At 47.5% G+C, this 72,089-nt stretch overlaps 2 protein-coding genes and 3 pseudogenes across 2 annotated transcripts; 2 read left to right on the top strand and 3 right to left on the bottom strand.

Annotated features, from left to right (window-relative positions):
* The first annotated feature begins 5,538 nt into the window (after nucleotides 1-5,538).
* On the top strand, nucleotides 5,539-6,993 carry LOC147958139 (uncharacterized). The gene is made up of 5 exons (XM_087538166.1): nucleotides 5,539-5,661; nucleotides 5,798-5,971; nucleotides 6,092-6,415; nucleotides 6,500-6,709; nucleotides 6,799-6,993. The coding sequence occupies exons 1-5, from the start codon at nucleotides 5,539-5,541 to the stop codon at nucleotides 6,991-6,993; spliced, it is 1,026 nt and encodes a 341-aa protein (XP_087394292.1).
* Nucleotides 6,994-20,447: 13,454 nt separating this feature from the next.
* On the bottom strand, nucleotides 20,448-23,179 carry LOC147958138 (uncharacterized; annotated as a pseudogene).
* Nucleotides 23,180-31,284: 8,105 nt separating this feature from the next.
* LOC147958137 (uncharacterized) lies at nucleotides 31,285-32,212 on the top strand. The gene is made up of 3 exons (XM_087533545.1): nucleotides 31,285-31,407; nucleotides 31,544-31,717; nucleotides 31,838-32,212. The coding sequence occupies exons 1-3, from the start codon at nucleotides 31,285-31,287 to the stop codon at nucleotides 32,210-32,212; spliced, it is 672 nt and encodes a 223-aa protein (XP_087389671.1).
* Nucleotides 32,213-46,199: 13,987 nt separating this feature from the next.
* On the bottom strand, nucleotides 46,200-48,863 carry LOC125518419 (uncharacterized; annotated as a pseudogene).
* A 22,994-nt stretch (nucleotides 48,864-71,857) lies between these two features.
* LOC147958136 (uncharacterized) overlaps nucleotides 71,858-72,089 on the bottom strand; it is a 2,664-nt pseudogene continuing 2,432 nt past the window's right edge.

The raw sequence follows: 72,089 nt of genomic DNA, 5'->3' as shown, positions 1-72,089 counted from the left end.
GATGACCTAAATTTTTTCCACTCGGTGTAATTAACAGGATTTGTGGTGTTCCATCTTCGTGGAGTTATTGTCGACGTTGGAGGTGTTGGTCCACGATCGTCCCTCTGCTTTGATCGACTACATCGGAGGGTGAGCAACAATTCATGACCTCGTCCACTTTTTTCCATGTCACTAGATTAAATTTTCACATCAAGTCGCGTAACCTAGGTCTCCCGTCCGAAAGGGTTGCATCGATAAATATGCATTCAATTGCATATTTATCACCGCAGCTCTTTCGGATTGTCCAGCGTTTTCCATGGACAGCCCGAGGATGTGTAGATTGGGTATGTTCTCCATGTTCTACCCCATTCCGAGACAGGATTTCGGCGGCGCCTCCCCGTTGTTCTCCGGAGCACATTCTCTCAGCTATTTGCCGAGACGTGTATCTGGAGAACAGCGTGGAGGTGTTGCCGAAATTTTGTCTCGGAACAGGGTAGAATGGAGAACGTACTCAATGTACACATCCTCGGGTGGGATTAGGACCCATCTTTACCTATTAGAGATGTAGGTGGATTAAACGCGGTAGAAACTGAAAATTTGATGTGATTAATTTAAGTGAATCCTTAATTATGTTGTGTGGGTTGCAAAAAAGCAGAGGATGGCAGATAATCAGTGGATGTACAGTGGTTTTATCTGTCGGAATCGAGTAACATCAGAGTGGATCGCGAAAACCGATATGTATTTGAAGGAGATATTACGTCGTCCAATGAGAATTATCCCACCATGCCCCTGTGCGAGATGTGCCAGACGTCACCGTAGAAATCAGACGGACATGAGTGAGCACCTTCGCACGCACGGATATATGCCAAACTTTGACATGCCGCCGATAAACATAGCCGAGCAGGACCGTGGTAGAGAGGAGGTGATGCGACAACGTATCGATGGATATGAGGACGACGGAGTCAGGGACATGCTAGATGATGTCATTTTTGCAGAAACGGCAAATGCGACACCTTTAGAGAATGAACCGGAGGAGCCGGAGGCAACCGCAAAGGCCTTCTTGGAGGTCTTGGCCTCGTCGAAGAAACCTCTTTATGCGGGTGCAAAAATATCTCAGCTTGATGCCATCTCGCAACTGATTGCAGTCAAGGTTGAGTACGGCTGTAGCCAGAAATGCTTCGAAGCATTCCTGGGAGTATGGGCTAACAGCCTCCCTGAGGGTCATGAACTTCCGAAAGCATGTACGATACAAAGAAAATCATGAAGGCACTCTCTATGGATTATGAGAAAATAGATGTTTGCCCGAAGAATTGCATTTTGTTTAGGCATGAGTATGCGGATGACAAGTACTGTAGGAAGTGTGGTTTGTCTCGGTACATTGAGGTGGTCGATGAGGATGGTGAGAAAAAGCAGCTAACCATCCCCGTTAAGGTTCTTCCGTATCTTGATTTTATAAAAAGACTGCAGCGCCTTTTCATCACGAAGGAGTCTGCCAAAATGATGAAGTGGCACAAGGAAGGTATAAGGTACAATCCAAAAAAATCGTACATCCATCGGGAGGGGAAGCATGGAAGTCATTCGATGAAGAAAACCCCGAGGAAGCAGCCGAGGCTAGGAATGTCAGAATAGCCATATCAGGTGATGGGTTGAATCCATATGGTATGTCGTCCAATCCATACAGCTGCTGGCCTATGTTTGTAATTCCGCTCAATCTTCCCCCCGGTGCCCTAATGCAACGGAAGACCATGTTCTTGTCACTCATCATTCCGGGGCCTGACTACCCAAGGAAGCAATTGGGTGTGTTTATGCAGCCGCTTGTGGATGCTTTGCACCATTCTTGGTACTTTCCGAGGTTGACATACGACCGAGATCTGCAGAGAAATATCTTGATGAAAGTTTGGTTGCACTATTGCATGCATGACTTTCCCGGCTATGCTCTATTCTGCGGATGGTGTACAAGTGCTAAGATGCCATGCCCAGTGTGCATGAAGGCTCTGCGAATGATTTGGCTGAGTAAGGGTGGCAAGTATGTAGCCTTTGACCTGCATCGACAGTTCCTCCCTCCAGACCATCCAGACAGGGAAGACAAGAAGAAGTTCACGAAAGGCCGGGTTGTTCATGAAGTAACCGAGATTCCAACATTTTCGGGGGCAGATGTTCTTGCTCAGCTAAAAGCTCTCAAGCCTAAAGTCAAAGGCAAAGCCAAAGCCAAAGCCAAAGGCTTCGAGGGATATGGTGAGACGCACAACTGGACGCACATTACCCCCTTCTCGCAGCTTCCCTATTTCAAGGACCTCAAACTTCCTTACAATATTGATGTGATGCACACCGAAAAGAATGTGGCAGAGTCCCTTTTCCACACGATCCTGAACATTCCTGATAAGAAGAAGGATAACGTAAAAGCTATAGCCGATCAACAGAGAATTTGTGATAGACCACGCCTGAACATGAAGCCTCCCACAGGTGGTCGAAAAAACTGGTTCAAGCCAGATGCTGACTTTGTCCTTAAACCGCCAGAAAAAAAGAAGTACTTATTTGGCTGAAACAAATTTTGAAGTTCACCGATGGTTATGCATCGAATATAAGTAAGGGAGTCAATCTTTCAATGGGCAAAGTGACCGGCCTGAAGAGTCATGAGTACCATGTATGGATTGAGCGGATAATGCCGGTGATGGTTCGAGGCTATGTCCCCGAGCATGCCTGGCGAGTGCTTGCCGAGCTTAGCCATTTCTTCCACACGCTCTGTGCTAAAGAAGTAAGTAAAGAGGTGATTGAAAAATTGCATAAGAAGGCACCGGAGTTGATAGTCAAGCTAGAGAAGATCTTTTTGCCAGGCTTCTTTACTCCGATGACACATCTCATTCTGCACCTCGCGAACAAGGTATTGTTGGGGGGCCTTGTGCAAAATCGCTGGCAGTACGGCCCTGAGAGGTAGAACAAGCATCTCTGACGGAAATGTGGAAACAAAGCTAAGATTGAAGCTTCCATAGCTGAGGGAGTTATCCTAGAGGAGGTGTCAGACCTCAGGACATCATACTATCCAGACCACGTTCCCCATCTGCATAACAACGTGCCTCGATACAATATAGAAGAGCCCAAGTATCAACCCAGGCTCGATCTATTCAACGCGCAAGGTGGGAGGGCTGGGGCATCGAAATCTTATAACATGCCACGACAAGAGTGGGAGGACCTCATGTTCTATATCTTGCACAACATCAAGGAAGTTGAGGAAGTGTGGATGAGGTAATACCACTACACCATTCCTTTATGTCTTCCACATCATCATGTTTCATGTTCACTTAGTCCCGGTCTAACACCGCTTATCTTTTTTTAGTGATTTCGTTCAAGAGGAATGGACGGGAGTGAATCCTCCTACTGAGGCGGAGGCACTTACTCTTCTCCATCATGGAAACCCTAGACGTAAAAATTTTGTTGCTTGGTTCATGGAGAAAGTAATTTTCCACACTCCCCTATTATATACCTACTTCAACATTTATTAGTTAATCGAACTAATGCATGCAACAATTTCCATATACTTGTAGGGAAAAGATCCGAACATATCTATGGATGATGAATTGAGATGGGTTTCCATGGGTTTTGACCCCGCCGTCATGACATGTAAAAAGTATGATGTGAATGGGTATCGCTTCCATACAGAGGAGCACCAAAACAGCCGCCCCGATCCCAAAACTATAAGTACTGGAGTGTACACCCCCGGTCAAAATTCAGTAGACTACTACGGAAGGGTACAAAATATATACGAGGTTAAAATCTGCCAGGGGCGTGAGACCCTAAGTCTGCCTGTGTTCAAATGCCGATGGTTCGATCCGCGTGAGGGGGTAAAACATACGCCTTCCATTGGTTTGGTCGAAGTTAAACCATCAACCGTCTATGCTGGAGCCAATCTCTTCATTGCGGCTACCCAAGCTACACAAGTATATTATCTGCCTTACCCATGCCAGAAAGTTTATCTAAAGGGTTGGGAAGTTGTGTTCAAGGTGTCGCCACATGGTAAGCTACCAGACCCGAAGGAAGACGATTACTACAACATTAACCCCATGACATACGAGGGAGTGTTCTATCCAGAGCAACCTGATGATGATGATGATGATGATGATGATGTGGTTAGAAACGATGACGCTAGACCATTGGGTGATGATGATGTGGACCCAAACGTCGACGATGCACAGAATGATGGTGAGACCATTGTCAATGAAAATGACATACTTATGCTAGAAAAGTTAAACGAATACGCTGACGACGAGGAAGAGCCTCCACCTCCGTCGGACAACGAAGATGATATGATTGATAGTGATGATGAGACGGACCGAGAAAGATGTTACAACAGTGATGATTCATATGGGTTCTAGTAGATGTACGTTTCAAGTTTTTTTTTCTATAGTTTAGGAATATGCCTTTTTATGCATTTTTATTAATGTGTTTATTATCATGCCTTTTCCTTCATTTCATTAATTTACTAATTGCTTTTTCTCTTTTCAATGCAGGTTCGTGGAACATGGGCATGGGGAAGGCCGACGGCATGGGTTTCCTACGCAAGGTCGTCGGCCTGCCTAGTCGGAGTGGTCGAGTACGTAATGCTCCCCCTCGGCTACTTGACGATGACTCCTCACAGGGAGGTCGAGGGAGAGGTGCCCCTACAGGAGGAGGGGGCGGGGGGAGAGCCTCTAGAGGACGAGGTGCTGGGGGGAGAGCCACTACAGGGGGTCGCGGCCGGAAAGAGCGCACCCTCACCGACTTAGGGGTGTTGTCTTCGAGGCCCTCCTCTAGTGAGCTACCCTCCTCTAGTGAGGTACACTCTAGGGAGGAGGAGGAGGAGGAGGTGGTGGTGGTGGAGGATGAGGAGGAGGAGGTGGAGGAGGAGGCGGGCGAGGAGGAGGAGGAGGAGGAGGAGGAGGAGGTTGGGGAGGAGGTTGGGGAGGGGGAGGCAGGCGAGGAGGAGGGTGGTGGCGGGGATGATGGTGGTGACGGGAAGGGGGTTGACAAGAAGGGGTGGCTGCGTGGTAACGCAAAGCTACCAAAGCAGGTTCCGGCTACTGAGGAGCAGAAGTGGCTCATTGAGCCCACGGGAAAAGAGTAAGTGGTTCATTATTTTGCTTGTCACATGCTTATTCCGGTTGTTATTTATTTTGCTTGTCACATGCTAATAGTTCATTCTTTTGCAGCAACTGGATATATTCTAAAGGGGTCCGTATTCCCAACGGCCTCATCACCGTCTTGCTGAAGTTATACTGGCCGAGGTTGTACTGTCCGGATCCAGTCAGGCAGCCGGCTCGTCGGGTTTTGGCCACGAGCTGGGACCACTGGGAAGCGGCCCGCCACGCGGACCATGAGACCCATGCCAAGGCCGTGATCACTACTTTCTGGGTGAGTTCTCTTCAGAAGAACAAGTCCATTCTAGTTTCATGAAAATGATTTAACTCATGGCTTCTTCCATTCTTGTTTCATGCATGATTGTAGAAATTCTATCGAGTTCTTCCGGAGCACAGGGCTAGAGCGGACCAGATCGTGCTGCGCCAATGCAAGAAGAAGGCCCGCCAGATGCAGTACAAGGTGCGCTATGTGGCCATCTCCACATACTACCACGACTATCTTGGTGTGAAGATGACCAAGGAAGAAGTGCGGAGGATGGCCATTACCTTGGAGAGGCCCGAGTTCTTGGCGGTAAGTAGAAAAGATTTTTCATTATGCTTTCATATATTATGCTTTCATTACCTTGTGGTGCTTTATGCTTTATGCTTTATGCTTCCATAACACCAATTTGGACACACCTACATGCCATTATGCTTTTATTATGTAGGTGTGTCCAAATTGGTGTTATGGAAAAGACGAGTCCTGGGCAGCATTGGTGGATCATTGGTGTGATGAGGCTGGAGCCTGGGCGGCTATGAGAACCAAAAATAAGGCTAACCGAGGGACGGAGGGAGTACATGCTCAGGGAAACCGAAACCACTATCTCCACAAGGCAGTTAATGTATGACTAACCCCATTAAACATTCTTCTTCTTCTATTTACCATCACTTTCTTATGTATGACTAACCTGTGTTTGGTGGTGCAGGAGGAGAAACTGAAGCGGTTGCTCTCAGACATGCAGGCATGGGAGATCGCCCATACGCGGAAGGACTCCAAGCCTGGCGAGCCCCAGTACTACGGCAAGAAGACCGCGGGGAGGAAGCAGGCCTACTCCGAAGCGTATCTGAAGTTGCATCCTGACACACCTGACCCCATTGCGGCGCCTCTAGACGACAGGGCGGTGGTGAGCATGGGGCCCAAGGAGCACGGTCGGGAGGCGGTTCTCGATGCTGTGATCACTCCTAGTATCTCCTACACACAGCTTCGTCGGATCGACCCGAGCCTGAGCCAGTGCACGAGCCAGCCAGTGACCAGCACACAGTCCCTCTTTCAGGAGCAACAATCTGTAAGTATTTTCCCTCTTATCTTCATAGCTCACTTTATTTTCCGCATTTAGTAGTTTTATGAGTTCCATCATGTCATACCGTAGGCCTACCTGGAGTACACACGCCAGGAGACCATGGCGTGGCATCAGAGGCTTTATGAACACCAAGTGCAGAGGGATAGCCAGATGCAGCAGGCTTTTCAGGATATGGCGGCCGGCAGGTGTCCTCAGTTCCCTCCAGCACAATGCCCTCCAGCACAACCAGTGCTGATGAGCTTTGAGGAGTTTGTGGCACAGAACGCTGGCCCCTCGCCGGTTAGTTCATCCCCAATCTATTCACCCAAAGCATGTCATGCCTTTCAACACAGTCATATATCCCGTTAATATGTCTTTTCAACATCCAGGGAACAGGTGGATCTACCGTTGGCGGTGGTCTTCGCAGCACTCCCGAGTCACGGAGCCCGACCACTCCGATCCACGGAGGCGGAGGCGGAGGTGGAGGCAGTCTTGTCGGTAGCGCTGCCGCTAGCAGTGATGACCTGGGCTTCGGCGGTCTTGGCGGTGACGACCTCCGTGGTGCTCGACGTCCTGGCGCTTAAGCCTTTGGGTCACATTGTGGCGGTCTTGGTGGTGATGATACTCATATGCTTGTGATGTTTCTTATTGTTGTTTGTGAGATTCTTATATGCTTGGTGGTGATGATACTTATAGGTTTATGCTTTGCGATGCTTCTTATGATGTGTGATGATGAATTTGTTGTGTCATGCTGCTGGGCCAGCTGTTATGTGATGCATATATTTGTTGTGTGATGCTATATATATTCAAATGAATTGAGCTGAAACAAAACAGAAAAAAGAAAAAACAGACAGAAACTATGCTGACGGCTAGGCCATCGGCATAGAGCTGCCGTGAGCTCCCAGTGGCTGCCACGTGGTAGGTCCATGCCGACGGCTAAGCCGTCGGCATAGTTTCAAACTAAGCCGACGGCTAGGCCATCGGCATAGGCCTGCTCCAGGAGCTCCTAGTGGCTGCCACGTGGCAGGTCTATGCCGACGGTCTAGCCGTCGGCATAGTTTCAAACTAAGCCGACAGCTAGGCCGTCGGCATAGACCCGCCCCAGGGGTGACGCCTGCTCGCCACGTGGCACATCTATGCTGAAGGCCTAGTCGTCGGCTCAGTTTGAATAGACGTGCCACGTGGTGAGCAACCGTTGGTCAGCACTTGACGGCGGCCGCCGTTAGGCGATAACGTTGCCGACGGCCAGGGCCGTCGGCATAGATGTACGGACACCGTCGGGATAGGGCCTATGCCGACGGCCTTTCTATGCCGACGGCCTTTCTATGCCGACGGCCTTTCTATGCCGACGGCCTTCCTGGCTACGCCGACGGATATGTTGCCGATGGCCCTATGCCGACGGGGGCCGTCGGCATAGGCCTGTCCCGACGGCCATTCAGGGCTATGCCGACGGCCTTGGCCGTCGGCATAGGGTGCGATTCCGGTAGTGATACTCATTCTGCATAGGTCCACGCGCTTAGCACCATTTCCTCCTGGGGTCACCAAAGTTTATTTGCTAATTAATAACATTGCATGCAATGAACTAGCCATTGCAAGTCATTAAAAGCATGCACACCTCTCATCTCTTATTGGTTGATATGTCAAGAAACAAGAAACAAGGTAGAAGTTAATGCACCGCGCCTAAGTGTTTTGGGACTATTTGGTTTTTGTAAGATGACTTACACACCTAGACGGAGGGAGTAGTATAGCCCTGTAAACCGGAAAGGAGTATTTGCCTTTCTAGAGATTTCAACAAGTGACTAGACTACACCGTGTGCAGTACTCCCTCCCTTCCGGTTTATAGGGCTCAAATCTCAAATCTCATGAACCAAGGCATTTTGCGATTGGAGGAATGTATCTCGTACTTTACAAAACTACCCTAATTAAACTCATGCATTAATTACGTAGTTCTCTCGTTTTCCTCTTTGCCTTGGTCGCGGTGCACATGCGGGACATTTCAAAGCATCCGGGCCCGCGTGCCATCCCCCAAATCACAGCGATGTGCTACAGTCGAGACTCACCTGTCACCCCGGTGTGGCCATCATGACCCATCATATCACAAAACCCACACCTTTACCAGCAGTGGTAAGGTGGCCTCCAAGTTGGACTGGACGAAGCAACCATCATTTCATTGTAACGCTCGTTCAAGCCCTTTCTTCCCTTTATTGAAGAAACCCTCACTCCAGGCTACTCACTTCTGCCATTTTTCTTCTGTACCGACGAAGGAAAGGTGGGCGAATCAGTTATGCTGCTATATTTTCATTCCAAGAATCTTCTTTTTCCAAAGCACCAACCGATTCTCACATCCTATTCTTTTCCCGTTTTCATTGCGATTGTGGTTCCTTTCGATTGCTTTTCGTTTGTCAGTTCATTGATGGATCCTGGAGCACTAGGCAAAGAGTTGCCGGCGGACAACCCACTAGAGACAGCGATCTCCAGGAAGTGAGCACCGACCAACGAGTTGATCATGTTGGCGGGCCAACCCATGGAGACGAAGAACTCCAAGAAACAAGCACTGGACAAAGAGTTGAGGACGTTGGCGGACGAACTCCTCAAAGAAAGTTGGAAGAACAGCAAGGGCCCCACCGTGCCTACCCGAGGAACTCTGATTGCCACCTATGTGAGGCTCAAGACCGAGTTTGAGGAGATAGTCGCCACTGAGAAGTAGTATTCCCCTCACAAGGTGATGGCCCCCATCGAGGACGAGGAGATGGCCCCTGGAGGGATGAGATCCCCCGGTGAGCTGCACAATGTAAAAAATAATGGCTTATTACCATAGTTGTGGTTTTTGATTATTTGCAATGTGCTTGCTAATATGTTAGGGTTGTGCAGGTGCCGGTGGATGTCCTTGATGATTCGGATGTCGTGGCCCGTCCTGTTGGCATCGCCCCGGAGATCGATTCCGATGTCGCTGTCCATCCTATGGACATCACCCCAGAGATTGATTCTGATGTCACGGTCAGTCATGTGGACATCGCCCCACAAATCGATTCCCATGAAGCTGTCTGTGCTGTGTTCATTGCCCGAGAGATCGATGACAAGAAATAGTTGGTCGCGCTAATCCTTCAGGGTAGTTTGCATTGCCCTGTGTTTAATTACCATAACGATGCGTGTTATCAAACCATCTTAGGGCTAGTGCACTGTCTTGTGTGGACGGATCTTGCTACTTTTGTTTGATAGTGAATCATGCGATGAATCATGCGAACCCTCTCCGAGTTATGGAAACAGATGTATCCTCACCAGCTTTTGATGTCGAGTTATGGAAACAGATGTATCCTCACTTTGTATTGTTCAAGTTGGTAATAAATGACCAGGATTGAAGGGGAATCCAAATTTGCTTCGTCTTTTGTCCTTGAGCTCTTGACAAACCAATGCACTATATGGTTGTCCGGCCACTCCACCCCAGAGCTCTCACCAAGCATCGTTCATGCCACGCGCCGCACACTAACCGGTAAGGCAGTGATGGCATCCCTCCGCGCCGAGTTCCTCGCCACCCACGACCGCACACAAAATGGTAGGGAAGCGATGGCATCCCGCTGTGCCGAGTTTATCACCGCTCGCGACCTCACAACTATGTGGGAGGAATTTGAAGATGCCAAGGCCGAATGGGAGGTAGAGCAAGAGGCGGCCAAAGCCGCACAGAGGGAGCGGAAAAGTCAGAAAGCACTCAAGAAAAGAGAGGCCCGCCGCCGCAAGAAAGAAAAGGACAGACGCGCTGCTGCAGAGAGGTCGGCGGAGATCCAAGCATGGTGGGGTGTCGCCGACAAAGCCAGGAAGGAGAACCACGGTGTTTGGCTAGCATGTGAGAAGTAGTAGTACTAGTAGTTAGTGTGTGTGTCTGTGTTTGAGTACGAGCATGTACCAATACTACTAGTTACTACTGTAGTTTTTAGAGCAAATTACCAGTACATTATCCTAGACTAAATGGAAAAATTCCTATCCTAAGCATCAAATGGCATCTCTTTCTCTATAGGAATTGAGATGCATGTCATCTCACTTCCTATGATTTTCATATTCCTATCCTATGAACGAAAGGAGGCCTCTGTTGGAGTAACTACTGTAGCTAGCAGTACTGCTGGTACAGTAGTTTTCTTCAAGAAGCGGAATTCAACGAATTCATGATGGTTCCTTTGTCCGAGCAACTTCAAAGTGGGAAGTGGGCCTGTGATTTGACGGCTCATTAGTCATTGTTACTGCGGTGCGACGACCTGGGTGACTCTCCCTTGGAGTTCTCCGTGCATGGCAAGCGGACCAGGATGGTCGACGTCCCACATGTTGGCGAACAGAAGTATTCTTTCCGATATCGAGGAGAAAGGAAACCGCGTGGTATAGTATCACTGCTGATTGGTTCGCAAAAAAATAGTATCACTGCCGATTTATAATTATTTTTTATTTCTGATGAATGCTAGCGCTTACGACGAAGGGTGCCAAACACGGCACGTGCTGGATGTCCCACACGTCAGCGAAAGGAGTGGGACATGAACATCACCGTGCATTGCACGTACAACATTTAGTGGTAGTACATAGTAAGAGACAAATGTCGCCCAAGAGTTCCCTTCTCGGCCTACTTTTGTGTTTGGTAGAGTGTATGGAGGGTGCATGAGTCCACACTAGTTTAGCACAAATACACTAGAAGCATGCATGAAGAGAGCATGCATGAAGAGGGGTGTTGAGTTGAGCATGCATGAAGAGGGAACAACTATGCTGAGACGAGAACGCTACCAAACACACCCTATATACCATGCATGTTCATACCATTTGTGCCTTTCTACTTCACTTACTGCGCTACATTACTCAGGTTCGTACGTCCACTCCTGGGTACATGTCCGTCTCGTAGTTCCAGTCCCACGTGTTCTTTATATAGATGGAACGATCCTTGCATAACACGTGCACCTTGATGCTAGATGTCTCGCATGTTGGCAAAAGGATGAACAAAGCTCACATAAAAAATAGAGTGGAAGAACATAGATTCCGGACGACCGAGAAGGAGCAAGGAACCTCGTGATGGAGTGTCTGCACTCATAATATTTAATATTATTCAGCGATATAAAATTACCAATCATCTCCATAGTGGACTGGAAGAGTACGAAACACGGCAGCCCAGTGTAGTTACATCATACTAGTACATGGCTAACCCACGCTATCACCATATTTCTTGGCTTCCGTGCGACACCTATCTCTAGTAATCCAGCAGCCTGTATCGCTTCTCCCTCCTCGTCTCTATCAAAGTGCGGCGGGCTGGCGTTTCTGCCGTCTATTGAGGTCGGTTAACTATCACATGTTAGCGACATGCCAAGAGCATTCTAAAAAAATTCCTTTCACGTTCCGTTTTCAAAAAGAAAAAAATTCTTTCATGTACGAATTTGCATGTATGCTTTAAGCAACTTGCATGTACTATATTGCTCCTGTTTGATACTCTAACTTAGCTAGAGGTTAGACTAACTCATGACTAACCCTGAACTAACTGTAGCCAAAGAGGTGTTTGGGTGACAGGGTTAGATTGACAATAAATGCAATTCATGGAGAGAGAAAAGTGATTTTTCAGTGGTCCCAATGAGAACTATCTCCAGTTAGCACCTCTTGGGTGGGATAGTTTTTTTGGTGGGTTCGGTGCAACTTGCTCCAATTTAAAGCCTCATGCTTGGATACTTTAGGGCCATTTGAGCCCCAACTAGCTCAAACTAACTCTAACCCATGGATCCAAACAAGGCCTATGGCCAGTCTCGACGCGGAGCAGTCACATGCACCGGGAAGCGGCGCTCTCTCAGCCGTCGCGCCACTTCAAAGCCGGCGCCAGTGAGAGGTCGCCTCCGCTCTGGCCGGGCATTAATGCGGCACTGACGTTCCAGGGCGACGCTGACCGTTTCACGCGAGAAGCGCGCGCTGGCAAGGGAGTATAGGTTTTGAACCGTTTCAGGTGTAGTACTGGTAGTTTGCAAAACTACTCAATTATTGCACTCATTTTCCTAAGAAATTGTGGTAAAAAAACGTTACTCCACAGCCCGCTTCCCTTCTCCTTCCTCTTCCACTGCCCGTGCACGTCCGCAGGAAGCGACTGGTCAACCCTTATATAGGAGTGCTAGCACAAAAAGATGCATGCATGACCACTAAAATTTCCATATTAAAGCGCCGCTCTGGCGGGTGTATGGCGTATGTTGTTACCATCGGCCGGCCCATGGCTACCGGGCGACGGCGACCAAAGAAGAGGCGGCGGGAGGGGAATGAATGCAGCTACTGTTTGGGTTCGCCTTCCGGCTTAAATAAATGTGCAGCATCACGTGTACCCGCGGGTGCACAAATTGTAACATACGTGTCTGCTTAAGTGGGCGTCACGTAACTGGTGTGTGTGTGTGAGAGAGATTCTGAGAGACAGAGTACGTGTGTGCGACTCTACTCTTCGGACATGTACTCAACCTTTTGCATCGGGATATAAGTATAATGGTATTTACTTTAGCTAGTGATTTACGTGGCCCTGTTAACGTGGTTGTGTCAAAAAAATGTCACTTCCTACTCATGATTTCCGTTATATAATTACAAGCAAGATTCTCGTGCATTGAAGGGAACATCAATATGCATTTTTTTTACAAAACACATGTTGTTATTGACCCATGCAGGAGTAATCCCATGTGTAAAAACTAATGATATCTCGAGAATTTTATCGGAAAACAGGTATCTCGAGAATGTCATCGAAAAAATGAAAGATGAGAGATAAGGCGATGAGGAGTGGAGCATGGTGGTGACTGGTGGTCGGAATGGGCGGAGGCATGGGGATGGACGGCGCCGGCAGGCGGCAGCGGCCACCATGCATGCTAGATTTTTCCGGAGACTTATTCCTTTTTTAATTACTGAGCAATGAGGTTGCGGGAGATAATGATGTGGAGAGAGGTGCGGGTATCTTTTGTAAAATTATCATAGTTTGCTTTCTATCCTCAGATATAGATCATACAGTCTGTATTACAAGATGGCAGGCACACCATCACCGCCAACTCGTTTTTTTATAAGGGTACAGATGATAAGTTTGCTGACTACTAAAGGTTGTCCATGTTATGCAAGTAAATAAAGGTGATTGTTTATCATATGAGTAAGGTTGGATGAAGGGTGGTAGGAACAAATGCTCCGCCTAGAGCATGTGTGTGTGAGATGGAGTCTTAGTGTGTGTGGGGTGTGTGTGTGAGAGAGAGAGAGAGGAGAGAGAGAGATGGAGTCTTAGTTTGTGTGTGTGTGTGAGAGAGAGAGGTGGAGTCTTAGTGTGTGTGGGGGGTGCGTGCGTGCGTGTGTGTGTTTGTGTGTGTGAGAGAGAGAGAGGTGGAGTCTTAGTGTGTGTGGGGGGTGCGTGCGTGTGTGTGTGTGTGTGCGTGCGTGCGTGCGTGTGTGTGTGTGTCGCGGGGTCCTCTGTGGCAGATGTAATTTAAGTGTGCATGGCTTCATCATAGAGAGGTGATGTGTATGGCAGAGGCCACCAACGATGGGGTGCGAGAGAGAAAATGCTCGTAGAGAGGGAAGAGAAGGTGTGTGCGCGTGAGAGGAGTCGACATCGAGAGAACGTGTTTGTTCGAGAGAAACCAAGGAAGACTATGATATATCAATGGTGCATGTAGGTGGGAATTAAACAAAGGGATGGTCTTATTGGTTTCGGGGATATAGGGGAAGAGTGAGAGGCGGGGGGTAGCTAGAAGGAGATTGTTAAGTGTGAGTGTGTGTTTTACCCATCCAGGCGGAAGTTATGTGCACAAAAGAGGAGAACGATTCGATGTGGCGTTAGGATTGAGGGTAATTAACTATGTATGGAGACATAGAGACCTTGAACGTGCATGTGTGAGAGGTATACATGTATACATGGGATGTGTGTGTGTGCACGCGCACGCATGATCGAGATAAAAGAAAGAAGACATAAGTCATAAGATCAACGACATGGGAGAGATGGATCGGTATGACAATATGCATGCATGTGAGAATGCAGGGAAGAAGGCCCGACAATTGAGCATGTGTTTTTGTCTCTAAGAGATAGTGGCATGGGCTGGAGCATGCATCTATGGCGAGCAGAGGGAGTGAGGCGCAACGATTGTGCAAAAGAGACCAACCTATAAATGCATATGTATGGAGAGACATATATAGTGTGGGTGATAGGAAGCAAGACTCCGTGCGAGAAAGAAATGTTGACGGAGAAACTACAGATAGATACAGAGATGGAGATGCTAGCTAGAGGGACATCCGCTAGTTTGAGTGTTGGAGATGACTGTCGGGTGCTTCAAAGGGTGAAGTTATATATGTGTGTGAGAGGGCACTTGACTGCATGTAGAGAGAAACATATGTATTGTGCGTGATAGGAATCAAGAGTGAGGGCGAGAAAGAAGGTTGATGGAGAAACAGATAAATAGAAAGATAAAGATGCTAGCTAGTGTGTGTTAGAGATAGGAGTCGAGTGGATCAGAAGGCTAGGTTATGTGTGTGGGTGTGAGAGAGATAGAGAGAGGGTGCACATACAAATAGATATCAGAGAGAAATGAGATCCAGAGAGACGGAGTTTTGTGTCAGCGAGAGAGAAAGATATTTCACAACGAGAGTGATAGCTAGAGAGACATACGAGGGAACGCAAGATATCTCTAGGGAGAGAGGGTGTGTGTGAGCAACATACAAGAAAACAATGGAGAAATATGAGACCCTAGGATACAGAGTTTGTGTTTGTGTGTGAGAAAGAGATATTGAAGAGGAAGAGTCATAGGTTCTCATATCTAAGGAGCGAAAGACATCTCTGTATGAGGGGTGTGCGAGTGGCACACATGGGAATAGTAGAGAGAAATAAGACCCTGGGAGACAAGGTTTTGTGTTTGTGTGAGAGAAAGAGATTCCACATGGAGAATCATAGTTAGAGACACATAGAAGGGAGCGAGATATACTTAGAGAGAGATAGAGTGATGAAGGTCGAGGGAGAGAGTACCGTCAGTGTGTTATGAAGATAAAAGATCATTGTCGACATACAGGTAGCACGAGAGATACCTGAGAGACGATGAACGCGTATAGGTCCAGAGAGATAGTCCTATATAAGCATGAGTGATAGATATATGAGACGAATATCTGGATTAAAGGGGATTCAAATATTTAAACTGGAGATCACGACATCGATAATATCATAACGCAAATTGGTGTATCAAACATGCATATTCATTTGAATTTGGGCACACGTGTAATGTTATATAGTTTATCAATATTGGTGATCCATAGATTCTTCAATTACAAACAATGCATGGTTTATATGCAATTAACGTCTAAACGGGATTACACTATATGTTGCGTGTGTGAAACACATTATACATGTTTGAGAGGTAAAAAAAACCCCGCATGAAACACACATTAATTGGAGACAATTAGCGAGGAATGCATACATTGGATTTCAACATAAAGTGGTTTCAAATATTTGAAAATCCAAATTGATGGATACAACCTTATGAATCTGAGATCATGCCATTTGTAAACCATATTTATGTATAAATGGTGTTGTGCTTTTGAAAGTATATATAAAAAATGATGTATATAGAATGTAATTCCAATTGACAATGGATCCCGCCTGAAAAAAATAGAATAAAAACTGGATTCGAATTGAGTTGGCACGGTAAACGTGCACTCTACAAATTTGAACGAAGTGGGGAAAGTCGCAGTAACCGCCCGAAACCAAAATCTGTGAGATGGAAATCACTACTGCCTATCCCTGCCATGCAAAGCCTATCTGCTGGATTTCTATAGGTTTCGATAGGGGTAGGTTTGTAATTTCACCCAAACGTGACGTAACCGCCTCTCACCCGGATTCATACACGGTGGGCACCAAAACACAGTGTGTCCTCAGCCGAAATCGACTCCCTCCCCGATTCATATTCATACACGGTGGGCGCCAAAAACAAACTCTCGTCGGCAAATATTCGGTGTATGTGAAATTACCATCCTATCCCCAACCGACTAATGTTGCTGTGATGTAGTAGAAATTTGAAACGGGGGCTAAATTTGAAAATTTCCTTGCATTTGAGACAAGCGCACCACGAATACATGGTTCCCCCCTTCCTCTCTACCTCCCTTTTCTCCATTCGTACTTCGTGGGCGCCAAAACACCCTCTCCACCCCACCCTCCTCCGTCCGCCGCCGTCTGCCGCCCCATCCACCGTCGTCCTCCTCCACCATGCCGGAGCTGATACCCCGACGCCGCCGTCCATTACAAGAGATCGGCCTCTCTCATCCACGGCTTCGGACCGGGATCCTTGCATCCCGTCCTCTCGCTTCATCCCCGTCATCGTCCACCTTGCCGACGCCGCTCCTACGACTGTCTTGTCTACCGCGCCCCACCGCCACCATCTACCCTCCTAGATCTGGTTCCACGCCGCCGATAGCCATCGCTACCGCAGCATCGTCAAATTCTCAGCAGATGCGTACACGGCGCCGCACCAGAGGCGGTACTCTTTCGTATCTGCTCAACTTATTTATCGCGGTAAGAAAATAGATCGCCACTGCTTTACTCTGATTTCTTGTCTTGGTTGCGAAGTTGCCTTTGTCCGGCTTGCACCTTCAGATCCGCCATGGCACGCTCAACACTATACTCCCAATGCTTATGGTTTTCCCCTTTTATATTCCACACTAGTTAAATCACAGTAGACTAAATTTCAAAATTGGCTCAGACGATTTTTCAGAGCTCGCCGGAGTTCGCTGGTGCGATCAAAAGGGCTTGGTTGGTTGTGGGGCCTCACCGAACGAAGAGAACTCAACGCGGGTGGGGGTTGGGGCGGGGATGGGGGTGGGGTGGCGGAGGTACACAGGCGGTGGGGGCCAGTGGTCCGGCCGGCAGCCCGTGCGGTGTTCTGTATGGGAAGAATCAGAGACGAGGAAGAAGAAGGGTTAGGAGACGTAGGATCTTCATCCAACCGCGTGAAATGGTCGAGAGACAGCTGGGAGTTGCATTCTTAATGCGCTCTGGTTCATCATGTGTGGGCACTGCGCAACCAACATTTTATTATCCAAAATCTGCTTGCTCTTCTTTACCATGTTCCTCTTCCGTTCTTCTTTAATATGTACTCTCTTCATTCCTAAATACAAGTCTTTGTATAGATTCCACCATGGACTACATATGGAGCAAAATGAGTGAATCTACACTCTAAAATGTATCTGGATACATGTGTATGTGATCCATAGTGGAAATCTCTACCAAGACTTATATTTTGGAACGGAGGGAGTATGATAGTAGTACAGTATGTTCCTTGTACTGAAGATGAGCAGGGACATTTGTAGTGTAGAGGTCTATACGGTCGGTTGTGATGGACACTTTGAGCCTCTTTGATTCATAGGATCTTGTGAACATAGGAATAGGATTTGTAGTGGCCTACCCACTTGAATCCTATAAGAATAGCAAGGAAATGCGGGGAGCTGTGTCGCCTTTGAGAGTTACACTGATATTAACAGTACCGCACCTTCACTTGAAGAGAGCTGGTATCCGAAGCCTTTCTAGTCGTACCGGCAATACTAGCACATATATTCTAGCAAGTTACACTTTGCTGATTTTACTCTGATGCTTAAGGTTTTCCCGTTATATCTACACTATGATCTGTGTAGCTGCTTTGTGTCGCACTAGCAGCAGTCCACTCTTGAAGCTAAACACTACAATGACTTACAAAATTGGCACCAAGGCATTGAGTGCCATTCTGGATGCAATGAAACTCATACGCTCCCCACCTGTTGATTCTTGTTTAGAATATGATCCTAATGACTATTCTAACCTCGAGGAGTCAAAGGCGGATGGCATGTCCTGTTCACCCATCAAGGTGCATGATCTAATTTGGCAATGTTTTATTGATTGTGGGTATATTGCATATGTTGTCTTGCATTTCTTCTACTTTGTTGCACCGCCATCTTCTTAGTTTACTCATCATATATGTCGAGATGCCATGCCCATCCATTATCAATACATATTCTATCTGTCATCATACCATGTTTTTCCACTCAAATGTTGTTCTTGTGCATTAGACATCAAAAAGGAAGAGGGTGATTGCCGAACCTGAAGGAGCACCAGCAAAGTCCTTGAAAAACGTGGTGGTGCTGGAGAAATCAGACAACACCCCACTTATATTGGTTGTACAACCAGTGACACAAAACGTAGGACCGACTCCAGCAGACTGTACCCATACTTCACTGGCCACACCACTAGCCCCACCACACAAGACCTGCACTCCAGCAAAAGGTATACCGATTTCATTTGCCATAGCACCAGCTGTACCACAGAAAAATTCCACTCCAGCAAAAAGTACAGCAAGTCCACCGCCGAAGACCTATCCCAACTGCAGAGACGGCCAATTCCTGCAGATTGGAACCCATTCCATTTATTCCCAGTTTAAAAGACAATGCTTTCAATGTTGTTAGGGACTACGTGCATATATTCCCATCATGGGAAGATTATTGTGAAGACAAACACCATTTTCACATCTTCCTGTCCAACTTACGTGTAAGTGCTATTATTCATGGTTATTATTTTCCTGTTTTCTACTGATTGAACACATCAATGATTTACATTACATTGTTATAACTAGGCGAGGGTCAATCTGGATAATCATGACAAGCAAAGCTTGCTTGTGCTTTTCAAGGAAGCATTGCAGCAGTATCGGTGTTACCTGAGGAAATCACACTTTGATGGCAAGTCTATAAACGAATTTCTGGTGAAGTCGCCTGGGCTAAATTTAGAAGACATTGAATGGAAAAACATTTTTATGCACTAGTCTCGTTCCCATGATGAGGTACTGTCTATGAAATCACATGACAATTTGAACTTCTACTTTTCCGCATGTGCCTTACGGATCTTTTTTGCAGGAAATCTGCTCGAAGAAGAATTCCAGTTTGACAAGAACGACAGGATATCGCAAATATGCTGCCCGCTGCTTTGCTCTTGTTAGTACCTGTTGTCCTGTATCACTGTACTTGCATACATACCTGGTTCATTATGTGACAGCAGTATGCATGATAGCTTGCTTATCAATTGTTCGCTCCAAATTATCTCATCTGTATGAATGGTTACATTAGTGTAGAATATATCCAATGCCAATGTTTTTTTAGCTCTGCATTGTTCTTGTAAGTACATGTTGTCTTTTATCAGTGTACTTATAATGACAGGTAGTTGTTCATGTACCATCACTCTGCAGCTTATTTTCCTTTGCCCTCCATTTTCTACACATCAGATCTATATTTACTCTTACCATAAGGTTGGTACTGAAGAAGTTTAGCTGTGCATTACTCTTGGTTCACTACAAGAAATATTTCAACTTGTGACCAGCACTATTGGTCACTAAATGGTCACTGTTTTCAATTTGTGACCTTTTTGTGACCAAAAACATAAGGTCAAAAGCTGGCGGTCATAAACTGACTATAGCGACCTTTCTTCTGGAATGGTCGTAGACGTTTATGACCAAAATACGTCTACTGTGGCGTTTTGGTCACTAGCAACCTCCCCAGGCCACATAGGCATCCAGCGTGGCAATCTGATGTGGCACAAGATTCAGCCCGGTCCAATTCGATTTTCTACATGGGCCTAGCCCAACAATTCGGCCTTTTTAATGTATTTTTTTCCTGCCAGTTACATAGGCCAAGCCCATTTCAGCCTTTTATTTATTTCTGGGCCGGGGCCTTTTAACTTTGTTTGGGCCATTATATTTTGGGGCTGGTCCCATTTGTCATCTTCTCACACATTAGGCCCACTTGATAGAAAATTCAAAATTGCTCAGATTATTCTCATAAGTGGGTCCCACAAGTCAGGTTTCCATTGCACACATTTTCAAATCACATACATAATCAATATTTCAAACGGAACAGTACAAATGTAGTTCATCAAATAACACTAACTAAGTCTATTACAATCTGTACATAGTCTATTACAACCCAAATATGCCTACTATTACAATATAACAATATTTACAGTCTATTACAGTCAAACAAAAGAGACGACTCTTTGCTGAGTAGGGCTATCCGGCTTTGAACTTCAAATTTCATAGACCTCCTGTTCGTCAATTGCAAGCACCATGCACCTTGGTTGGACATGAAGTGCTTGTCCATGGTTGCACCATGCACCTTTGATGAAAGAGTTGCGGCTGATCGCTAAAACCTGTGAATATCAAAAAGATCTATTCAGTACAAAAAGTAAATCACGACAATATGTCAGTAGTAATAAATACAGAATCTGAACAAAAAAACTACTCCCAGTTAGAATTATTTTTGTTTTGGTAAGGTATAAGAGCAGCAGGTAAAGATAACATGAACAGATTGTTTGATCAGATAAGCTATATGATTGTATCAACACATGTGTAATGCATGGTACAGGTCAAATCCATGATATGAGACATAGATAAACCAGTAGTCTAAGATTAAAAATTCTACAGTCTAAATCAGTAACAGTTTAATAGTCTGTAGTCTAAGTTTCCAAGCTTGTCTACTAAAGAAATTGTATCAACTTAACAATTAGTCATGCATAAGTGTTTGACATCAAAAACATACAGAAGTGCATTCTCGAGATTGACAATTAGGATGCATGCTCTGAACATACAGAAGTTCTACAGAGCAGCAGCAATGGCATCATAGCCAGACCAAAACAAAGTCATGTATGTATGTAACAAAATCAGCCAAACTTAATATGCATCATCAGCTTATTAAAAGCAGTGGATAATAGTATAGTTCATCAAATGATATGGGCAGCTAGCCAAGTTTCCTAATGGGAAGAGCTCACAAGAGCAGATAAAGAAATGTATATTTTAAACTAGACTAGATTGTAGGGGAGAAAGGAGACGGGATGTGTGGCGTTACCAAGGTAACACTCCTAATTTTTCTCATGAAAGGATCATGATAGACACAGGCAGCTACCAACAGGAAGAGGAAAATGGAAAATGCAGGCTACATGACCGAGGTTCTACCAACAAGAACCAACCAAATTAACCCAGCAAGTTAGTCAGATGAGGCAAGCAGCCCAGATGCATAAGGGTGGATTGTTCAGTTCACTTTAGTTCAAGCTACGTAGAAGAGAATGTCAGGACAACTGGCTAGGTTCACTTCTTGTGCACCCTACAGTCTGGGGAGTTTGGCTACATGCGTCTGTGTTGTTGAAATTGATGGCTAGGCTGACCTGGCTCGTGTCCTTCAGGCTCGACGACTTGCGCTTCTGCTGCAGCACCAAGAATGACATTGTTAATGTAGTCAAGGTAGCCAGACAGTAGGGTAATTCAGGTTTCGACTAACAGTTGTACTTCCTGTGCTGTGTGTGTACCAGATTAAATTAAATCAGTAAACACTTGAGCTTTTATGGTTGGGTTGGTTGGTGCTTTTACCTTGGTGGAATTGCTGGCGGAGTGCTTCCTTTCGGACTGATGTTTCTGCTCCTTCTCCAGTAAGCACAGTAGCGTCTTGTTGGCTTCATCAACAGCTCTTTTCTCCTCGAATAACTTAACCTTGAATTAAACATGCAAAAGAAACTTCAAACTGTCAAGACTACATTAGTGTTGCATGAAGCAATGTTCACTGAGAGGGCGATAAGTTGCAGGTACAGAACATAGGTGTTGCAAGTACAAGAGTGAGATAACATGTTACCTCCTCTGATTTTTTTTAGGTTGGTCTTGAGTATCTTCTTGTCCCTCTGCGGCACTTGCACTTGTTCAGTAAGGTGCGCGTGAGTAAGATGAATGTTGGAGGACCAGGTTGGTTAAACAGCACTGCACTAGTAATTATACAAAGCAGCCGCCGCAGTGGCATGCAGGAGTATCATGCAAGCAAGCAAAGTGTTCAATGATGGTGATGGAGCTCTACAGTTGATCCAACACCAAATCACCTGATTGAAGGTGATGGAGCTCTACTACAGTTGACAGACCAAAAACAAACAATGTAACAAGACCAACTAGTCAAACTGAATATGCATCAAGTGATTAAAATCCGTGGAAGATATAATTAGTCATCAACTGACACAACTAACTAATTTTCCTTTCCCAATGGCAGAGCACACAAGAGCAGACAGTAAATCATATCCAGAATGTAGCAATCAGTGGATAACAGGAGCCGTCAAGCATGAAATCGACTGATAATATGAGTGAGGAAAGGGATACGGGGTGTGGTGATGTTACTGACGTCGGGGGCATCCCTGAGGCGCTTGCGTAGGTCGTCGCTCTCCCAGGCGAGCTCGTCGCATGACTCCATGGCGCGCTTGAGGTCGCGCTCGTAGAGGCCGCACTCCTTCTCGAGCCTGGCTGGGCGGCGAGCTGGTCGCGCGCGGCCGCCCCGACCTCCTTCTCCTCCACGCAGCGCCAGATCCCCTCTGCATTCATCACCGACTCGTTCTGCACGCACGGCACGGGGCCGTTCCGATCCATCAGGCATTCTGGCGAACAGGTATAGTGCGCGAGTAACCGCCATAGCAGAATGGACGGGGGAGGGGGAAGGGGGGCGGACTGACCCTGAGGAGGTCGATGCATTGGGCGGCGGCATGGAGGTCCTCCTCGAGCGCGAAGACGTGGTCCTGGAGGCAGCCGCGCAGGTCCTACGAGACGGCGAGGTTGAGGCGGAGCGAGCGGTCGGGCACGGGGAGGCAGGGGGCATACTTTGTCTGGCGAAGCACCCCACCCACACCGCCGGCGAGCCACTAGTCCAGCTGGTGGTGGTGCTACATGATGGCTGTGCCCTGGACCGGATCCAGTGCTGCACCTCTAGCCCGCAGATCCAGAGCTCGGTCGCCATGGCTGCACCGCGGGCTAGGGTTTCGGGTGCTTGGGAAAGAAGCAAAAGGTGGGGGGCGCCGGCGGTGGTGGGGTAGAGGAGAGGGTGGGGGTCTCCGGCGGTCTCGGACGAGGTGAGGGGCGCACGCGAGCGGCAGAGGGGCGGGTGGCGCAGGGGAGGGGAGAAAGGAAGGAGAATAGAGCGAGGGGAGAAAGAAAGGAGGCGGCGGGGGGTGGATGGAAAATGTGAAGAGGACTCACGAGATCTAGGGTTTCGGCTTAGGTGAGCTTCGGGTGAGGACAGCCGTTGCATCCGGGAGCATCCGACGGTGATCCATCCACGATCCGCGTGAAACGCCCACGGACCAATCAAAATGCAATACACGCGTACCATGTCATGACCATCTAAATTGGTCACAGTTAACTAAAAAATTGCTCGTAGTTGACTAAAAATTCATTTTCTATTTTTCAAGTGCCCAAAATGAGTTCTGCGATAACGATGCGGCAGAGGGGGGGCCACACCTCGGAGATGCGTGTCGCCTCTTCGGACATGCCACCACACCATCCCGCATGTATGAGGTCCCGGTGCGACGCTCCGGTGGCATTGGTACCCCCCTAGGGCCCCCGTCCCGCCTAACCCTGTAGCGTTTGACCACAGGATCTACCCCTTTGACTTTGCACGGAAGGGCTTTTAGCAGTGGACGTATCCACCCAGTTGTGTTAGGTCAGCCCATAGGAACACTTTGGAGCAACATCTGGGCCAGACACACAGCAAGATCCCCTCCGTGTAGACCCGACGTGTCCGTTTCCCCCCCTCTAGATGCCGGCGGCCGCGCCGTCCGTGAGGGGGGGCACACCCCGGAGACGTGTGCCGCCTCTTCGAACATGCCAGCACACCATCCCGCATGTATGAGGTCCCGGGTGCGATGCTCCGGTGGCATTGGTACCCCCCTAGGGCCCCCGTCCCGCCTAACCCTGTAGTGTTTGACCACGGGATCTACCCCTTTGACTTTGCACGGACGGGCTTTGAGCAGTGGACGTATCCACCCGGTTGTGTTAGGTTAGCCCATAGGAACAATTTGGAGCAACATCCGGGCCAGACCCACGGCAAGATCCCCTCCGTGTAGACCCGACGCGTCCGTTTCCCCCCTCCAGGTGTCGGCGGCGGCGCCGTCCGTGAGGGTTAGATGGGACGGGGTACTGGAGGGGGGGTAGCAATGCCGCCAGGTGTTGCGGTGGGCCCTCCTACGCTTGTGGAAGTGTGATGTTACTCGCAGGCACCCGACACGCGGCTCCGGGGTGTGCACCCCTCACGGTCGTCGCTGCCGCCGTGTCACGGAGGGGAGAAACAGCCACGTTGGGCCGAAAACTATCTATTCCGACGGGCAGAATGCAGTCAATTTTTTTGTGAGAACCAATAAACATGTTTAATATATATGTGTTAGGAAAAATGCACCTTAAAATAATGAAAAAAATATATACCTATGCCGACGGCTTGGCCGTCGGCATAGGCGTACACATGGCATACAGAGATATGCCAACGGCTAAGCCGTCGGCATATACTCACCTTATCCATCCCCTGGGGCGCCCCGTCCAGTCGTTCTCCTCCTCTCTCCCCGACCCCTCGCGCCTCCCAACTGCATCGCCGCTGCCGCGCGCCTAGGCCTCCATCCGCCCACGCCGCCGCCTCCTCACATCCCACGCCGCCGCCGCCGCCGAACCCCGCGCCGCCTTGCCTCCACCCCGGTTCAGCCCCGCCCCGCGCCGCACCGCCGAACCCCGCGCCTCCTCACAACCCGCGGCGCTGCTGCCGCCCAACCCCCCGCTGCCTCGACCCCGCCCCGGCCAGCCCTCTCCAACCCCGCGCCCCGACCGCCCTTGTCTCTCCAACGCCCCGCCGCCCCGACCACACCGCCTCCTCCTCGACCCTGTGCGGCGCCGGCGGCGGTCCCGAGCACGGCTGGCCGTGGCTCTCGCCGGCCCGCGCCCCTGCTGTGTTGGCCGGGCTTCTCCGGCCGGCCCAACCCCGCCCCGGCCCTCCCGTCACCTCCACCGCCGGCCCCTGCCTCCAACACCACCACCGCGACGCCTCTTTGCCCGGTGAGCTAACACTTCTTTTTTTCATTTTTTTTGCATTATTTAGCTACTGTTGGATGTATGAATGGATGCATGGATGGATGTTGGATGTTGTTAGGTTGCTAGATGGATGAATGTTGTATGTGTCTGAGATGGATGGAGGAATCTCGGAAAAACAAATTATTTTGGTGCGGTTAGGTTGCTAGATGGATGAATCTCGGCAAAATGAATTATCATAGTTAAAAAAGCAACTTGAGTCACTTAGTTTATAAAATTGTTAACGAAGATTTTATTTTTAGTTTGTGATGTTGTTAAGTAGCTATGTGAGATGTGCTTCAAATTTGGGATATGATAAGTGGTTATTTCATCATGATGATCTTGCTAAAAAAATTGATGTGTCAATGCTTAATGTGAGGTGATGACCTAAATTGCGATATGATTAGTTCTTCCAAATTTGAAAGTTGACAAAATATGATTTTTCTTTATAGTTTAAAGTGTCAATGCTTAATGTGAGGTGATGACCTAAATTTTTTCCACTCGGTGTAATTAACAGGATTTGTGGTGTTCCATCTTCGTGGAGTTATTGTCGACGTTGGAGGTGTTGGTCCACGATCGTCCCTCTGCTTTGATCGACTACATCGGAGGGTGAGCAACAATTCATGACCTCGTCCACTTTTTTCCATGTCACTAGATTAAATTTTCACATCAAGTCGCGTAACCTAGGTCTCCTGTCCGAAAGGGTTGCATCGATAAATATGCATTCAATTGCATATTTATCACCGCAGCTCTTTCGGATTGTCCAGCGTTTTCCATGGACAGCCCGAGGATGTGTAGATTGGGTATGTTCTCCATGTTCTACCCCATTCCGAGACAGGATTTCGGCGGCGCCTCCCCGTTGTTCTCCGGAGCACATTCTCTCAGCTATTTGCCGAGACGTGTATCTGGAGAACAGCGTGGAGGTGTTGCCGAAATTTTGTCTCGGAACAGGGTAGAATGGAGAACGTACTCAGTCTACACATCCTCGGGTGGGATTAGGACCCATCTTTACCTATTAGAGATGTAGGTGGATTAAACGCGGTAGAAACTGAAAATTTGATGTGATTAATTTAAGTGAATCCTTAATTATGTTGTGTGGGTTGCAAAAAAGCAGAGGATGGCAGATAATCAGTGGATGTACAGTGGTTTTATCTGTCGGAATCGAGTAACATCAGAGTGGATCGCGAAAACCGATGTGTATTTGAAGGAGATATTACGTCGTCCAATGAGAATTATCCCACCATGCCCCTGTGCGAGATGTGCCAGACGTCACCGTAGAAATCAGACGGACATGAGTGAGCACCTTCGCACGCACGGATATATGCCAAACTTTGACATGCCGCCGATAAACATAGCCGAGCAGGACCGTGGTAGAGAGGAGGTGATGCGACAACGTATCGATGGATATGAGGACGACGGGGTCAGGGACATGCTAGATGATGTCATTTTTGCAGAAACGGCAAGTGCGACACCTTTAGAGAATGAACCGGAGGAGCCGGAGGCAACCGCAAAGGCCTTCTTGGAGGTCTTGGCCTCGTCGAAGAAACCTCCTTATGCGGGTGCGAAAATATCTCAGCTGGATGCCATCTCGCAACTGATTGCAGTCAAGGTTGAGTACGGCTGTAGCCAGAAATGCTTCGAAGCATTCCTGGGAGTATGGGCTAACAGCCACCCTGAGGGTCATGAACTGCCGAAAGCATGTACGATACAAAGAAAATCATGAAGGCACTCTCTATGGATTATGAGAAAATAGATGTTTGCCCGAAGAATTGCCTTTTGTTTAGGCATGAGTATGCGGATGACAAGTACTGTAGGAAGTGCGGTTTGTCTCGGTACATTGAGGTGGTCGATGAGGATGGTGAGAAAAAGCAGCTAACCATCCCCGTTAAGGTTCTTCGGTATCTTGATTTTATAAAAAGACTGCAGCGCCTTTTCATCACGAAGGAGTCTGCCAAAATGATGAAGTGGCACAAGGAAGGTATAAGGTACAATCCAAAAAAATCGTACATCCATCGGGAGGGGAAGCATGGAAGTCATTCGATGAAGAAAACCCCGAGGAAGCAGCCGACGCTAGGAATGTCAGAATAGCCATATCAGGTGATGGGTTGAATCCATATGGTATGTCGTCCAATCCATACAGCTGCTGGCCTGTGTTTGTAATTCCGCTCAATCTTCCCCCCGGTGCCCTAATGCAACAGAAGACCATGTTCTTGTCACTCATCATTCCGGGGCCTGACTACCCAAGGAAGCAATTGGGTGTGTTTATGCAGCCGCTTGTGGATGCTTTGCACCATTCTTGGTACTTTCCGAGGTTGACATACGACTGAGATCTGCAGAGAAATATCTTGATGAAAGTTTGGTTGCACTATTGCATGCATGACTTTCTCGGCTATGCTCTATTCTGCGGATGGTGTACAAGTGCTAAGATGCCATGCCCAGTGTGCATGCAGGCTCTGCGAATGATTTGGCTGAGTAAGGGTGGCAAGTATGTAGCCTTTGACCTGCATCGACAGTTCCTCCCTCCAGACCATCCAGACAGGGAAGACAAGAAGAAGTTCACGAAAGGCCGGGTTGTTCATGAAGTAACCGAGATTCCAACATTTTCGGGGGCAGATGTTCTTGCTCAGCTAAAAGCTCTCAAGCCTAAAGTCAAAGGCAAAGCCAAAGCCAAAGCCAAAGGCTTCGAGGGATATGGTGAGACGCACAACTGGACGCACATTACCCCCTTCTCGCAGCTTCCCTATTTCAAGGACCTCAAACTTCCTTACAATATTGATGTGATGCACACCGAAAAGAATGTGGCAGAGTCCCTTTTCCACACGATCCTGAACATTCCTGATAAGACGAAGGATAACGTAAAAGCTATAGCCGATCAACAGAGAATTTGTGATAGACCACGCCTGAACATGAAGCCTCCCACAGGCGGTCGAAAAAACTGGTTCAAGCCAGATGCTGACTTTGTCCTTAAACCGCCAGAAAAAAAGAAGTACTTATCTGGCTGAAACAAATTTTGAAGTTCACCGATGGTTATGCATCGAATATAAGTAAGGGAGTCAATCTTTCAATGGGCAAAGTGACCGGCCTGAAGAGTCATGAGTACCATGTATGGATTGAGCGGATAATGCCGGTGATGGTTCGAGGCTATGTCCCCGAGCATGCCTGGCGAGTGCTTGCCGAGCTTAGCCATTTCTTCCACACGCTCTGTGCTAAAGAAGTAAGTAAAGAGGTGATTGAATAATTGCATAAGAAGGCACCGGAGTTGATAGTCAAGCTAGAGAAGATCTTTCTGCCAGGCTTCTTTACTCCGATGACACATCTCATTCTGCACCTCGCGAACAAGGTATTGTTGGGGGGCCTTGTGCAAAATCGCTGGCAGTACGGCCCTGAGAGGTAGAACAAGCATCTCTAACGGAAATGTGGAAACAAAGCTAAGATTGAAGCTTCCATAGCTGAGGCAGTTATCCTAGAGGAGGTGTCAGACCTCAGGACATCATACTATCCAGACCACGTTCCCCATCTGCATAACAACGTGCCTCGATACAATATAGAAGAGCCCAAGTATCAACCCAGGCTCGATCTATTCAACGCGCAAGGTGGGAGGGCTGGGGCATCGAAATCTTATAACATGCCACGACAAGAGTGGGAGGACCTCATGTTCTATATCTTGCACAACATCAAGGAAGTTGAGGAAGTGTGGATGAGGTAATACCACTACACCATTCCTTTATGTCTTCCACATCATCATGTTTCATGTTCACTTAGTCCCGGTCTAACACCGCTTATCTTTTTTTAGTGATTTCGTTCAAGAGGAATGGACGGGAGTGAGTCCTCCTACTGAGGCGGAGGCACTTACTCTTCTCCATCATGGAAACCCTGGACGTAAAAATTTTGTTGCTTGGTTCATGGATAAAGTAATTTTCCACACTCCCCTATTATATACCTACTTCAACATTTATTAGTTAACCGAACTAATGCATGCAACAATTTCCATATACTTGTAGGGAAAAGATCCGAACATATCTATGGATGATGAATTGAGATGGGTTTCCATGGGTTTTGACCCCGCCGTCATGACATGTAAAAAGTATGATGTGAATGGGTATCGCTTCCATACAGAGGAGCACCAAAACAGCCGCCCCGATCCCAAAACTATAAGTACTGGAGTGTACACCCCCGGTCAAAATTCAGTAGACTACTACGGAAGGGTACAAAATATATACGAGGTTAAATTCCGCCAGGGGCGTGAGACCCTAAGTCTGCCTGTGTTCAAATGCCGATGGTTCGATCCGCGTGAGGGGGTAAAACATACGCCTTCCATTGGTTTGGTCGAAGTTAAACCATCAACCGTCTATGCTGGAGCCAATCTCTTCATTGCGGCTACCCAAGCTACACAAGTATATTATCTGCCTTACCCATGCCAGAAAGTGTATCTAAAGGGTTGGGAAGTTGTGTTCAAGGTGTCGCCACATGGTAAGCTACCAGACCCGAATGAAGACGATTACTACAACATTAACCCCATGACATACGAGGGAGTGTTCTATCCAGAGCAACCTGATGATGATGATGATGATGATGATGATGATGATGATGTGGTTAGAAACGATGACGCTAGACCATTGGGTGATGATGATGTGGACCCAAACGTCGACGATGCACAGAATGATGGTGAGACCATTGTCAATGAAAATGACATACTTATGCTAGAAAAGTTAAACGAATACGCTGACGACGAGGAAGAGCCTCCACCTCCGTCGGACAACGAAGATGATATGATTGATAGTGATGATGAGACGGACCGAGAAAGATGTTACAACAGTGATGATTCATATGGGTTCTAGTAGATGTACGTTTCAAGTATTTTTTTCTATAGTTTAGGAATATGCCTTTTTATGCATTTTTATTAATGTGTTTATTATCATGCCTTTTCCTTCATTTCATTAATTTACTAATTGCTTTTTCTCTTTTCAATGCAGGTTCGTGGAACATGGGCATGGGGAAGGCCGACGGCATGGGTTTCCTACGCAAGGTCGTCGGCCTGCCTAGTCGGAGTGGTCGAGCACGTAATGCTCCCCCTCGGCTACTTGACGATGACTCCTCATAGGGAGGTCGAGGGAGAGGTGCCCCTAGAGGAGGAGGGGGCGGGGGGAGAGCCTCTAGAGGACGAGGTGCTGGGGGGAGAGCCACTACAGGGGGTCGCGGCCGGAAAGAGCGCACCCTCACCGACTTAGGGGTGTTGTCTTCGAGGCCCTCCTCTAGTGAGCTACCCTCCTCTAGTGAGGTACACTCTGGGGAGGAGGAGGAGGAGGAGGTGGTGGTGGTGGAGGAGGAGGAGGAGGAGGTGGAGGAGGAGGCGGGCGAGGAGGAGGAGGAGGAGGTTGGGGAGGAGGTTGGGGAGGGGGAGGCAGGCGAGGAGGAGGGTGGTGGCGGGGATGATGGTGGTGACGGGAAGGGGGTTGACAAGAAGGGGTGGCTGCGTGGTAACGCAAAGCTACCAAAGCAGGTTCCGGCTACTGAGGAGCAGAAGTGGCTCATTGAGCCCACGGGAAAAGAGTAAGTGGTTCATTATTTTGCTTGTCACATGCTTATTCCGGTTGTTATTTATTTTGCTTGTCACATGCTAATAGTTCATTCTTTTGCAGCAACTGGATATATTCTAAAGGGGTCCGTATTCCCAACGGCCTCATCACCGTCTTGCTGAAGTTATACTGGCCGAGGTTGTACTGTCCAGATCCAGTCAGGCAGCCGGCTCGTCGGGTTTTGGCCACGAGCTGGGACCACTGGGAAGCGTCCCGCCACGCGGACCATGAGACCCATGCCAAGGCCGTGATCACTACTTTCTGGGTGAGTTCTCTTCAGAAGAACAAGTCCATTCTAGTTTCATGAAAACGATTTAACTCATGGCTTCTTCCATTCTTGTTTCATGCATGATTGTAGAAATTCTATCGAGTTCTTCCAGAGCACAGGGCTAGAGCAGACCAGATCGTGCTGCGCCAATGCAAGAAGAAGGCCCTCCAGATGCAGTATGAGGTGCGCTATGTGGCCATCTCCACATACTACCACGACTATCTTGGTGTGAAGATGACCAAGGAAGAAGCGCGGAGGATGGGCATTACCTTGGAGAGGCCCGAGTTCTTGGCGGTAAGTAGAAAAGATTTTTCATTATGCTTTCATATATTATGCTTTCATTACCTTGTGGTGCTTTATGCTTTATGCTTTATGCTTCCATAACACCAATTTGGACACACCTACATGCCATTATGCTTTTATTATGTAGGTGTGTCCAAATTGGTGTTATGGAAAAGACGAGTCCTGGGCAGCATTGGTGGATCATTGGTGTGATGAGGCTGGAGCCTGGGCGGCTATGAGAACCAAAAATAAGGCTAACCGAGGGACGGAGGGAGTACATGCTCAGGGAAACCGAAACCACTATCTGCACAAGGCAGTTAATGTATGACTAACCCCATTAAGCATTCTGCTTCTTCTATTTACCATCACTTTCTTATGTATGACTAACCTTTGTTTGGTGGTGCAGGAGGAGAAACTGAAGCGGCCGCTCTCAGACATGCAGGCGTGGGAGATCGCCCATACGCGGAAGGACTCCAAGCCTGGCAAGCCCCAGTACTACGGCAAGAAGACCGCGGGGAGGAAGCAGGCCTACTCCGAAGCGTATCTGAAGTTGCATCCTGACACACCTGACCCCATTGCGGCGCCTCTGGACGACAGGGCGGTGGTGAGCATGGGGCCCAAGGAGCACGGTCGGGAGGCGGTTCTCGATGCTGTGATCACTCCTAGTATCTCCTACACACAGCTTCGTCGGATCGACCCGAGCCTGAGCCAGTGCACGAGCCAGCCAGTGACCAGTACACAGTCCCTCTTTCAGGAGCAACAATCTGTAAGTATTTTCCCTCTTATCTTCATAGCTCACTTTATTTTCCGCATTTAGTAGTTTTATGAGTTCCATCATGTCATACCGTAGGCCTACCTGGAGTACACACGCCAGGAGACCATGGCGTGGCATCAGAGGCTTTATGAACACCAAGTGCAGAGGGATAGCTAGATGCAGCAGGCTTTTCAGGATATGGCGGCCGGCAGGTGTCCTTAGTTCCCTCCAGCACAATGCCCTCCAGCACAACCAGTGCTGATGAGTTTTGAGGAGTTTGTGGCACAGAACGCTGGCCCCTCGCCGGTTAGTTCATCCCCAATCTATTCACCCAAAGCATGTCATGCCTTTCAACACAGTCATATATCCCGTTAATATGTCTTTTCAACATCCAGGGAACAGGTGGATCTACCGTTGGCGGTGGTCTTCGCAGCACTCCCGAGTCACGGAGCCCGACCACTCCGATCCACGGAGGCGGAGGCGGAGGTTGAGGCAGTCTTGTCGGTAGCGCTGCCGCTAGAAGTGATGACCTGGGCTTCGGCGGTCTTGGCGGTGACGACCTCCGTGGTGCTCGACGTCCTGGCGCTTAAGCCTTTGGGTCACATTGTGGCGGTCTTGGTGGTGATGATACTCATATGCTTGTGATGTTTCTTATTGTTGTTTGTGAGATTCTTATATGCTTGGTGGTGATGATACTTATATGTTTATGCTTTGCGATGCTTCTTATGATGTGTGATGATGAATTTGTTGTGTGATGCTGCTGGGCCAGCTGTTATGTGATGCATATATTTGTTGTGTGATGCTGTATATATTCAAATGAATTGAGCTGAAACAAAACAGAAAAAAGAAAAAACAGACAGAAACTATGCTGACGGCTAGGCCGTCGGCATAGAGCTGCCGTGAGCTCCCAGTGGCTGCCACGTGGTAGGTCCATGCCGACGGCTAAGCCGTCGGCATAGTTTCAAACTAAGCCAACGGCTAGGCCATCGGCATAGGCCTGCTCCAGGAGCTCCCAGTGGCTGCCACGTGGCAGGTCTATGCCGACGGTCTAGCCATCGGCATAGTTTCAAACTAAGCCGACAGCTAGGCCGTCGGCATAGACCCGCCCCAGGGGTGACGCCTGCTCGCCACGTGGCACATCTATGCTGAAGGCCTAGTCGTCAGCTCAGTTTGAATAGACGTGCCACGTGGTGAGCAACCGTTGGTCAGCACTTGACGGCGGCCGCCGTTAGGCGATAACGTTGCCGACGGCCAGGGCCGTCGGCATAGATGTACGGACACCGTCGGGATAGGGCCTATGCCGACGGCCTTTCTATGTCGACGGCCTTTCTATGCCGACGGCCTTCCTGGCTACGCCGACGGATATGTTGCCGATGGCCCTATGCCGACGGGGGCCGTCGGCATAGGCCTGTCCCGACGGCCATTCAGGGCTATGCCGACGGCCTTGGCCGTCGGCATAGGGTGCGATTCCGGTAGTGATACTCATTCTGCATAGGTCCACGCGCTTAGCACCATTTCCTCCTGGGGTCACCAAAGTTTATTTGCTAATTAATAGCATTGCATGCAATGAACTAGCCATTGCAAGTCATTAAAAGCATGCACACCTCTCATCTCTTATTGGTTGATATGTCAAGAAACAAGAAACAAGGTAGAAGTTAATGCACCGCGCCTAAGTGTTTTGGGACTATTTGGTTTTTGTAAGATGACTTACACACCTAGACGGAGGGAGTAGTATAGCCCTGTAAACCGGAAAGGAGTATTTGCCTTTCTAGAGATTTCAACAAGTGACTAGACTACACCGTGTGCAGTACTCCCTCCCTTCCGGTTTATAGGGCTCAAATCTCAAATCTCATGAACCAAGGCATTTTGCGATTGGAGGAATGTATCTCGTACTTTACAAAACTACCCTAATTAAACTCATGCATTAATTATGTAGTTCTCTCGTTTTCCTCTTTGCCTTGGTCGCGGTGCACATGCGGGACATTTCAAAGCATCCGGGCCCGCGTGCCATCCCCCAAATCACAGCGATGTGCTATAGTCGAGACTCACCTGTCACCCCGGTGTGGCCATCATGACCCATCATATCACAAAACCCACACCTTTACCAGCAGTGGTAAGGTGGCCTCCAAGTTGGACTGGACGAAGCAACCATCATTTCATTGTAACGCTCGTTCAAGCCCTTTCTTCCCTTTATTGAAGAAACCCTCACTCCAGGCTACTCACTTCTGCCATTTTTCTTCTGTACCGACGAAGGAAAGGTGGGCGAATCAGTTATGCTGCTATATTTTCATTCCAAGAATCTTCTTTTTGCAAAGCACCAACCGATTCTCACATCCTATTCTTTTCCCGTTTTCATTGCGATTGTGGTTCCTTTCGATTGCTTTTCGTTTGTCAGTTCATTGATGGATCCTGGAGCACTAGGCAAAGAGTTGCCGGCGGACAACCCACTAGAGATAGCGATCTCCAGGAAGTGAGCACCGACCAACGAGTTGACCATGTTGGCGGGCCAACCCATGGAGAGGAAGAACTCCAAGAAACAAGCACTGGCCAAAGAGTTGAGGACGTTGGCGGACGAACTCCTCAAAGAAAGTTGGAAGAACAGCAAGGGCCCCACCGTGCCTACCCGAGGAACTCTGATTGCCACCTATGTGACGCTCAAGACCGAGTTTGAGGAGATAGTCGCCGCTGAGAAGTAGTATTCCCCTCACAAGGTGATGGCCCCCATCGAGGACGAGGAGATGGCCCCTGGAGGGATGAGATCCCCCGGTGAGCTGCACAATGTAAAAAATAATGGCTTATTACCATAGTTGTGGTTTTTGATTATTTGCAATGTGCTTTCTAATATGTTAGGGTTGTGCAGGTGCCGGTGGATGTCCTTGATGATTCGGATGTCGTGGCCCGTCCTGTTGGCATCGCCCCGGAGATCGATTCTGATGTCGCTGTGCATCCTATGGACATCACCCCAGAGATTGATTCTGATGTCACGGTCAGTCATGTGGACATCGCCCCACAAATCGATTCCCATGACGCTGTCTGTGCTGTGTTCATTGCCCGAGAGATCGATGACAAGAAATAGTTGGTCGCGCTAATCCTTCAGGGTAGTTTGCATTGCCCTGTGTTTAATTACCATAACGATGCGTGTTATCAAACCATCTTAGGGCTAGTGCACTGTCTTTTGTGGACGGATCTTGCTACTTTTGTTTGATAGTGAATCATGCGATGAATCATGCGAACCCTCTCCGAGTTATGGAAACAGATGTATCCTCACCAGCTTTTGATGTCGAGTTATGGAAACAGATGTATCCTCACTTTGTATCGTTCAAGTTGGTAATAAATGACCAGGATTGAAGGGGAATCCAAATTTGCTTCGTCTTTTGTCCTTGAGCTCTTGACAAACCAATGCACTATATGGTTGTCCGGCCACTCCACCCCAGAGCTCTCACCAAGCATCGTTCATGCCACGCGCCGCACACTAACCGGTAAGGCAGCGATGGCATCCCGCCGCGCCGAGTTCCTCGCCACCCACGACCGCACACAAAATGGTAGGGAAGCGATGGCATCCCGCTGTGCCGAGTTTATCACCGCTCGCGACCTCACAACTATGTGGGAGGAATTTGAAGATGCCAAGGCCGAATGGGAGGTAGAGCAAGAGGCGGCCAAAGCCGCACAGAGGGAGCGGAAAAGTCAGAAAGCACTCAAGAAAAGAGAGGCCCGCCGCCGCAAGAAATAAAAGGACGCACACGCTGCTGCGGAGAGGTCGGCGGAGATCCAAGCATGGTGGGGTGTCGCCGACAAAGCCAGGAAGGAGAACGACGGTGTTTGGCCAGCATGTGAGAAGTAGTAGTACTAGTAGTTAGTGTGTGTGTCTGTGTTTGAGTACGAGCATGTACCAATACTACTAGTTACTACTGTAGTTTTTAGAGCAAATTACCAGTACATTATCCTAGACTAAATGGAAAAATTCCTATCCTAAGCATCAAATGGCATCTCTTTCTCTATAGGAATTGAGATGCATGTCATCTCACTTCCTATGATTTTCATATTCCTATCCTATGAACGAAAGGAGGCCTCTGTTGGAGTAACTACTGTAGCTAGCAGTACTGCTGGTACAGTAGTTTTCTTCAAGAAGCGGAATTCAACGAATTCATGATGGTTCCTTTGTCCGAGCAACTTCAAAGTGGGAAGTGGGCCTGTGATTTGACGGCTCATTAGTCATTGTTACTGCGGTGCGACGACCTGGGTGACTCTCCCTTGGAGTTCTGCGTGCATGGCAAGCGGACCAGGATGGTCGACGTCCCACATGTTGGCGAACAGAAGTATTCTTTCCGATATCGAGGAGCAAGGAAACCGCGTGGTATAGTATCACTGCTGATTGGTTCGCAAAAAAATAGTATCACTGCCGATTTATAATTATTTTTTATTTCTGATGAATGCTAGCGCTTACGATGAAGGGTGCCAAACACGGCACGTGCTGGATGTCCCACACGTCAGCGAAAGGAGTGGGACATGAACATCACCGTGCATTGCACGTACAACATTTAGTGGTAGTACGTAGTAAGAGACAAATGTCGCCCAAGAGTTCCCTTCTCGGCCTACTTTTGTGTTTGGTAGAGTGTATGGAGGGTGCATGAGTCCACACTAGTTTAGCACAAATACACTAGAAGCATGCATGAAGAGAGCATGCATGAAGAGGGGTGTTGAGTTGAGCATGCATGAAGAGGGAACAACTATGCTGAGACGAGAACGCAACCAAACACACCCTATATACCATGCATGTTCATACCATTTGTGCCTTTCTACTTCACTTACTGCGCTACATTACTCAGGTTCGTACGTCCACTCCTGGGTACATGTCCGTCTCGTAGTTCCAGTCCCACGTGTTCTTTATATAGATGGAACGATCCTTGCATAACACGTGCACCTTGATGCTAGATGTCTCGCATGTTGGCAAAAGGATGAACAAAGCTCACATAAAAAATAGAGTGGAAGAACATAGATTCCGGACGACCGAGAAGGAGCAAGGAACCTCGTGATGGAGTGTCTGCACTCATAATATTTAATATTATTCAGCGATATAAAATTACCAATCATCTCCATAGTGGACTGGAAGAGTACGAAACACGGCAGCCCAGTGTAGTTACATCATACTAGTACATGGCTAACCCACGCTATCACCATATTTCTTGGCTTCCGTGCGACACCTATCTCTAGTAATCCAGCAGCCTGTATCGCTTCTCCCTCCTCGTCTCTATCAAAGTGCGGCGGGCTGGCGTTTCTGCCGTCTATTGAGGTCGGTTAACTATCACATGTTAGCGACATGCCAAGAGCATTCTAAAAAAATTCCTTTCACGTTCCGTTTTCAAAAAGAAAAAAATTCTTTCATGTACGAATTTGCCTGTATGCTTTAAGCAACTTGCATGTACTATATTGCTCCTGTTTGATACTCTAACTTAGCTAGAGGTTAGACTAACTCATGACTAACCCTGAACTAACTGTAGCCAAAGAGGTGTTTGGGTGACAGGGTTAGATTGACAATAAATGCACTTCATGGAGAGAGAAAAGTGATTTTTCAGTGGTCCCAATGAGAACTATCTCCAGTTAGCACCTCTTGGGTGGGATAGTTTTTTTGGTGGGTTCGGTGCAACTTGCTCCAATTTAAACCCTCATGCTTGGATACTTTAGGGCCATTTGAGCCCCAACTAGCTCAAACTAACTCTAACCCATGGATCCAAACAAGGCCTATGGCCAGTCTCGACGCGGAGCAGTCACATGCACCGGGAAGCGGCGCTCTCTCAGCCGTCGCGCCACTTCAAAGCCGGCGCCAGTGAGAGGTCGCCTCCGCTCTGGCCGGGCATTAATGCGGCACTGACGTTCCAGGGCGACGCTGACCGTTTCACGCGAGAAGCGCGCGCTGGCAAGGGAGTATAGGTTTTGAACCGTTTCAGGTGTAGTACTGGTAGTTTGCAAAACTACTCAATTATTGCACTCATTTTCCTAAGAAATTGTGGTAAAAAAACGTTACTCCACAGCCCGCTTCCCTTCTCCTTCCTCTTCCACTGCCCGTGCACGTCCGCAGGAAGCGACTGGTCAACCCTTATATAGGAGTGCTAGCACAAAAAGATGCATGCATGACCACTAAAATTTCCATATTAAAGCGCCGCTCCGGCGGGTGTATGGCGTATGTTGTTACCATCGGCCGGCCCATGGCTACCGGGCGACGGCGACCAAAGAAGAGGCGGCGGGAGGGGAATGAATGCAGCTACTGTTTGGGTTCGCCTTCCGGCTTAAATAAATGTGCAGCATCACGTGTACCCGCGGGTGCACAAATTGTAACATACGTGTCTGCTTAAGTGGGCGTCACGTAACTGGTGTGTGTGTGAGAGAGAGATTCTGAGAGACAGAGTACGTGTGTGCGACTCTACTCTTCGGACATGTACTCAACCTTTTGCATCGGGATATAAGTATAATGGTATTTACTTTAGCTAGTGATTTACGTGGCCATGTTAACGTGGTTGTGTCAAAAAAATGTCACTTCCTACTCATGATTTGCGTTATATAATTACAAGCAAGATTCTCGTGCATTGAAGGGAACATCAATATGCATTTTTTTTACAAAACACATGTTGTTATTGACCCATGCAGGAGTAATCCCATGTGTAAAAACTAATGATATCTCGAGAATTTTATCGGAAAACTGGTATCTCGAGAATGTCATCGAAAAAATGAAAGATGAGAGATAAGGCGATGAGGAGTGGAGCATGGTGGTGACTGGTGGTCGGAATGGGCGGAGGCATGGGGATGGACGGCGCCGGCAGGCGGCAGCGGCCACCATGCATGCTAGATTTTTTCCGGAGACTTATTCCTTTTTTAATTGCTGAGCAATGAGGTTGCGGGAGATAATGATGTGGAGAGAGGTGCAGGTATCTTTTGTAAAATTATCATAGTTTGCTTTCTATCCTCAGATATAGATCATACAGTCTATATTACAAGATGGCAGGCACACCATCACCGCCAACTCATTTTTTATAAGGGTACAGATGATAAGTTTGCTGACTACTAAAGTAAAGTGGAATTTGTCCATGTTATGCAAGTAAATAAAGGTGATTGTTTATCATACGGGTAAGGTTGGATGAAGGGTGGTAGGAACAAATGCTCCGCCTAGAGCATGTGTGTGTGAGATGGAGTCTTAGTGTGTGTGGGGTGTGTGTGAGAGAGAGAGAGAGAGAGGAGAGAGAGAGATGGAGTCTTAGTTTGTGTGTGTGTGAGAGAGAGAGAGGTGGAGTCTTAGTGTGTGTGGGGGGTGCGTGCGTGCGTGTGTGTGTTTGTGTGTGTGAGAGAGAGAGAGAGAGGTGGAGTCTTAGTGTGTGTGGGGGGTGCGTGCGTGCGTGTGTGTGTGTGTGTGTGCGTGCGTGCGTGCGTGTGTGTGTGTGTCGCGGGGTCCTCTGTGGCAGATGTAATTTAAGTGTGCATGGCTTCATCATAGAGAGGTGATGTGTATGGCAGAGGCCACCAACGATGGGGTGCGAGAGAGAAAATGCTCGTAGAGAGGGAAGAGAAGGTGTGTGCGCGTGAGAGGAGTCGACATCGAGAGAACGTGTTTGTTCGAGAGAAACCAAGGAAGACTACGATATATCGATGGTGCATGTAGGTGGGAATTAAACAAAGGGATGGTCTTATTGGTTTCGGGGATATAGGGGAAGAGTGAGAGGCGGGGGGTAGCTAGAAGGAGATTGTTAAGTGTGAGTGTGTGTTTTACCCATCCAGGCGGAAGTTATGTGCACAAAAGAGGAGAACGATTCGATGTGGCGTTAGGATTGAGGGTAATTAACTATGTATGGAGACATAGAGACCTTGAACGTGCATGTGTGAGAGGTATACATGTATACATGGGATGTGTGTGTGTGCACGCGCACGCATGATCGAGATAAAAGAAAGAAGACATAAGTCATAAGATCAACGACATGGGAGAGACGGATCGGTATGACAATATGCATGCATGTGAGAATGCAGGGAAGAAGGCCCGACAATTGAGCATGTGTTTTTGTCTCTAAGAGATAGTGGCATGGGCTGGAGCATGCATCTATGGCGAGCAGACGGAGTGAGGCGCAACGATTGTGCAAAAGAGACCAACCTATAAATGCATATGTATGGAGAGACATATATAGTGTGGGTGATAGGAAGCAAGACTCCGTGCGAGAAAGAAATGTTGACGAAGAAACTACAGATATATACAGAGATGGAGATGCTAGCTAGAGGGACATCCGCTAGTTTGAGTGTTGGAGATGACTATCGGGTGCTTCAAAGGGTGAAGTTATATATGTGTGTGAGAGGGCACTTGACTGCATGTAGAGAGAAACATATGTATTGTGCGTGATAGGAATCAAGAGTGAGGGCGAGAAAGAAGGTTGATTGAGAAACAGATAAATAGAAAGATAAAGATGCTAGCTAGTGTGTGTTAGAGATAGGAGTCGAGTGGATCAGAAGGCTAGGTTATGTGTGTGGGTGTGAGAGAGATAGAGAGAGGGTGCACATACAAATAGATATCAGAGAGAAATGAGATCCAGAGAGACGGATTTTTGTGTCAGCGAGAGAGAAAGATATTTCACAACGAGAGTGATAGCTAGAGAGACATACGAGGGAACGCAAGATATCTCTAGGGAGAAAGGGTGTGTGTGAGCGACATACAAGAAAACAATGGAGAAATATGAGACCCTAGGAGACAGAGTTTGTGTTTGTGTGTGAGAAAGAGATATTGAAGAGGAAGAGTCATAGGTTCTCATATCTAAGGAGCGAAAGACATCTCTGTATGAGGGGTGTGCGAGTGGCACACATGGGAATAGTAGAGAGAAATATGACCCCGGGAGACAAGGTTTTGTGTTTGTGTGAGAGAAAGAGATTCCACATGGAGAATCATAGTTAGAGACACATAGAAGGGAGCGAGATATACTTGGAGAGAGATAGAGTGATGAAGGTCGAGGGAGAGAGTACCGTCAGTGTGTTATGAAGATAAAAGATCATTGTCGACATACAGGTAGCACGAGAGATACCTGAGAGACGATGAACGCGTATAGGTCCAGAGAGATAGTCCTATATAAGCATGAGTGATAGCTATATGAGACGAATATCTGGATTAAAGGGGATTCAAATATTTAAACTGGAGATCACGACATCGATAATATCATAACGCAAATTGGTGTATCAAACATGCATATTCATTTGAATTTGGGCACACGTGTAATGTTATATAGTTTATCAATATTGTTGATCCATAGATTCTTCAATTACAAACAATGCATGGTTTATATGCAATTAATGTCTAAACGGGATTACACTATATGTTGCGTGTGTGAAACACATTATACATGTTTGAGAAGTAAAAAAAACCCCGCATGAAACACACATTAATTGGAGACAATTAGCGAGGAATGCATACATTGGATTTCAACATAAAGTGGTTTCAAATATTTGAAAATCCAAATTGATGGATACAACCTTATGAATCTGAGATCATGCCATTTGTAAACCATATTTATGTATAAATGGTGTTGTGCTTTTGAAAGTATATATAAAAAATGATGTATATAGAATGTAATTCCAATTGACAATGGATCCCGCCTGAAAAAAATAGAATAAAAACTGGATTCGAATTGAGTTGGCACGGTAAACGTGCACTCTACAAAATTTGAACGAAGTGGGGAAAGTCGCAGTAACCGCCCGAAACCAAAATCTGCGAGATGGAAATCACTACTGCCTATCCCTGCCACGCAAAGCCTATCTGCTGGATTTCTATAGGTTTCGATAGGGGTAGGTTTGTAATTTCACCCAAACGTGACGTAACCGCCTCTCACCCGGATTCATACACGGTGGGCACCAAAACACAGTGTGTCCTCAGCCGAAATCGACTCCCTCCCCGATTCATATTCATACACGGTGGGCGCCAAAAACAAACTCTCGTCGGCAAATATTCGGTGTATGTGAGATTACCATCCTATCCCCAACCGACTAATGTTGCTGTGATGTAGTAGAAATTTGAAACGGGGGCTAAATTTGAAAATTTCCTTGCATTTGAGACAAGCGCACCACGAATACATGGTTCCCCCCTTCCTCTCTACCTCCCTTTTCCCCATTCGTACTTCGTGGGCGCCAAAACACCCTCTCCACCCCACCCTCCTCCGTCCGCCGCCGTCTGCCGCCCCATCCACCGTCATCCTCCTCCACCATGCCGGAGCTGATACCCCGACGCCGCCGTCCATTACAAGAGATCGGCCTCTCTCATCCACGGCTTCGGACCGGGATCCTTGCATCCCGTCCTCTCGCTTCATCCCCGTCATCGTCCACCTTGCCGACGCCGCTCCTACGACTGTCTTGTCCACCGCGCCCCACCGCCACCATCTACCCTCCTAGATCTGGTTCCACGCCGCCGACAGCCATCGCTACCGCAGCATCGTCAAATTCTCAGCAGATGCGTACACGGCGCCGCACCAGAGGCGGTACTCTTTCGTATCTGCTCAACTTATTTATCGCGGTAAGAAAATAGATCGCCACTGCTTTACTCTGATTTCTTGTCTTGGTTGCGAAGTTGCCTTTGTCCGGCTTGCACCTTCAGATCCGCCATGGCACGCTCAACACTATACTCCCAATGCTTATGGTTTTCCCCTTTTATATTCCACACTAGTTAAATCACAGTAGACTAAATTTCAAAATTGGCTCAGACGATTTTTCAGAGCTCGCTGGAGTTCGCTGGTGCGATCGAAAGGGCTTGGTTGGTTGTGGGGCCTCACCGAACGAAGAAAAATTGACGCGGGTGGGGGTTGGGGCGGGGATGGGGGTGGGGTGGCGGAGGTACACAGGCGGTGGGGGCCAGTGGTCCGGCCGGCAGCCCGTGCGGTGTTCTGTATGGGAAGAATCAGAGACGAGGAAGAAGAAGGGTTAGGAGACGTAGGATCTTAATCCAACCGCCTGAAATGGTCGAGAGACAGCTGGGAGTTGCATTCTTAATGCGCTCTGGTTCATCATGTGTGGGCACTGCGCAACCAACATTTTATTATCCAAAATCTGCTTGCTCTTCTTTACCATGTTCCTCTTCCGTTCTTCTTTAATATGTACTCTCTTCATTCCTAAATACAAGTCTTTGTATAGATTCCACCATGGACTACCTATGGAGCAAAATGAGTGAATCTACACTCTAAAATGTATCTGGATACATGTGTATGTGATCCATAGTGGAAATCTCTACCAAGACTTATATTTTGGAACGGAGGGAGTATGATAGTAGTACAGTATGTTCCTTGTACTGAAGATGAGCAGGGACATTTGTAGTGTAGAGGTCTATACGGTCGGTTGTGATGGACACTTTGAGCCTCTTTGATTCATAGGATCTTGTGAACATAGGAATAGGATTTGTAGTGGCCTACCCACTTGAATCCTATAAGAATAGCAAGGAAATGCGGGGAGCTGTGTCGCCTTTGAGAGTTACACTGATATTAACAGTACCGCACCTTCACTTGAAGAGAGCTGGTATCCGAAGCCTTTCTAGTCGTACCGGCAATACTAGCACATATATTCCAGCAAGTTACACTTTGCTGATTTTACTCTGATGCTTAAGGTTTTCCCGTTATATCTACACTATGATCTGTGTAGCTGCTTTGTGTCGCACTAGCAGCAGTCCACTCTTGAAGCTAAACACTGCAATGACTTACAAAATTGGCACCAAGGCATTGAGTGCCATTCTGGATGCAATGAAACTCATACGCTCCCCACCTGTTGATTCTTGTTTAGAATATGATCCTAATGACTATTCTAACCTCGAGGAGTCAAAGGCGGATGGCATGTCCTGTTCACCCATCAAGGTGCATGATCTAATTTGGCAATGTTTTATTGATTGTGGGTATATTGCATATGTTGTCTTGCATTTCTTCTACTTTGTTGCACCGCCATCTTCTTAGTTTACTCATCATATATGTCGAGATGCCATGCCCATCCATTATCAATACATATTCTATCTGTCATCATACCATGTTTTTCCACTCAAATGTTGTTCTTGTGCATTAGACATCAAAAAGGAAGAGGGTGATTGCCGAACCTGAAGGAGCACCAGCAAAGTCCTTGAAAAACGTGGTGGTGCCGGAGAAATCAGACAACACCCCACTTATATTGGTTGTACAACCAGTGACACAAAACGTAGGACCGACTCCAGCAGACTGTACCCATACTTCACTGGCCACACCACTAGCCCCACCACACAAGACCTGCACTCCAGCAAAAGGTATACCGATTTCATTTGCCATAGCACCAGCTGTACCACAGAAAAATTCCACTCCAGCAAAAAGTATAGCAAGTCCACCGCCGAAGACCTATCCCAACTGCAGAGACGGCCAATTCCTGCAGATTGGAACCCATTCCATTTATTCCCAGTTTAAAAGACAATGCTTTCAATGTTGTTAGGGACTACGTGCATATATTCCCATCATGGGAAGATTATTGTGAAGACAAACACCATTTTCACATCTTCCTGTCCAACTTACGTGTAAGTGCTATTATTCATGGTTATTATTTTCCTGTTTTCTACTGATTGAACACATCAATGATTTACATTACATTGTTATAACTAGGCGAGGGTCAATCTGGATAATCATGACAAGCAAAGCTTGCTTGTGCTTTTCAAGGAAGCATTGCAGCAGTATCGGTGTTACCTGAGGAAATCACACTTTGATGGCAAGTCTATAAACGAATTTCTGGTGAAGTCTCCTGGGCTAAATTTAGAAGACATTGAATGGAAAAACCTTGTTATGCACTAGTCTCGTTCCCATGATGAGGTACTGTCTATGAAATCACATGACAATTTGAACTTCTACTTTTCCGCATGTGCCTTACGGATCTTTTTTGCAGGAAATCTGCTCGAAGAAGAATTCCAGTTTGACAAGAACGACAGGATATCGCAAATATGCTGCCCGCTGCTTTGCTCTTGTTAGTACCTGTTGTCCTGTATCACTATACTTGCATACATACCTGGTTCATTATGTGACAGCAGTATGCATGATAGCTTGCTTATCAATTGTTCGCTCCAAATTATCTCATCTGTATGAATGGTTACATTAGTGTAGAATATATCCAATGCCAATGTTTTTTTAGCTCTACATTGTTCTTGTAAGTACATGTTGTCGTTTATCAGTGTACTTATAATGACAGGTAGTTGTTCATGTACCATCACTCTGCAGCTTATTTTCCTTTGCCCTCCATTTTCTACACATCAGATCTATATTTACTCTTACCATAAGGTTGGTACTGAAGAAGTTTAGTTGTGCATTACTCTTGGTTCACTACAAGAAATATTTCAACTTGTGACCAGCACTATTGGTCACTAAATGGTCACTGTTTTCAATTTGTGACCTTTTTGTGACCAAAAACATAAGGTCAAAAGCTGGCGGTCATAAACTGACTATAGCGACCTTTCTTCTGGAATGGTCGTAGACGTTTATGACCAAAATACGTCTACTGTGGCGTTTTGGTCACTAGCAACCTCCCCAGGCCACATAGGCATCCAGCGTGGCAATCTGATGTGGCACAAGATTCAGCCCGGTCCAATTCGATTTTCTACATGGGCCTAGCCCAACAATTCGGCCTTTTTAATGTATTTTTTTCCTGCCAGTTACATAGGCCAAGCCCATTTCAGCCTTTTATTTATTTCTGGGCCGGGGCCTTTTAACTTTGTTTGGGCCATTATATTTTGGGGCTGGTCCCATTTGTCATCTTCTCACACATTAGGCCCACTTGATAGAAAATTCAAAATTGCTCAGATTATTCTCATAAGTGGGTCCCGCAAGTCAGGTTTCCATTGCACACATTTTCAAATCACATACATAATCAATATTTCAAACGGAACAGTACAAATGTAGTTCATCAAATAACACTAACTAAGTCTATTACAATCTGTACATGGTCTATTACAACCCAAATATGCCTACTATTACAATATAACAATATTTACAGTCTATTACAGTCAAACAAAAGAGACGACTCTTTGCTGAGTAGGGCTATCCGGCTTTGAACTTCAAATTTCATAGACCTCATGTTCGTCAATTGCAAGCACCATGCACCTTGGTTGGACATGAAGTGCTTGTCCTCGGTTGCACCATGCACCTTTGATGAAAGAGTTGCGGCTGATCGCTAAAACCTGTGAATATCAAAAAGATCTATTCAGTACAAAAAGTAAATCACGACAATATGTCAGTAGTAATAAATACAGAATCTGAACAAAAAAACTACTCCCAGTTAGAATTATTTTTGTTTTGGTAAGGTATAAGAGCAGCAGGTAAAGATAACATGAACAGATTGTTTGATCAGATAAGCTATATGATTGTATCAACACATGTGTAATGCATGGTACAGGTCAAATCCATGATATGAGACATAGATAAACCAGTAGTCTAAGATTAAAAATTCTATAGTCTAAATCAGTAACAGTTTAATAGTCTGTAGTCTAAGTTTCCAAGCTTGTCTACTAAAGAAATTGTATCAACTTAACAATTAGTCATGCATAAGTGTTTGACATCAAAAACATACAGAAGTGCATTCTCGAGATTGACAATTAGGATGCATGCTCTGAACATACAGAAGTTCTACAGAGCAGCAGCAATGGCATCACAGCCAGACCAAAACAAAGTCATGTATGTATGTAACAAAATCAGCCAAACTTAATATGCATCATCAGCTGATTAAAAGCAGTGGATAATAGTATAGTTCATCAAATGATATGGGCAGCTAGCCAAGTTTCCTAATGGGAAGAGCTCACAAGAGCAGACAAAGAAATGTATATTTTAAACTAGACTAGATTGCAGGGGAGAAAGGAGACGGGATGTGTGGCGTTACCAAGGTAACACTCCTAATTTTTCTCATGAAAGGATCATGATAGACACAGGCAGCTACCAACAGGAAGAGGAAAATGGAAAATGCAGGCTACATGACCGAGGTTCTACCAACAAGAACCAACCAAATTAACCCAGCAAGTTAGTCAGATGAGGCAAGCAGCCCAGATGCATAAGGGTGGATTGTTCAGTTCACTTTAGTTCAAGCTACCTAGAAGAGAATGTCGGGACAACCGGCTAGGTTCACTTCTTGTGCACCCTACAGTCTGGGGAGTTTGGCTACATGCGTCTGTGTTGTTGAAATTGATGGCTAGGCTGACCGGGCTCGTGTCCTTCAGGCTCGACGACTTGCGCTTCTGCTGCAGCACCAAGAATGACATTGTTAATGTAGTCAAGGTAGCCAGACAGTAGGGTAATTCAGGTTTCGACTAACAGTTGTACTGCCTGTGCTGTGTGTGTACCAGATTAAATTAAATCAGTAAACACTTGAGCTTTTATGGTTGGGTTGGGTGGTGCTTTTACCTTGGTGGAATTGCTGGCGGAGTGCTTCCTTTCGGACCGATGTTTCTGCTCCTTCTCCAGTAAGCACAGTAGCGTCTTGTTGGCTTCGTCAACAGCTCTTTTCTCCTCGAATAACTTAACCTTGAATTAAACATGCAAAAGAAACTTCAAACTGTCAAGACTACATTAGTGTTGCATGAAGCAATGTTCATTGAGAGGGTGATAAGTTGCAGGTACAGAACATAGGTGTTGCAAGTACAAGAGTGAGATAACATGTTACCTCCTCTGATTTTTTTTAGGTTGGTCTTGAGTATCTTCTTGTCCCTCTGCGGCACTTGCACTTGTTCAGTAAGGTGCGCGTGAGTAAGATGAATGTTGGAGGACCAGGTTGGTTAAACAACACTGCACTAGTAATTATACAAAGCAGCCGCCACAGTGGCATACAGGAGTATCATGCAAGCAAGAAAAGTGTTCAATGATGGTGATGGAGCTCTACAGTTGATCCAACACCAAATCACCTGATTGAAGGTGATGGAGCTCTACTACAGTTGACAGACCAAAAACAAACAATGTAACAAGACCAACTAGTCAAACTGAATATGCATCAAGTGATTAAAATCCGTGGAAGATATAATTAGTCATCAACTGACACAACTAACTAATTTTCCTTTCCCAATGGCAGAGCACACAAGAGCAGACAGTAAATCATATCCAGAATGTAGCAATCAGTGGATAACAGGAGCCATCAAGCATGAAATCCACTGATAATATGAGCGAGGAAAGGGATACGGGGTGTAGTGATGTTACTGACGTCGGGGGCATCCCTGAGGCGCTTGCGTAGGTCGTCGCTCTCCCAGGCGAGCTCGTCGCATGACTCCATGGCGCGCTTGAGGTCGCGCTCGTAGAGGCGGCACTCCTTCTCGAGCCTGGTTGGGCGGCGAGCTGGTCGCGCGCGGCCGCCACGACCTCCTTCTCCTCCACGCAGCGCCAGATCCCCTCTGCATTCATCACCGACTCGTTCTGCACGCACGGCATGGGGCCATTCCAATCCATCAGGCATTCTGGCGAACAGGTATAGTGCGCGAGTAACCGCCACAGCAGAATGGACGGGGGAGGGGGAAGGGGGGCGGACTGACCCTGAGGAGGTCGATGCATTAGGCGGCGGCATGGAGGTCCTCCTCGAGCGCGAAGACGCGGTCCTGGAGGCAGCCGCGCAGGTCCTACGAGACGGCGAGGTTGAGGCGGAGCGAGCGGTCGGGCACGGGGAGGTAGGGGGCATACTTTGTCTGGCGAAGCACCCCACCCACGCCGCCAGCGAGCCACTGGTCCAGCTGGTGGTGGTGCTGCATGATGGCTGCGCCCTGGACCGGATCCAGTGCTGCACCTCTAGCCCGCGGATCCAGAGCTCGGTCGCCATGGCTGCGCCGCTGGCTAGGGTTTCGGGTGCTTGGGAAAGAAGCAAAAGGTGGGGGGCGCCGGCGGTGGTGGGGTAGAGGAGAGGGTGGGGGTCTCCGGCGGTCTCGGACGAGGTGAGGGGCGCGCGCGAGCGGCAGAGGGGCGGGTGGGGCAGGGGAGGGGAGAAAGGAAGGAGAATAGAGTGAGGGGAGAAAGAAAGGAGGCGGTGGGGGTGGATGGAAAGTGTGCAGAGGACTCACGAGATCTAGGGTTTCGGCATAGGTGAGCTTCGGGTGAGGACAGCCGTTGGATCCGGGAGCATCCGACGGTGATCCATCCACGATCCGCGTGAAACGCCCACGGACCAATCAAAATGCAATACACGCGTACCATGTCATGACCATCTAAATTGGTCACAGTTAACTAAAAAATTGCTCGTAGTTGACTAAAAATTCATTTTCTATTTTTCAAGTGCCCAAAATGAGTTCTGCGATAACGATGCGGCAGAGGGGGGGCCACACCTCGGAGATGCGTGTCGCCTCTTCGGACATGCCACCACACCATCCCGCATGTATGAGGTCCCGGTGCGACGCTCCGGTGGCATTGCTACCCCCCTAGGGCCCCCGTCCCGCCTAACCCTGTAGCGTTTGACCACAGGATCTACCCCTTTGACTTTGCACGGACGGGCTTTTAGCAGTGGACGTATCCACCCGGTTGTGTTAGGTCAGCCCATAGGAACACTTTGGAGCAACATCCGGGCCAGACACACGGCAAGATCCCCTCCGTGTAGACCCGACGTGTCCGTTTCCCCCCCTCTAGATGCCGGCGGCGGCGCCGTCCGTGAGGGGGGGCACACCCCGGAGACGTGTGCCGCCTCTTCGGACATGCCAGCACACCATCCCGCATGTATGAGGTCCCGGTGCGACGCTCCGGTGGCATTGGTACCCCCCTAGGGCCCCCGTCCCGCCTAACCCTGTAGTGTTTGACCACGGGATCTACCCCTTTGACTTTGCACGGACGGGCTTTGAGCAGTGGACGTATCCACCCGGTTGTGTTAGGCTAGCCCATAGGAACAATTTGGAGCAACATCCGGGCCAGGCCCACCGCAAGATCCCCTCCGTGTAGACCCGACGCGTCCGTTTCCCCCCTCCAGGTGTCGACGGCGGCGCCGTCCGTGAGGGTTAGACGGGACGGGATACCGGAGGGGGGTAGCAATGCCGCCAGGTGTTGCGGTGGGCCCTCCTACGCTTGTGGAAGTGTGATGTTACTCGCAGGCACCCGACACGTGGCTCCGGGTGTGCACCCCTCACGGTCGTCACTGCCGCCGTGTCATGGAGGGGGGAAACAGCCACGTTGGGCCGAAAACTATCTATTCCGACGGGCAGAATGCAGTCAATTTTTTTGTGAGAACCAATAAACATGTTTAATATATATGTGTTAGGGAAAATGCACCTTAAAATAATGAAAAATATATATACCTATGCCGACGGCTTGGCCGTCGGCATAGGCGTACACGTGGCATACAGAGATATGCCAACGGCTAAGCCGTCGGCATATACTCACCTTATCCATCCCCTGGGGCGCCCCATCCAGTCGTTCTCCTCCTCTCTCCCCGACCCCTCGCACCTCCCAACTGCATCGCCGCTGCTGCGCGCCTAGGCCTCCACCCGCCCACGCCGCCGCCTCCTCACAACCCACGCCGCTGCCGCTGAACCCCGCGCCGCCTCGCCTCCACCCCGGTCCAGCCCCGCCCCACGCCGCACCGCCGAACCCCGCGCCTCCTCACAACCCACGGCGCCGCTGCCGCCCAACCCCTCGCTGCCTCGACCCCGCCCCGGCCAGCCCTCTCCAACCCCGCGCCCCGACCGCCCTTGTCTCTCCAACGCCCCGCCGCCCCGACCACACCGCCTCCTCCTCGACCCTGTGCGGCGCCGGCGGCGGTCCCGAGCACGGCTGGCCGCGGCTCTCACCGGCCCGCGCCCCTGCTGTGTTGGTCGGGCTTCTCCGGCCGGCCCAACCCCGCCCCGGCCCTCCCGTCACCTCCACCGCCGGCCCCTGCCTCCAACGCCACCACCGCGACGCCTCTCTGCCCGGTGAGCTAACACTTATTTTTTTCATTTTTTTGCATTATTTAGCTACTGTTGGATGTATGAATGGATTCATGGATGGATGTTGGGTGTTGTTAGGTTGCTAGATGGATGACTGTTGTATGTGTCTGAGATGGATGGAGGAATCTTGGAAAAACGAATTATTTTGCTACGGTTAGGTTGCTAGATGGATGAATCTCGGCAAAATGAATTATCATAGTTAAAAAAGCAACTTGAGTCACTTAGTTTATAAAATTGTTAACGAAGATTTTATTTTCAGTTTGTGATGTTGTTAAGTAGCTATGTGAGATGTGCTTCAAATTTGGGATATGATAAGTGGTTATTTCATCATGATGATCTTGCTAAAAAAAATTGATGTGTCAATGCTTAATGTGAGGTGATGACCTAAATTGCGATATGATTAGTTCTTCCAAATTTGAAAGTTGACAAAATATGATTTTTCTTTATAGTTTAAAGTGTCAATGCTTAATGTGAGGTGATGACCTAAATTTTTTCCACTCGGTGTAATTAACAGGATTTGTGGTGTTCCATCTTCGTGGAGTGATTGTCGACATTGGAGGTGTTGGTCCACGATCGTCCCTCTGCTTTGATCGACTACATCGGAGGGTGAGCAACAATTCCATGACCTCGTCCACTTTTTTCCATGTCACTAGATTAAATTTTCACATCAAGTCGCGTAACCTAGGTCTCCCATCCGAAAGGGTTGCATCGATAAATATGCATTCAATTGCATATTTATCACCGCAGCTCTTTCGGATTGTCCAGCGTTTTCCATGGACAGCCCGAGGATGTGTAGATTGGGTATGTTCTCCATGTTCTACCCCATTCCGAGACAGGATTTCGGCGGCGCCTCCCCGTTGTTCTCAGGAGCACATTCTCTCAGCTATTTGCCGAGACGTGTATCTGGAGAACAGCGTGGAGGTGTTGCTGAAATTTTGTCTCGGAACGGGGTAGAATGGAGAACGTACTCAATCTACACATCCTCGGGTGGGATTAGGACCCATCTTTACCTATTAGAGATGTAGGTGGATTAAACACGGTAGAAACTGAAAATTTGATGTGATTAATTTAAGTGAATCCTTAATTATGTTGTGTGGGTTGCAAAAAAGCAGAGGATGGCAGATAATCAGTGGATGTACAGTGGTTTTATCTGTCGGAATCGAGTAACATCAGAGTGGATCGCGAAAACCGATGTGTATTTGAAGGAGATATTACGTCGTCCAATGAGAATTATCCCACCATGCCCCTGTGCGAGATGTGCCAGACGTCACCGTAGAAATCAGACGGACATGAGTGAGCACCTTCGCACGCACGGATATATGCCAAACTTTGACATGCCGCCGATAAACATAGCCGAGCAGGACCGTGGTAGAGAGGAGGTGATGCGACAACATATCGATGGATATGAGGACGACGGGGTCAGGGACATGCTAGATGATGTCATTTTTGCAGAAACGGCAAACGCGACACCTTTAGAGAATGAACCGGAGGAGCCGGAGGCAACCGCAAAGGCCTTCTTGGAGGTCTTGGCCTCGTCGAAGAAACCTCTTTATGCGGGTGCGAAAATATCTCAGTTGGATGCCATCTCGCAACTGATTGCAGTCAAGGTTGAGTACGGCTGTAGCCAGAAATGCTTCGAAGCATTCCTGGGAGTATGGGCTAACAGCCTCCCTGAGGGTCATGAACTGCCGAAAGCATGTACGATACAAAGAAAATCATGAAGGCACTCTCTATGGATTATGAGAAAATAGATGTTTGCCCGAAGAATTGCCTTTTGTTTAGGCATGAGTATGCGGATGACAAGTACTGTAGGAAGTGCGGTTTGTCTCGGTACATTGAGGTGGTCGATGAGGATGGTGAGAAAAAGCAGCTAACCATCCCCGTTAAGGTTCTTCGGTATCTTGATTTTATAAAAAGACTGCAGCGCCTTTTCATCACGAAGGAGTCTGCCAAAATGATGAAGTGGCACAAGGAAGGTATAAGGTACAATCCAAAAAAATCGTACATCCATCGGGAGGGGAAGCATGGAAGTCATTCGATGAAGAAAACCCCGAGGAAGCAGCCGAGGCTAGGAATGTCAGAATAGCCATATCAGGTGATGGGTTGAATCCATATGGTATGTCGTCCAATCCATACAGCTGCTGGCCTGTGTTTGTAATTCCGCTCAATCTTCCCCCCGGTGCCCTAATGCAACGGAAGACCATGTTCTTGTCACTCATCATTCCGGGGCCTGACTACCCGAGGAAGCAATTGGGTGTGTTTATGCAGCCGCTTGTGGATGCTTTGCACCATTCTTGGTACTTTCCGAGGTTGACATACGACCGAGATCTGCAGAGAAATATCTTGATGAAAGTTTGGTTGCACTATTGCATGCATGACTTTCCCGGCTATGCTCTATTCTGCGGATGGTGTACAAGTGCTAAGATGCCATGCCCAGTGTGCATGCAGGCTCTGCGAATGATTTGGCTGAGTAAGGGTGGCAAGTATGTAGCCTTTGACCTGCATCGACAGTTCCTCCCTCCAGACCATCCAGACACGGAAGACAAGAAGAAGTTCACGAAAGGTCGGGTTGTTCATGAAGTAACCGAGATTCCAACATTTTCGGGGGCAGATGTTCTTGCTCAGCTAAAAGCCCTCAAGCCTAAAGTCAAAGCCAAAGGCTTCGAGGGATATGGTGAGACGCACAACTGGACGCACATTACCCCCTTCTCGCAGCTTCCCTATTTCAAGGACCTCAAACTTCCTTACAATATTGATGTGATGCACACCGAAAAGAATGTGGCAGAGTCCCTTTTCCACACGATCCTCAACATTCCTGATAAGACGAAGGATAACGTAAAAGCTATAGCCGATCAACAGAGAATTCGTGATAGACCACGCCTGAACATGAAGCCTCCCACAGGCGGTCGAAGAAACTGGTTCAAGCCAGATGCTGACTTTGTCCTTAAACCGCCAGAAAAAAAGAAGTACTTATCTGGCTGAAACAAATTTTGAAGTTCACCGATGGTTATGCATCGAATATAAGTAAGGGAGTCAATCTTTCAATGGGCAAAGTGACCGGCCTGAAGAGTCATGAGTACCATGTATGGATTGAGCGGATAATGCCGGTGATGGTTCGAGGCTATGTCCCCGTGCATGCCTAGCGAGTGCTTGCCGAGCTTAGCCATTTCTTCCGCACGCTCTGTGCTAAAGAAGTAAGTAAAGAGGTGATTGAAAAATTGCATGAGAAGGCACCGGAGTTGATAGTCAAGCTAGAGAAGATCTTTCTGCCAGGCTTCTTTACTCCGATGACACATCTCATTCTGCACCTCGCGAACAAGGTATTGTTGGGGGGCCTTGTGCAAAATCGCTGGCAGTACGGCCCTGAGAGGTAGAACAAGCATCTCTGACGGAAATGTGGAAACAAAGCTAAGATTGAAGCTTCCATAGCTGAGGCAGTTATCCTAGAGGAGGTGTCAGACCTCAGGACATCATACTATCCAGACCACGTTCTCCATCTGCATAACAACGTGCCTCGATACAATATAGAAGAGCCCAAGTATCAACCCAGGCTTGATCTATTCAACGCGCAAGGTGGGAGGGCTGGGGCATCGAAATCTTATAACATGCCACGACAAGAGTGGGAGGACCTCATGTTCTATATCTTGCACAACATCAAGGAAGTTGAGGAAGTGTGGATGAGGTAATACCACTACACCATTCCTTTATGTCTTCCACATCATCATGTTTCATGTTCACTTAGTCCCGGTCTAACACCGCTTATCTTTTTTTAGTGATTTCGTTCAAGACGAATGGACGGGAGTGAATCCTCCTACTGAGGCGGAGGCACTTACTCTTCTCCATCATGGAAACCCTGGACGTAAAAATTTTGTTGCTTGGTTCATGGATAAAGTAATTTTCCACACTCCCCTATTATATACCTACTTCAACATTTATTAGTTAACCGAACTAATGCATGCAACAATTTCCATTATACTTGTAGGGAAAAGATCCGAACATATCTATGGATGATGAATTGAGATGGGTTTCCATGGGTTTTGACCCTGCCGTCATGACATGTAAAAAGTATGATGTGAATGGGTATCGCTTCCATACAGAGGAGCACCAAAACAGCCGCCCCAATCCCAAAACTATAAGTACTGGAGTGTACACCCCCGGTCAAAATTCAGTAGACTACTACGGAAGGGTACAAAATATATACGAGGTTAAATTCCGCCAGGGGCGTGAGACCCTAAGTCTGCCTGTGTTCAAATGCCGATGGTTCGATCCGCGGGAGGGGGTAAAACATACAACTTCCATTGGTTTGGTCGAAGTTAAACCATCAACCGTCTATGCTGGAGCCAATCTCTTCATTGCGTCTACCCAAGCTACACAAGTATATTATCTGCCTTACCCATGCCAGAAAGTGTATCTAAAGGGTTGGGAAGTTGTGTTCAAGGTGTCGCCACATGGTAAGCTACCAGACCCGAATGAAGACGATTACTACAACATTAACCCCATGACATACGAGGGAGTGTTCTATCCAGAGCAACCTGATGATGATGATGATGATGATGATGATGTGGTTAGAAACGATGACGCTAGACCATTGGGTGATGATGATGTGGACCCAAACGTCGACGATGCACAGAATGATGGTGAGACCATTGTCAATGAAAATGACATACTTATGCTAGAAAAGTTAAACGAATACGCTGACGACGAGGAAGAGCCTCCACCTCCATCAGACAACGAAGATGATATGATTGATAGTGATGATGAGACGGACCGAGAAAGATGTTACAACAGTGATGATTCATATGGGTTCTAGTAGATGTACGTTTCAAGTATTTTTTTCTATAGTTTAGGAATATGCCTTTTTATGCATTTTTATTAATGTGTTTATTATCATGCCTTTTCCTTCATTTCATTAATTTACTAATTGCTTTTTCTCTTTTCAATGCAGGTTCATGGAACATGGGCATGGGGAAGGCCGACGGCATGGGTTTCCTACGCAAGGTCGTCGGCCTGCCTAGTCGGAGTGGTCGAGCACGTAATGCTCCCCCTCGGCTACTTGACGATGACTCCTCATAGGGAGGTCGAGGGAGAGGTGCCCCTAGAGGAGGAGGGGGCGGGGGGAGAGCCTCTAGAGGACGAGGTGCTGGGGGGAGAGCCACTACAGGGGGTCGCGGCCGGAAAGAGCGCACCCTCACCGACTTAGGGGTGTTGTCTTCGAGGCCCTCCTCTAGTGAGCTACCCTCCTCTAGTGAGGTACACTCTAGGGAGGAGGAGGAGGAGGAGGTGGTGGTGGTGGAGGAGGAGGAGGAGGAGGTTGGGGAGGAGGTTGGGGAGGGGGAGGCAGGCGAGGAGGGTGGTGGCGGGGATGATGGTGGTGACGGGAAGGGGGTTGACAAGAAGGGGTGGCTGCGTGGTAATGCAAAGCTACCAAAGCAGGTTCCGGCTACTAAGGAGCAGAAGTGGCTCATTGAGCCCACGGGAAAAGAGTAAGTGGTTCATTATTTTGCTTGTCACATGCTTATTCCAGTTGTTATTTATTTTGCTTGTCACATGCTAATAGTTCATTCTTTTGCAGCAACTGGATATATTCTAAAGGGGTCCGTATTCCCAACGGCCTCATCACCGTCTTGCTGAAGTTATACTGGCCGAGGTTGTACTGTCCGGATCCAGTCAGGCAGCCGGCTCGTCGGGTTTTGGCCACGAGCTGGGACCACTGGGAAGCGGCCCGCCACGCGGACCATGAGACCCATTCCAAGGCCGTGATCACTACTTTCTGGGTGAGTTTTCTTCAGAAGAACAAGTCCATTCTAGTTTCATGAAAATGATTTAACTCATGGCTTCTTCCATTCTTGTTTCATGCATGATTGTAGAAATTCTATCGAGTTCTTCCGGAGCACAGGGCTAGAGCGGACCAGATCGTGCTGCGCCAATGCAAGAAGAAGGCCCGCCAGATGCAGTACGAGGTGCGCTATGTGGCCATCTCCACATACTACCACGACTATCTTGGTGTGAAGATGACCAAGGAAGAAGCGCGGAGGATGGGCATTACCTTGGAGAGGCCCGAGTTCTTGGCGGTAAGTAGAAAAGATTTTTCATTATGCTTTCATATATTATGCTTTCATTACCTTGTGGTGCTTTATGCTTTATGCTTTATGCTTCCATAACACCAATTTGGACACACCTACATGCCATTATGCTTTTATTATGTAGGTGTGTCCAAATTGGTGTTATGGAAAAGACGAGTCCTGGGCAGCATTGGTGGATCATTGGTGTGATGAGGCTGGAGCCTGGGCGGCTATGAGAACCAAAAATAAGGCTAACCGAGGGACGGAGGGAGTACATGCTCAGGGAAACCGAAACCACTATCTCCACAAGGCAGTTAATGTATGACTAACCCCATTAAACATTCTTCTTCTTCTATTTACCATCACTTTCTTATGTATGACTAACCTCTGTTTGGTGGTGCAGGAGGAGAAACTGAAGCGGCCGCTCTCAGACATGCAGGCGTGGGAGATCGCCCATACGCGGAAGGACTCCAAGCCTGGCGAGCCCCAGTACTACGGCAAGAAGACTGCGGGGAGGAAGCAGGCCTACTCCGAAGCGTATCTGAAGTTGCATCCTGACACACCTGACCCCATTGCGGCGCCTCTGGACGACAGGGCGGTGGTGAGCATTGGGCCCAAGGAGCACGGTCGGGAGGCGGTTCTCGATGCTGTGATCACTCCTAGTATCTCCTACACACAGCTTCGTCGGATCGACCCGAGCCTGAGCCAGTGCACGAGCCAGCCAGTGACCAGTACACAGTCCCTCTTTCAGGAGCAACAATCTGTAAGTATTTTCCCTCTTATCTTCATAGCTCACTTTATTTTCCGCATTTAGTAGTTTTATTAGTTCCATCATGTCATACCGTAGGCCTACCTGGAGTACACACGCCAGGAGACCATGGCGTGGCATCAGAGGCTTTATGAACACCAAGTGCAGAGGGATAGCCAGATGCAGCAGGCTTTTCAGGATATGGCGGCCGGCAGGTGTCCTTAGTTCCCTCCAGCACAATGCCCTCCAGCACAACCAGTGCTGATGAGCTTTGAGGAGTTTGTGGCACAGAACGCTGGCCCCTCGCCGGTTAGTTCATCCCCAATCTATTCACCCAAAGCATGTCATGCCTTTCAACACAGTCATATATCCCGTTAATATGTCTTTTCAACATCCAGGGAACAGGTGGATCTACCGTTGGCGGTGGTCTTCATAGCACTCCCGAGTCACGGAGCCCGACCACTCCGATCCACGGAGGCGGAGGCGGAGGTGGAGGCGGTCTTGTCGGTAGCGCTGCCGCTAGCAGTGATGACCTGGGCTTCGGCGGTCTTGGCGGTGACGACCTCCGTGGTGCTCGACGTCCTGGCGCTTAAGCCTTTGGGTCACATTGTGGCGGTCTTGGTGGTGATGATACTCATATGCTTGTGATGTTTCTTATTGTTGTTTGTGAGATTCTTATATGCTTGGTGGTGATGATACTTATATGTTTATGCTTTGCGATGCTTCTTATGATGTGTGATGATGAATTTGTTGTGTGATGCTGCTGGGCCAGCTGTTATGTGATGCATATATTTGTTGTGTGATGCTGTATATATTCAAATGAATTGAGCTGAAACAAAACAGAAAAAAGAAAAAACAGACAGAAACTATGCTGACGGCTAGGCCGTCGGCATAGAGCTGCCGTGAGCTCCCAGTGGCTGCCACGTGGTAGGTCCATGCCGACGGCTAAGCCATCGGCATAGTTTCAAACTAAGCCGACGGCTAGGCCATCGGCATAGGCCTGCTCCAGGAGCTCCCAGTGGCTGCCACGTGGCAGGTCTATGCCGACGGTCTAGCCGTCGGCATAGTTTCAAACTAAGCCGACAGCTAGGCCGTCGGCATAGACCCGCCCCAGGGGTGACGCCTGCTCGCCACGTGGCACATCTATGCTGAAGGCCTAGTCGTCGGCTCAGTTTGAATAGACGTGCCACGTGGTGAGCAACCGTTGGTCAGCACTTGACGACGGCCGCCGTTAGGCGATAACGTTGCCGACGGCCAGGGCCGTCGGCATAGATGTACGGACACCGTCGGGATAGGGCCTATGCCGACGGCCTTTCTATGCCGACGGCCTTCCTGGCTACGCCGACGGATATGTTGCCGACGGCCCTATGCCGACAGGGGCCGTCGGCATAGGCCTGTCCCGACGGCCATTCAGGGCTATGCCAACGGCCTTGGCCGTCGGCATAGCGTGCGATTCCGGTAGTGATACTCATTCTGCATAGGTCCACGCGCTTAGCACCATTTCCTCCTAGGGTCACCAAAGTTTATTTGCTAATTAATAGCATTGCATGCAATGAACTAGCCATTGCAAGTCATTAAAAGCATGCACACCTCTCATCTCTTATTGGTTGATATGTCAAGAAACAAGAAACAAGGTAGAAGTTAATGCACCACGCCTAAGTGTTTTGGGACTATTTGGTTTTTGTAAGATGACTTACACACCTAGACGGAGGGAGTAGTATAGCCCTGTAAACCGGAAAGGAGTATTTGCCTTTCTAGAGATTTCAACAAGTGACTAGACTACACCGTGTGCAGTACTCCCTCCCTTCCGGTTTATAGGGCTCAAATCTCAAATCTCATGAACCAAGGCATTTTGCGATTGGAGGAATGTATCTCGTACTTTACAAAACTACCCTAATTAAACTCATGCATTAATTACGTAGTTCTCTCGTTTTCCTCTTTGCCTTGGTCGCGGTGCACATGCGGGACATTTCAAAGCATCCGGGCCCGCGTGCCATCCCCCAAATCACAGCGATGTGCTACAGTCGAGACTCACCTGTCACCCCGGTGTGGCCATCATGACCCATCATATCACAAAACCCACACCTTTACCAGCAGTGGTAAGGTGGCCTCCAAGTTGGACTGGACGAAGCAACCATCATTTCATTGTAACGCTCGTTCAAGCCCTTTCTTCCCTTTATTGAAGAAACCCTCACTCCAGGCTACTCACTTCTGCCATTTTTCTTCTGTACCGACAAAGGAAAGGTGGGCGAATCAGTTATGCTGCTATATTTTCATTCCAAGAATCTTCTTTTTGCAAAGCACCAACCGATTCTCACATCCTATTCTTTTCCCGTTTTCATTGCGATTGTGGTTCCTTTCGATTGCTTTTCGTTTGTCAGTTCATTGATGGATCCTGGAGCACTAGGCAAAGAGTTGCCGGCGGACAACCCACTGGAGACAGCGATCTCCAGGAAGTGAACACCGACCAACGAGTTGACCATGTTGGCGGGCCAACCCATGGAGACGAAGAACTCCAAGAAACAAGCACTGGCCAAAGAGTTGAGGACGTTGGCGGACGAACTCCTCAAAGAAAGTTGGAAGAACAGCAAGGGCCCCACCGTGCCTACCCGAGGAACTCTGATTGCCACCTATGTGAGGCTCAAGACCGAGTTTGAGGAGATAGTCGCCGCTGAGAAGTAGTATTCCCCTCACAAGGTGATGGCCCCCATCGAGGACGAGGAGATGGCCCCTGGAGGGATGAGATCCCCCGGTGAGCTGCACAATGTAAAAAATAATGGCTTATTACCATAGTTGTGGTTTTTGATTATTTGCAATGTGCTTGCTAATATGTTAGGGTTGTGCAGGTGCTGGTGGATGTCCTTGATGATTCGGATGTCGTGGCCCGTCCTGTTGGCATCGCCCCGGAGATCGATTCCGATGTCGCTGTCCATCCTATGGACATCACCCCAGAGATTGATTCTGATGTCACGGTCAGTCATGTGGACATCGCCCCACAAATCGATTCCCATGACGCTGTCTGTGCTGTGTTCATTGCCCGAGAGATCGATGACAAGAAATAGTTGGTCGCGCTAATCCTTCAGGGTAGTTTGCATTGCCCTGTGTTTAATTACCATAACGATGCGTGTTATCAAACCATCTTAGGGCTAGTGCACTGTCTTGTGTGGACGGATCTTGCTACTTTTGTTTGATAGTGAATCATGCGATGAATCATGCGAACCCTCTCCGAGTTATGGAAACAGATGTATCCTCACCAGCTTTTGATGTCGAGTTATGGAAACAGATGTATCCTCACTTTGTATCGTTCAAGTTGCTAATAAATGACCAGGATTGAAGGGGAATCCAAATTTGCTTCGTCTTTTGTCCTTGAGCTCTTGACAAACCAATGCACTATACGGTTGTCCGGCCACTCCACCCCAGAGCTCTCACCAAGCATCGTTCATGCCACGCGCCGCACACTAACCGGTAAGGCAGCGATGGCATCCCGCCGCGCCGAGTTCCTCGCCACCCACGACCGCACACAAAATGGTAGGGAAGCGATGGCATCCCGTTGTGCCGAGTTTATCACCGCTCGCGACCTCACAACTATGTGGGAGGAATTTGAAGATGCCAAGGCCGAATGGGAGGTAGAGCAAGAGGCGGCCAAAGCCGCACAGAGGGAGCGGAAAAGTCAGAAAGCACTCAAGAAAAGAGAGGCCCGCCGCCGCAAGAAAGAAAAGGACGCACGCGCTGCTGCGGAGAGGTCGGCGGAGATCCAAGCATGGTGGGGTGTCGCCGACAAAGCCAGGAAGGAGAACGACGGTGTTTGGCCAGCATGTGAGAAGTAGTAGTACTAGTAGTTAGTGTGTGTGTCTGTGTTTGAGTACGAGCATGTACCAATACTACTAGTTACTACTGTAGTTTTTAGAGCAAATTACCAGTACATTATCCTAGACTAAATGGAAAAATTCCTATCCTAAGCATCAAATGGCATCTCTTTCTCTATAGGAATTGAGATGCATGTCATCTCACTTCCTATGATTTTCATATTCCTATCCTATGAACGAAAGGAGGCCTCTGTTGGAGTAACTACTGTAGCTAGCAGTACTGCTGGTACAGTAGTTTTCTTCAAGAAGCGGAATTCAACGAATTCATGATGGTTCCTTTGTCCGAGCAACTTCAAAGTGGGAAGTGGGCCTGTGATTTGACGGCTCATTAGTCATTGTTACTGCGGTGCGACGACCTGGGTGACTCTCCCTTGGAGTTCTGCGCGCATGGCAAGCGGACCAGGATGGTCGACGTCCCACATGTTGGCGAACAGAAGTATTCTTTCCGATATCGAGGAGCAAGGAAACCGCGTGGTATAGTATCACTGCTGATTGGTTCGCAAAAAAATAGTATCACTGCTGATTTATAATTATTTTTTATTTCTGATGAATGCTAGCGCTTACGACGAAGGGTGCCAAACACGGCACGTGCTGGATGTCCCACACGTCAGCGAAAGGAGTGGGACATGAACATCACCGTGCATTGCACGTACAACATTTAGTGGTAGTACGTAGTAAGAGACAAATGTCGCCCAAGAGTTCCCTTCTCGGCCTACTTTTGTGTGTTTGGTAGAGTGTATGGAGGGTGCATGAGTCCACACTAGTTTAGCACAAATACACTAGAAGCATGCATGAAGAGAGCATGCATGAAGAGGGGTGTTGAGTTGAGCATGCATGAAGAGGGAACAACTATGCTGAGACGAGAACGCAACCAAATACACCCTATATACCACGCATGTTCATACCATTTGTGCCTTTCGACTTCACTTACTGCGCTATATTACTCAGGTTCGTACGTCCACTCCTGGGTACATGTCCGTCTCGTAGTTCCAGTCCCACGTGTTCTTTATATAGATGGAACGATCCTTGCATAACACGTGCACCTTGATGCTAGATGTCTCGCATGCTGGCAAAAGGATGAACAAAGCTCACATAAAAAATAGAGTGGAAGAACATAGATTCCGGACGACCGAGAAGGAGCAAGGAACCTCGTCATGGAGTGTCTGCACTCATAATATTTAATATTATTCAGCGATATAAAATTAACCAATCATCTCCATAGTGGACTGGAAGAGTACGAAACACGGCAGCCCAGTGTAGTTACATCATACTAGTACATGGCTAACCCACACTATCACCATATTTCTTGGCTTCCGTGCGACACCTATCTCTAGTAATCCAGCAGCCTGTATCGCTTCTCCCTCCTCGTCTCTATCAAAGTGCGGCGGGCTGGCGTTTCTGCCGTCTATTGAGGTCGGTTAACTATCACATGTTAGCGACATGCCAAGAGCATTCTAAAAAAATTCCTTTCACGTTCCGTTTTCAAAAAGAAAAAAATTCTTTCATGTACGAATCTGCCTGTATGCTTTAAGCAACTTGCATGTACTATATTGCTCCTGTTTGATACTCTAACTTAGCTAGAGGTTAGACTAACTCATGACTAATACTGAACTAACTGTAGCCAAAGAGGTGTTTGGGTGACAGGGTTAGATTGACAATAAATGCACTTCATGGAGAGAGAAAAGTGATTTTTCAGTGGTCCCAATGAGAACTATCTCCAGTTAGCACCTCTTGGGTGGGATAGTTTTTTTGGTGGGTTCGGTGCAACTTGCTCCAATTTAAACCCTCATGCTTGGATACTTTAGGGCCATTTGAGCCCCAACTAGCTCAAACTAACTCTAACCCATGGATCCAAACAGGGCCTATGGCCAGTCTCGACGCGGAGCAGTCACATGCACCGGGAAGCGGCGCTCTCTCGGCCGTCGCGCCACTTCAAAGCCGGCGCCAGTGAGAGGTCGCCTCCGCTCTGGCCGGGCATTAATGCGGCACTGACGTTCCAGGGCGACGCTGACCGTTTCACGCGAGAAGCGCGCGCTGGCAAGGGAGTATGGGTTTTGAACCGTTTCAGGTGTAGTACTGGTAGTTTGCAAAACTACTCAATTATTGCACTCATTTTCCTAAGAAATTGTGGTAAAAAACGTTACTCCACAGCCCGCTTCCCTTCTCCTTCCTCTTCCACTGCCCGTGCACGTCCGCATGAAGCGACTGGTCAACCCTTATATGGGAGTGCTAGCACAAAAAGATGCATGCATGACCACTAAAATTTCCATATTAAAGCGCCGCTCCGGCGGGTGTATGGCGTATGTTGTTACCATCGGCCGGCCCATGGCTACCGGGCGACGGCGACCAAAGAAGAGGCGGCGGGAGGGGAATGAATGCAGCTACTGTTTGGGTTCGCCTTCCGGCTTAATTAAATGTGCAGCATCACGTGTACCCGCGGGTGCACAAATTGTAACATACGTGTCTGCTTAAGTGGGCGTCACGTAACTGGTGTGTGTGTGTGAGAAAGATTCTGAGAGACAGAGTACGTGTGTGCGACTCTACTCTTCGGACATGTACTCGACCTTTTGCATCGGGATATAAGTATAATGGTATTTACTTTAGCTAGTGATTTACGTGGCCATGTTAACGTGGTTGTGTCAAAAAAATGTCACTTCCTACTCGTGATTTGCGTTATATAATTACAAGCAAGATTCTCATGCATTGAAGGGAACATCAATATGCATTTTTTTTACAAAACACCTGTTGTTATTGACCCATGCAGGAGTAATCCCATGTGTAAAAACTAATGATATCTCGAGAATTTTATCGGAAAACTGGTATCTCGAGAATGTCATCGAAAAAATGAAAGATGAGAGATAAGGCGATGAGGAGTGGAGCATGCTGGTGACTGGTGGTCGGAATGGGCGGAGGCATGGGGATGGACGGCGCCGGCAGGCGGCAGCGGCCACCATGCATGCTAGATTTTTCCGGAGACTTATTCCTTTTTTAATTACTGAGCAATGAGGTTGCGGGAGATAATGATGTGGAGAGAGGTGCGGGTATCTTTTGTAAAATTATCATAGTTTGCTTTCTATCCTCAGATATAGATCATACAGTCTGTATTACAAGATGGCAGGCACACCATCACCGCCAACTCGTTTTTTTATAAGGGTACAGATGATAAGTTTGCTGACTACTAAAGTAAAGTGGAATTTGTCCATGTTATGCAAGTAAATAAAGGTGATTGTTTATCATACGAGTAAGGTTGGATGAAGGGTGGTAGGAACAAATGCTCCGCCTAGAGCATGTGTGTGTGAGATGGAGTCTTAGTGTGTGTGGGTGTGTGTGTGTGAGAGAGAGAGAGAGGAGAGAGAGAGATGGAGTCTTAGTTTGTGTGTGTGAGAGAGAGAGAGAGAGGTGGAGTCTTAGTGTGTGTTGGGGGTGCGTGCGTGCGTGTGTGTGTTTGTGTGTGTGTGAGAGAGAGAGAGGTGGAGTCTTAGTGTGTGTGGGGGGTGCGTGCATGCGTGTGTGTGTGTGTGTGCGTGCGTGCGTGCGTGTGTGTGTGTGTCGCGGGGTCCTCTGTGGCAGATGTAATTTAAGTGTGCATGGCTTCATCATAGAGAGGTGATGTGTATGGCAGAGGCCACCAACGATGGGGTGCGAGAGAGAAAATGCTCGTAGAGAGGGAAGAGAAGGTGTGTGCGCGTGAGAGGAGTCGACATCGAGAGAACATGTTTGTTCGAGAGAAACCAAGGAAGACTACGATATATCGATGGTGCATGTAGGTGGGAATTAAACAAAGGGATGGTCTTATTGGTTTCGGGGATATAGAGGAAGAGTGAGAGGCGGGGGGTAGCTAGAAGGAGATTGTTAAGTGTGAGTGTGTGTTTTACCCATCCAGGCGGAAGTTATGTGCACAAAAGAGGAGAACGATTCGATGTGGCGTTAGGATTGAGGGTAATTAACTATGTATGGAGACATAGAGACCTTGAACGTGCATGTGTGAGAGGTATACATGTATACATGGGATGTGTGTGTGTGCACGCGCACGCATGATCGAGATAAAAGAAAGAAGACATAAGTCATAAGATCAACGACATGGGAGAGACGGATCGGTATGACAATATGCATGCATGTGAGAATGCAGGGAAGAAGGCCCGGCAATTGAGCATGTGTTTTTGTCTCTAAGAGATAGTGGCATGGGCTGGAGCATGCATCTATGGCGAGCAGAGGGAGTGAGGCGCAACGATTGTGCAAAAGAGACCAACCTATAAATGCATATGTATGGAGAGACATATATAGTGTGGGTGATAGGAAGCAAGACTCCATGCGAGAAAGAAATGTTGACGGAGAAACTACAGATAGATACAGAGATGGAGATGCTAGCTAGAGGGACATCCGCTAGTTTGAGTGTTGGAGATGACTGTCGGGTGCTTCAAAGGGTGAAGTTATATATGTGTGTGAGAGGGCACTTGACTGCATGTAGAGAGAAACATATGTATTGTGCGTGATAGGAATCAAGAGTGAGGGCGAGAAAGAAGGTTGATGGAGAAACAGATAAATAGAAAGATAAAGATGCTAGCTAGTGTGTGTTAGAGATAGGAGTCGAGTGGATCAGAAGGCTAGGTTATGTGTGTGGGTATGAGAGAGATAGAGAGAGGGTGCACATACAAATAGATATCAGAGAGAAATGAGATCCAGAGAGACGGAGTTTTGTGTCAGCGAGAGAGAAAGATATTTCACAACGAGAGTGATAGCTAGAGAGACATACGAGGGAACGCAAGATATCTCTAGGGAGAGAGGGTGTGTGTGAGCGACATACAAGAAAACAATGGAGAAATATGAGACCCTAGGAGACAGAGTTTGTGTTTGTGTGTGAGAAAGAGATATTGAAGAGGAAGAGTCATAGGTTCTCATATCTAAGGAGCGAAAGACATCTCTGTATGAGGGGTGTGCGAGTGGAACAAATAGTAGAGAGAAATAAGACCCCGGGAGACAAGGTTTTGTGTTTGTGTGAGAGAAAGAGATTCCACATGGAGAATCATAGTTAGAGACACATAGAAGGGAGCGAGATATACTTAGAGAGAGATAGAGTGATGAAGGTCGAGGGAGAGAGTACCGTCAGTGTGTTATGAAGATAAAAGATCATTGTCGACATACAGGTAGCACGAGAGATACCTGAGAGACGATGAACGCTTATAGGTCCAGAGAGATAGTCCTATATAAGCATGAGTGATAGCTATATGAGACGAATATCTGGATTAAAGGGGATTCAAATATTTAAACTGGAGATCACGACATCGATAATATCATAACGCAAATTGGTGTATCAAACATGCATATTCATTTGAATTTGGGCACACGTGTAATGTTATATAGTTTATCAATATTGGTGATCCATAGATTCTTCAATTACAAACAATGCATGGTTTATATGCAATTAATGTCTAAACGGGATTACACTATATGTTGCGTGTGTGAAACACATTATACATGTTTGAGAAGTAAAAAAAACCCCGCATGAAACACACATTAATTGGAGACAATTAGCGAGGAATGCATACATTGGATTTCAACATAAAGTGGTTTCAAATATTTGAAAATCCAAATTGATGGATACAACCTTATGAATCTGAGATCATGCCATTTGTAAACCATATTTATGTATAAATGGTGTTGTGCTTTTGAAAGTATATATAAAAAATGATGTATATAGAATGTAATTCCAATTGACAATGGATCCCGCCTGAAAAAAATAGAATAAAAACTGGATTCGAATTGAGTTGGCACGGTAAACGTGCACTCTACAAAATTTGAACGAAGTGGGGAAAGTCGCAGTAACCGCCCGAAACCAAAATCTGCGAGATGGAAAACACTACTGCCTATCCCTGCCACGCAAAGCCTATCTGCTGGATTTCTATAGGTTTCGATACGGGTAGGTTTGTAATTTCACACAAACGTGACGTAACCGCCTCTCACCCGGATTCATACATGGTGGGCACCAAAACACAGTGTGTCCTCAGCCGAAATCGACTCCCTCCCCGATTCATATTCATACACGGTGGGCGCCAAAAACAAACTCTCGTCGGCAAATATTTGGTGTATGCGAGATTACCATCCTATCCCCAACCGACTAATGTTGCTGTGATGTAGTAGAAATTTGAAACAGGGGCTAAATTTGAAAATTTCCTTGCATTTGAGACAAGCACACCACGAATACATGGTTCCCCCCCTTCCTTTCTACCTCCCTTTTCCCCATTCGTACTTCGTGGGCGCCAAAACACCCTCTCCACCCCACCCTCCTCCGTCCGCCGCCGTCTGCCGCCCCATCCACCGTCGTCCTCCTCCACCATGCCGGAGCTGATACCCCGACGCCGCCGTCCATTACAAGAGATCGGCCTCTCTCATCCACGGCTTCGGACCGGGATCCTTGCATCCCGTCCTCTCGCTTCATCCCCGTCATCGTCCACCTTGCCGGCGCCGCTCCTACGACTGTCTTGTCCACCGCGCCCCACCGCCACCATCTACCCTCCTAGATCTGGTTCCACGCCGCCGACAGCCATCGCTACCGCAGCATCGTCAAATTCTCAGCAGATGCGTACACGGCGCCGCACCAGAGGCGGTACTCTTTCGTATCTGCTCAACTTATTTATCGCGGTAAGAAAATAGATCGCCACTGCTTTACTCTGATTTCTTGTCTTGGTTGCGAAGTTGCCTTTGTCCGGCTTGCACCTTCAGATCCGCCATGGCACGCTCAACACTATACTCCCAATGCTTATGGTTTTCCCCTTTTATATTCCACACTAGTTAAATCACAGTAGACTAAATTTCAAAATTGGCTCAGACGATTTTTCAGAGCTCGCCGGAGTTCGCTGGTGCGATCGAAAGGGCTTGGTTGGTTGTGGGGCCTCACCGAACGAAGAAAACTCGACGCAGGTGGGGGTTGGGGCGGGGATGGGGGTGGGGTGGCGGAGGTACACAGGCGGTGGGGGCCAGTGGTCCGGCCGGCAGCCCGTGCGGTGTTCTGTATGGGAAGAATCAGAGACGAGGAAGAAGAAGGGTTAGGAGACGTAGGATCTTCATCCAACCGCCTAAAATGGTCGAGAGACAGCTGGGAGTTGCATTCTTAATGCGCTCTGGTTCATCATGTGTGGGCACTGCGCAACCAACATTTTATTATCCAAAATCTGCTTGCTCTTCTTTACCATGTTCCTCTTCCGTTCTTCTTTAATATGTACTCTCTTCATTCCTAAATACAAGTCTTTGTATAGATTCCACCATGGACTACATATGGAGCAAAATGAGTGAATCTACACTCTAAAATGTATCTGGATACATGTGTATGTGATCCATAGTGGAAATCTCTACCAAGACTTATATTTTGGAACGGAGGGAGTATGATAGTAGTACAGTATGTTCCTTGTACTGAAGATGAGCAGGGACATTTGTAGTGTAGAGGTCTATACGGTCGGTTGTGATGGACACTTTGAGCCTCTTTGATTCATAGGATCTTGTGAACATAGGAATAGGATTTGTAGTGGCCTACCCACTTGAATCCTATAAGAATAGCAAGGAAATGCGTGGAGCTGTGTCGCCTTTGAGAGTTACACTGATATTAACAGTACCGCACCTTCACTTGAAGAGAGCTGGTATCCGAAGCCTTTCTAGTCGTACCGGCAATACTAGCACATATATTCCAGCAAGTTACACTTTGCTGATTTTACTCTGATGCTTAAGGTTTTCCCGTTATATCTACACTATGATCTGTGTAGCTGCTTTGTGTCGCACTAGCAGCAGTCCACTCTTGAAGCTAAACACTGCAATGACTTACAAAATTGGCACCAAGGCATTGAGTGCCATTCTGGATGCAATGAAACTCATACGCTCCCCACCTGTTGATTCTTGTTTAGAATATGATCCTAATGACTATTCTAACCTCGAGGAGTCAAAGGCGGATGGCATGTCCTGTTCACCCATCAAGGTGCATGATCTAATTTGGCAATGTTTTATTGATTGTGGGTATATTGCATATGTTGTCTTGCATTTCTTCTACTTTGTTGCACCGCCATCTTCTTAGTTTACTCATCATATATGTCGAGATGCCATGCCCATCCATTATCAATACATATTCTATCTGTCATCATACCATGTTTTTCCACTCAAATTTTGTTCTTGTGCATTAGACATCAAAAAGGAAGAGGGTGATTGCCGAACCTGAAGGAGCACCAGCAAAGTCCTTGAAAAACGTGGTGGTGCCGGAGAAATCAGACAACACCCCACTTATATTGGTTGTACAACCAGTGACACAAAACGTAGGACCGACTCCAGCAGACTGTACCCATACTTCACTGGCCACACCACTAGCCCCACCACACAAGACCTGCACTCCAGCAAAAGGTATACCGATTTCATTTGCCATAGCACCAGCTGTACCACAGAAAAATTCCACTCCAGCAAAAAGTACAGCAAGTCCACCGCCGAAGACCTATCCCAACTGCAGAGATGGCCAATTCCTGCAGATTGGAACCCATTCCATTTATTCCCAGTTTAAAAGACAATGCTTTCAATGTTGTTAGGGACTACGTGCATATATTCCCATCATGGGAAGATTATTGTGAAGACAAACACCATTTTCACATCTTCCTGTCCATCTTACGTGTAAGTGCTATTATTCATGGTTATTATTTTCCTGTTTTCTACTGATTGAACACATCAATGATTTACATTACATTGTTGTAACTAGGCGAGGGTCAATCTGGATAGTCATGACGAGCAAAGCTTGCTTGTGCTTTTCAAGGAAGCATTGCAGCAGTATCGGTGTTACCTGAGGAAATCACACTTTGATGGCAAGTCTATAAACGAATTTCTGGTGAAGTCTCCTGGGCTAAATTTAGAAGACATTGAATGGAAAAACCTTGTTATGCACTAGTCTCGTTCCCATGATGAGGTACTGTCTATGAAATCACATGACAATTTGAACTTCTACTTTTCCGCATGTGCCTTACGGATCTTTTTTGCAGGAAATCTGCTCGAAGAAGAATTCCAGTTTGACAAGAACGACAGGATATCGCAAATATGCTGCCCGCTACTTTGCTCTTGTTAGTACCTGTTGTCCTGTATCACTGTACTTGCATACATACCTGGTTCATTATGTGACAGCAGTATGCATGATAGCTTGCTTATCAATTGTTCGCTCCAAATTAACTCATCTGTATGAATGGTTACATTAGTGTAGAATATATCCAATGCCAATGTTTTTTTAGCTCTGCATTGTTCTTGTAAGTACATGTTGTCTTTTATCAGTGTACTTATAATGACAGGTAGTTGTTCATGTACCATCACTCTGCAGCTTATTTTCCTTTGCCCTCCATTTTCTACACATCAGATCTATATTTGCTCTTACCATAAGGTTGGTACTGAAGAAGTTTAGCTGTGCATTACTCTTGGTTCACTACAAGAAATATTTCAACTTGTGACCTGCACTATTGGTCACTAAATGGTCACTGTTTTCAATTTGTGACCTTTTTGTGACCAAAAACATAAGGTCAAAAGCTGGCGGTCATAAACTGACTATAGCGACCTTTCTTCTGGAATGGTCGTAGACGTTTATGACCAAAATACGTCTACTGTGGCGTTTTGGTCACTAGCAACCTCCCCAGGCCACATAGGCATCCAGCGTGGCAATCTGATGTGGCACAAGATTCAGCCCGGTCCAATTCGATTTTCTACATGGGCCTAGCCCAACAATTCGGCCTTTTTAATGTATTTTTTTCCTGCCAGTTACATAGGCCAAGCCCATTTCAACCTTTTATTTATTTCTAGGCCGGGGCCTTTTAACTTTGTTTGGGCCATTATATTTTGGGGCTGGTCCCATTTGTCATCTTCTCACACATTAGGCCCACTTGATAGAAAATTCAAAATTGCTCAGATTATTCTCATAAGTGGGTCCCACAAGTCAGGTTTCCATTGCACACATTTTCAAATCACATACATAATCAATATTTCAAACGGAACAGTACAAATGTAGTTCATCAAATAACACTAACTAAGTCTATTACAATCTGTACATAGTCTATTACAACCCAAATATGCCTACTATTACAATATAACAATATTTACAGTCTATTACAGTCAAACAAAAGAGACGACTCTTTGCTGAGTAGGGCTATCCGGCTTTGAACTTCAAATTTCATAGACCTCCTGTTCGTCAATTGCAAGCACCATGCACCTTGGTTGGACATGAAGTGCTTGTCCTCGGTTGCACCATGCACCTTTGATGAAAGAGTTGCGGCTGATCGCTAAAACCTGTGAATATCAAAAAGATCTATTCAGTACAAAAAGTAAATCACGACAATATGTCAGTAGTAATAAATACAGAATCTGAACAAAAAAACTACTCCCAGTTAGAATTATT

The sequence above is a fragment of the Triticum urartu genome, chromosome 7A (assembly GCF_056163025.1).
Source record: "Triticum urartu cultivar PI428250 chromosome 7A, HENAU_Tu73, whole genome shotgun sequence".
Classification (NCBI taxonomy): domain Eukaryota; kingdom Viridiplantae; phylum Streptophyta; class Magnoliopsida; order Poales; family Poaceae; genus Triticum; species Triticum urartu.
The sequence above is the reverse complement of the archived record's forward strand: the minus strand, read 5'-3'. Positions and strand labels throughout refer to the sequence as shown.

What these genes read in the sequence shown, in the direction of transcription:
- LOC147958139 (XM_087538166.1), top strand. Translation starts at nt 5,539, where the DNA reads ATGCAGTACAAGGTGCGCTATGTGGCCATCTCCACATACTACCACGAC. An exon ending in AGAGGCCCGAGTTCTTGGCG is followed by an intron (nt 5,662 to 5,797) that starts GTAAGTAGAAAA and finishes TTTATTATGTAG; the next exon opens with GTGTGTCCAAATTGGTGTTA. An exon ending in TCTTTCAGGAGCAACAATCT is followed by an intron (nt 6,416 to 6,499) that starts GTAAGTATTTTC and finishes GTCATACCGTAG; the next exon opens with GCCTACCTGGAGTACACACG.
- LOC147958137 (XM_087533545.1), top strand. Translation starts at nt 31,285, where the DNA reads ATGCAGTATGAGGTGCGCTATGTGGCCATCTCCACATACTACCACGAC. An exon ending in AGAGGCCCGAGTTCTTGGCG is followed by an intron (nt 31,408 to 31,543) that starts GTAAGTAGAAAA and finishes TTTATTATGTAG; the next exon opens with GTGTGTCCAAATTGGTGTTA. An exon ending in ATCTGCACAAGGCAGTTAAT is followed by an intron (nt 31,718 to 31,837) that starts GTATGACTAACC and finishes TCAGACATGCAG; the next exon opens with GCGTGGGAGATCGCCCATAC.